The sequence below is a fragment of the Semicossyphus pulcher genome, unplaced genomic scaffold (genome assembly GCF_022749685.1).
Source record: "Semicossyphus pulcher isolate SPU_LCO1_2020_fin unplaced genomic scaffold, fSemPul1.0.p SCAF_18, whole genome shotgun sequence".
NCBI lineage: Eukaryota > Metazoa > Chordata > Actinopteri > Labriformes > Labridae > Semicossyphus > Semicossyphus pulcher.
Genome location: NW_027211691.1, coordinates 7,951,822 through 8,023,910, shown reverse-complemented (window position 1 = coordinate 8,023,910; position 72,089 = coordinate 7,951,822). Strand labels below are relative to the sequence as shown.

Here is a 72,089-nt window from a genome sequence, read left to right as displayed (position 1 = left end):
TTATTACTGTGTGAATGCGTGAGTGAGTGTGTTGAGCACTTTTCAGGAGTAGCAGTCCTAATTTTGTTGTATGTTTCTTAATGATGCAATGATAATAAAGGCATTCTGATTCTAATACCAGTTAGTCAGTATGAAACATGTCATAGTAAATTGTAGACAACAGCAATACTCATTATGAAATAGGCTGTTTACCTGTTTATTGAGTGAGTCCTGGCACTCCACACATGACTCTCAGCCGCAGGCCTCGTCCTGTTCTTAGCCAGTTCAATCTCACCACACATTTTAAATGAACTTTAATCTCGAGTTAATTGAATGTTAAGCAAATAAATGTTAAACTTATTTTTTTTCTTTATTTTGTTTTTAAAAAAGAAATCAACTTTGTCTACCAAAAGGCATGATAATGGTATGAAATCAAAAATTTGATCACCAAAGTAGTAGTTTCTACCATAGAAAAAATTCTGTGGGGCTTTTTCTTAACATACTAAATGTAGTGGCTAGTCATTAATGATTGAATTGCCTTTGGGGGTTTGGATTAAGGTGGCAATATATGAAGCTCCTCACAACATCTGTGTCCCAAGTGACCTCTCATCCCACACTAAGGCATTAGCCTCAAGTGCACCAGTAATTTGACCCATCAACACTATAATTCCACTGCGGCTGGCAAGCATTCAGAATCTCAAGACATTGATGTTTCTTTTTAAGTCTGCCAGCTGCCGCTACAAACCTTTTATCAGTCTAAGCTGCACTGATGCATGCCCCTCAGTTGTTTAACCCTTTAACTATGACAAACTAGAACACAATTTTCCTGTTCAGATGTTTGTTTTTGCTGTTCAACACATAGGAGTTGGTCAATCCCTTCATAGTTTACAGCCACAGGCAATTTGATGGTAAGGTGGTCAAATTTAGGCTCTGCAGCAAGGCCTGTGGTTGAAGGTGGGATGGGGGCTATCCCCCAGGTTTTGGGTGACCATAGTCTCTGTAGAGACAGGCATCTGCTGATCTTAAAAACTGTAGCATATTTAAATGTATTATATTTAAGACAAGCTTACCCTGGTAAACAAATGAAATGTTACACATAAAATAAAGGGTTTTCATGGAACACAGTCTAAAGCAGGGATACTCAATTAAAATTGAAAGAGGTCCAGTTAGAGATTTTTTTCTCAAGCAAAGGTCTGGGACATCATAATGTCTGATCTGCGTTATGATTCAGTACCATACATTTATACATTTTGAACGTCTGTCAAATCAAATAAGGAAAATACAATTAGGCTAAATAGTTTTTACAATAACACTTATAACTTTTACACAGAGCTCTCATAATTTAAAAATAATAATAATGAATACTTCAATATTGGTAAGGAAATGTAGTGTGTGTTTGTATCTTGGGGGGTCTGGGGAGTCTCCCCCAGGACATTTTGAGTGTCAAAACCTTTATTTCCTGTATTTTTCGTTCATTTTATGCCCCAGTATGTGATGGAAGTGTCTTTATTTGTAAATGAAAACAAATAATATGATGTCTGGTACTACTGGTAGTATAATGTTGTCCATGCAGAATGATGACAATCAAATGAAAGAGAGAGACAGCTTTACCTCTTCACTTAAGCTGCTATCTCTCTGCCTCCTGACAGAATTATCACGATTTGACCATAATATTTTCTTTTATGTTTGCCAAATTTTATTGTATGTTTTGCCGAAATGCAGTTGCATTAGATATTTTCTCATGGTGAGTCATGGTGAGTTTTAAAACAGGCAATGACTATGAAATAAATAATATTTAAACGCACTGTACACTGACGGACTGCTGGAGAGGGCAGGAGCGAGTGGGAGAGAGAGAGGGCACATACCGGTACATATAAGAACAGAACTGCGGAAATAAGAGGAAAACTAGTCATGATGATGAAGCCTGATGTAGATCTGTGTAACTCTCAGGTTTGTCAATGAAGTGTTTGAACTAAACTGCAGCCTGGAGTCTCTGTTAACAGAGACAAACGGAGTGACAGTGTCAGACAATGTCCGCGTTTAATAATCGCCACGGTCAAGGAACATATACGAGTCTGTCTAGTCTTAAAAGCTCGGTTTTCTCTACTGCTCTCATTTTAGAGCACGTCATGTCTACTTTACCCTAACTCACTTATTTTCTCCCACTGTGTCTCTTGTCGGCTGGCTCGTTAGTCTGTATCTGTATTTTCACACACCCACTGGGTCAGTCGCGATCTGAGTGAAAGATTTGATTGGCTGAGTAGCGTCACGTGTGATGATTTACAACGAATTAATTGGTCTGCGAGTTTCTTGGACCCCCAAATCACTACCGCAAAGACAAAAAAGCTGCGCAGGTTAAAATAGATGCGCTTGTCAAAACTGTAAATAGCTCCGGGTCCGGAGACGGCGGCAGTTGGGTCCGGATGCGGACCACGGTCCGCCGTTTGGGGACCGCTCGTCTAAAGTGTTATTCATAATGAAGAAAATATCCATTAATCCAATAATCCATTGTACTAACAACCATGTTCTTAGCGCAAAGGTGACAATTATACTTGGATAATTGCTCGCAGATGCACATTGAGGGCAAATTGGACTCAGCTGCGAAACATAATGGGTGTGTTTTATCATTAGTGCATTGTCCTTTGGATAATGTGTCTTCAACAACACAAAAGAAAGGATTAAGTTTAAAATTTATATAAATGTGTATATATAATTCTTTAAATTAAAAAAAAGTTCTGAAGTCCAGATTGGCCTGTGCTGGATCAAGCAGGTGCTCCAAATGGATCACAATTAGGCCAATGAAAAAAAAATCCCCACTTGGTGCATTACATTTGCTTATAATCATTTGCCTTCTTGTGCACAGGAGTGAAAATCAGACTTGGTAGGTGAAAGCAAGCACTCTTCTTTTCACATTTCAGGAAAGAAATTACTTCCATATATTTCATCTTTTCTTTTTTTGCTAGCCTCCTGTCCATTTCTGCCCTTCTCCTCTCTCTTGTTGGGGTCATTTGTTTCCGGCAGGTTACATCACATATACTTCACAGTTTAAACTAATGTTTTATGAAACAAACCCTTAGCTAAGTAGACCATAATCACTACCTTCTTATTGTTCATACATCCTTCACTATGCTATGAGAATCTACCATCCCAAATTATAAGCTGTTCTGCATCTCCTGCTATCAATCTATCATCAAATTGCACATCTCATCTTCAACATGTGACAATTTAGGATGAAATATACAGACTTGGTGTTACTTGTTTTGAGTGTGTAGGTCAGTAGAATACCCAGCTGGAAATGTTTTGTTCTAAGAATGTTCAGAGAATGTTATGCGCGATGTTCTGGTAATGTTTTGAGCGGGAAGTTTTTATTTGGTTCCCAGAATGTTCCTTTCAGGAGAACGTTCTCTGAAAACATTTTCAGAAGGTTGCAGTGAGAATGTTCAAATAACATTTCAGGAACATTTTATAAATCACGTTCTGATAGTTCAGGCCATACTAACATCCTGAAAAGATTTTCAGAATGTTGCAGTAAGCATGTTCTATACCTTTGTTTTTATGTAATATTGAGCAAATGTTTTATAAAAGGCGTCCTGACATCCCATGCACAATGTTGCAGTTAAAACGTTTTGTCTTAGTTTAAGTTTTAACGTTACAGGAACATTATTTGAAACGATAAACATCCTTAAAACATGCTTTGAATATTAGATTAAAACGTTTTCTTTCAAACATAATTAGAACTTGTAGGTAATGTTAGCCAATGTTATGGGAACGTTCCCTGCTAGCTGGGTATGTTCTACGGAGGGCCTGACAAGGCCTCTTATTCACATTATTATCCATCCATCCATTATCAATACCGCTTATCCTGTTCAGGGTCGCGGGGGGCTGGGGCCTATCCCAGCTGTCATTGGGCGAAGGGCGGGGTACACCCTGGACTGGTCGCCAGTCAATCACAGGGCTGACACATAGAAACCGACAACCTTTACTATGGCTGGCTCCCTTTGTCATGGTTCTAACTCTCGATTTTCCTTGCTTTCGTTTGTAGACTGTTTGACTTAATCTGAGCGTCAAATTTGTTTCTTTTTCTTTGGTTTGTCACTTCTTTTTGAAGTTGTATCTGTAGTCATCTTTTCTTTGTTTGTTCAGAAGTAGTAGATTACTGTTTCCTCGCAATGCTTACAGAAACCACAAGTGCAGCCACTTAGCTCCGCCTACAGACACCCAGTCCATAATAATGCTATACTGCAAATGCGAAGGCTTTCATCAGTTGGCCATAGGCTCATTCACTATTGCGTTAACTCATTCGGTGATAGACAGTGACTTAACCCTAGAGCATCACTAGAGGACGCTTTGGTCCTCTATTGTTGTTGGATTTTTTTTTAATATTTTGGACCGTGTTAATGCATATGGCATGGCAAATAGCAATGGAAGTATTTGTTTGCCAATTTTAAAGTTAAAAAAAAAATTATTTTGGTGGGCCTATATTATAGTGTGTGCATCAAGTACCTAGAGGTCCTTTCGGACCAAATTTAGGATTTAGGATAAAACAGCTATAACTTTTGAATGCTTCAAGCTGCAGACATGGTTTAGGGCTCTAATGAAAGCTGACACTTAGAGGTACCCCATCCTAGATTCACTGTTAGTACTTCTGACTATTGAAGCATAAACAACTTTTTAGTGCACTTTTATCCTTTTGAAACTAAACTTGTGCATATAAAAGAGTCAAAACAAGTTATATGGATTTACATATCAACATGCACACATATGTACACATCTATTTATAAAATCAACTTTTTACAGGTCCTTGGTAACGTCATTATAACAGCACCTCACTAGCCCCCCTCCTCTGTATGCAAATTCACAGCCTGTTGGCAACATGGCAGCCATTAGAAGTGTCAGAGCGAGTACAAAGCACAACGGCACGTCCCAGGACGAGCACTTTACTAGCATGACACTGCCTGCACGTTAGCCGATCGACGAAATGCGCATTCATAACTCTAACTCAGGCTTATATATATGGTAATATAAATATATATGTGTAAGTTATACAATATAATCATTACTTTGAGGGGTCTACAGTCCAAAACAACGGCTCTAAGACGGGTCTCAGTGTTTACGCAGCTCATGTGCACAGACGCAAACAGCTCAGCATGACCACATTTCCCTTTGCGCTCCCCCGCTCCTTGGCTTGCTTCTAGTCTAGAAGCAAGCCAAGGAGATACTCTAGAAGTTCTAGAGTTACCCAGACACATCATATATTGCCGTGTTCAGAATTTCATTGGCTTTCAGCTGATGTCAATCACACTTTGTTCGGTTGCTATTGGCCGGTTCTGCCTTCAGTCAAAGAGGGACAGGCACCTTCCTTCAACACGGACTCTCGTTGGCTATTGTAGGCTGAGAATCAGTAATGGAAGCTCCTATTGGTTCAAATGAGACCTCTATAGAAAGCTAAGAAGCTAGCCTCAACTTTCATACCAGAACGGAGTGGTAATTCAAAAGGAATAGGAAGTTATTACAGTAAATACACGGGGAAATGCGGCTAGTATCCGATTAGTAACGACGAACGGCGATCCATGGATACTTATTGATGGAATAATGCTTTTGGACTAAATACTTTACTGGATTATATCATCTGGACCTTTAGCAATGTACCAGGAGTGAATTTATGAAAATAATATGCATCAGTGGATTACAGTGAGCCATCATCGGTGAGTTACGTCAATTTTGTAAAAAAAAAAAGTATAATAATTTATGTAATGTTGCAGTTGATTGCACCCGTTGTGGTGATTGTATCTTGTAATGGTTTATATCAATAGAATCTTGAGAATCGTAGCTTTCCAACGATGTGACACGAGTGACATCGTAGCTGCTGGGCAAATGTTGCAGTGATTGCCATGACGGCCCGCCGGCGGGCCGTAGAGTGGTAACGGTAGCCTAGGGACAAATACATGCAATGCAATTTCATGGTTTGCTCCAAGGGCCCTGCTGCTGTATTTTGGAGAACTGCAGGCCAATGGATGAACTATGCAATTTAGATGTTGTTTTTCTGTTCATATGTAAGAGAGAGAGAGAGTGTGTGTGTGTGTGTGAGACCATATGAGTTAAGAGTCGTTCTAACGGCTTTTATTTTTCATTGGCTTTGTTTCATGTGATAAAACATGAGTTTGTGAAAATAAAAAATAAAAAACCCTCTAGCATTTAGTATATGGAAAATAATTCATTTTTTTGTGTTTTTATCATTTTAAAAAACTGTGTTTTTGTGTAAGCAAACTGGCATTTAAAGGGTTAAAATTCTGAAAATGAATGAATATTTGGTAGTTATGATCAGGAAAGATTTTGGTTAAAAAAAGTAACTCAGTTAAAGTGGAAAATAATAATATATAATATGTTTATGACAGTTTGTTACACATGGACCTTTTGGTCCTCTAAGGACTCCTAAGACCAGTTGTCGTTAATGATGCACGAGGGTTAACAGACATTTACTTAAATGAAAAAGTTTGAGATTACTATTTTAGGGTATGAAAAGGATTTGTATCATATCCATATTGACTTTTTAATTCTTTAGTAAATAGTAGATGAGATGCCAGACAAATGAATTTCCCTTTGGGTATCAATAAAGTTATTGTTATATTATCAAAACCACATTCATTGTCAGTAATGTGTGCTTGTCATTGCAACATGTATTCAAACAGTGTTGACTGATTTTGTCGTGTTAAGTGTGTAGTGTATCTGGGTACAGCCACCTTGCTTCAGGCCTGGATAAAGCCTCTGTAACTAGTAACCACATCTTTTCAAACCCACATCTGCTTTCAATCCAAAAACTTAAACTCATCAAAGCTCCTCAAGAGCCACAGAAGATCTTAAAAAACTGGACCATCTGATGTTAAAACTGAGACAATTTGAAGGCAGTCCTTTACAATTCAAGTTTATTTAACTGTCTTTATTCATGCATTATCTTTCGTTAAAACATTTTCGTCCTCTATCTGACATCTCTCCTCACGCACAAACACATCATCGTGCTAGTGAATAGTTCAGCTAGTACATCTTTCTCCTTATATTGAATTGTATTTCCTTTACTTAGAACTCAACTGTGAACTACAGTGAGTGTGCTGAAAGGAAAATACATTTTGGGACACTGTTGGGTTCCACTTTCACTTCTACAGTTTCAGTTTAATTTTGTCTTCAAGATCAGTCAACCTTTAAAGCTGTATTAAATGACGATTTGCCGACATAGAGCAGAAAAATGCCAAAAGAAACAAAGGGTTGATACCATCAACTTAGTTATTATGCCCTACCTTTAAGCAAAGAACTCTCTTATTTACGTTCAGCAGACAGAGTACTACAGGGATTCTACTGGACTTGTATTTAAGTCCAACTCAAAACGTGCAGTAAGTCCACATTCTTGCAGAGGCCCTTGTCAGAGCTTCCCAATTTTTTCTTGAGCTGCCAAAATGATCCACCATCTTTTTGGTTGCTTTAATTAAATTTTTTCCATTTGGTTGTGGGCAAGCTTTTCTTTTTATTATAAAAAAAAATAATAGTTGATTTTGGAGACCCCTGTGGACAAAGCCGTACCTCTTATCTCTTTGCTGACTTTGACCTGTACTTGCTTAAGTGGTGTTTTTAACAAAAAATCTCATCCTGCTTTCTTTAACAGTCTTGTATCACTCACTTTAAGTTGGAAAGCTGGAAAATGTAAACAAAGGCAGTGTGCAGTTAATCGCACATGACATCTACCCCCCCCCCCCCCCGCCAGCAGTTTCAGGCATTAAAAATAACTATATAGAAAGAATCAATCTTCACTGATGGTCTGGTTTGCTTTTGTAGGTATATAGAGTAATCTGAATTCATTTCACTCTGTTTCAAAACCAGATAAAAATTCCTCACAGGAACTTTAATTTAGTTAGAAGTTTTGCATTTATTTAATATTGACTATATAAGTCACGACACGAAACATTGGCTAAAGAAACTGTTATTCTTAGTTTTATTTATATAACCTACCTGTACTATTCACAATCTTTTTCATTTTAATACATTTGTATGTACAAAAAAAATGCAGTAGGGTTTTAATTAACCGTTTTGTTGGGTTTGAACAGTTGACCTTAAGCCAGCTAAATGAGACACTGAAAAAAAAGTCAGCATAACAAAGAAAATAAACAAATCTACTGATAAGAGAAAATATGAAAGTGGAAGCTGAAAAGTGCATTTGTCCTTTTCCCCAGCCACAGCAGACACAAACCTCTACAGACCTAATGCAGGACACAGCTCAGTGCACCTTTAAATAATTCGTCAGGTTCCTCATCTTTTGAATGAGACAACTTAGCATATCTGGCATGTCTTTTTTCAATTATTGATTAAAGCTTTTTGAATTATTCACTGTTAACTTGACATGATTGTATGGCTTAAGAGCAGTCTGTTAAGCAGAATTTGAACTCTTCTTTATTGATTGCAATACACAATAATGTTGACCATCTGTAAAATGTAATAAATGTGTTTGTTCATCCATTATTTATAGTACAAAAATATTGTACACTGTGATTGCAAAATGTGATTTCCTGTGGTATTGGTCTCAGATAAAGATTAACAATTCTTCCTAAAGCTGAATGGTGGTAAATAAACTAGTAAAAGTAGTTTATGCTGGCAACACTTAAACATTGAGGAGGGTAGAGAAAAAATTATTCGCAACATGAGCTCTTGTTTTGGTGTTTAGACTCATTATTAATTACACATAGGATTTTATGATAAGGTAGGAATTATAATTGTGGGGTGCAAAAGAGTAAGTGAGGAGTTCAATATACCCAGGGCAACACAAGAGATACTCTTTGTTTTCTGTTTCCTACCAATAGTCAATATTCAGGGTTTTGACCATAACAGTTCCCTAATTGTAACAACACAGTATTATTGTATAGAAGAAGTTCAAGTAACAAATAACTTAATTTAATTTCAAACACTAATACTATACTATACTTTTGTGTCTGAACGTAACCATAAATTACCATATATGTTGTCACATCATAAGGTAATAACATAATAGAGCAGCTAGAGAAACAAATAATCTTCCCAGGAGTTGTTTGAGATTAAAACAGAACTAAAAGGAGGGTAAATAATTGTCTTACATCCATCAGGGAAACACAACTTTAACTTTGTCTGTTACTTTCCTTTGAGTGTTTACAACTTTAAAAGGTGACCATGTCAACCTTGCTTCTTGCTTGTCTGGCTGCCCCAAAAAGTTTCCACAATCATGTCTAGTATCTACTGGTTGCTGACCTGGGCCCGTATTTATAAAGCTTCCTAGTACAAACAGTTGCTCCTAGTGACCAAATTCTAAGAGAATTCTTAGAATCGTGACATTTTAAAATTTTCCCCTGAAAGTTAAGACTAGATCCCAGTAAAGATCAAAGTTAATCCCAAAGCATCTCAGCCCTTAGGAGAGCTCTTAAGGTGAGAAACTGTTAGTAGTAGTAGTAGTGAGGAGGACTTTTAAGAGGCTTAAGAGTTTCTCAAGCAGAGGAGAAAATGGTGGAAAGACGCAGAGATAGGAGAAATATTCTCCAAACAATGAATGACAGTGAGCTAATTAAAAGCTACAGATTGGATTGTGCAGGGATGATGTTTGTGGTAAATCTGATTAGAGATGCGATCTCCCACCCAACGCAACAGCACAATATCGCCAAAAGTGAAAGTGACCACAACATTAAAATATTAGGCAACTGGAAAAATGCAAAATACAGCAGTGATGACTGTTGCAACTGTCAATCAGTAGGGTGATCACAATTACAGCGCACATCCGCATTATTGTGCCGGTATATTTTAAATCTATATTTAAGTTAACTTTGACAGCAGTTGAAGTAAGTGGTATCTCATCTGTGTGTGCAGACTCCCGTTTGGGTGCTGCAATCTCCCCTCTCGCTTCAGACTTCAACACATAGCCTACCACTGCTAATTGCACTCCTCACTAGTGTACACAACCAGAGGGAGACATGTATTTATCTGCTGTGCTATGTTTTCCCATACCTGTCTCCTGGTTTTGCGCTGTAAAACCAGGGCCGAATTTATTCAATCAATCAATCAATCAATCAAATTTTATTTGTATAGCGCCAAATCATAACCAGGGTTATCTCGAGACACTTTACAGAAAGAGCAGGTCTAGACCGACTCTTTGTTAAGTTATTCAAAGAGAGGCCCAACATCAATCCACCATGAGTAGCACTTAGCAATTCGGCACATTGGCAAGGAAAAACTTCCTTTTAACAGGCAGAAACCTCGAGCAGAACCAGACTCATGTTGAACAGCCATCTGCCTCGACTGGATGGGCCGAAAATGGGATAGAAGGAGATGCAGGATAGAGACAGGCAAAGAGAGCAACAACAACATATGTTCTTGTTACCACAACAACATATGTCCTTGTTACATGAACAACAACAGACACATACTTATGGTTACAATGCCAATAATAGTGGTAGACTAGGGTGAAGATTGGCTAAATAAATAAATAAATAAATAAATAAATTAGCGAGAGAAGCAGAGTAATGATAAAGGCTGAGGTAATCGTAATTGTAACAGTTGAAGTCAACAGGTCTACTATTAGCATTAGCAGCAACAATAATGATACTATGGGGAAGGCTGATGTTAGTAGTTGTTGCAGTCGAGCAGGTCCACAGCAGCAGGTGGTCTGCAGCAACGATCCTCAGGAACCTTCAAGACAAGGGAGCACAAGAACTCCCGGGAAGATATGTGGTTATTATGGTTTTACACTCACAACTATTCAAGCTAAAAGTAAACACTGTCCTTCCATCCAGTTGGATTTTCTGGTTCTTGTAAAAGACCAACCAACGCAGCTTATGAGCTCTATATAGGCTGGCCAGCATTCACAGAAATTGATTAAAGGTGAGCCATTTTCCCCCGTTAATATCAATTACATTAAGTTCTAAAATGACCAGCATGGTAAAGAAACGTGCTGAAATAAATATAACTTTCAGCATGTGAAGAGGCTACTGAACAAGTGAGCATGTGTTTTCATTGTGCTAACATTTTGTAGGTTGTATACTTTAAAGTGTGACTTACTATTTATTTAACAGAGATGTTCATTACATAAAATAGTGTTCATGATTACACAATGTCTGACTTCTATGATTAGGTCGATAGATTTCACTTTCCTTGTATGCCCATTATCACTAAAAGAGCTTTTTTTGATTAACCAATCACAGCTCCTGAAAGAATGTGTCATACTTAGCAATAGGGACAACCACACCTCTTCATTAAGATTGCTCAGAGTTGCTCTGAGTGTTCCTAAGTCACTCCTAGCTAGGACTCCTCGCTAAAAGTTTTTAAGCTAAGTTAGGAGTTCTACAAGTTCTGAGTATTCCAGCTGCTACGCATCCGTCTACCTCTGTATTGTACCATTCAATCTCTCCCAAACGCCCTTGTTCTGTGGATGGTAAGAAGCACAAAGTCTCTTTTTAATGCCCAGCCTCTCACACAATTTGAAGTTGACCTTAGTTGACCCTCTAAAATCTATTTTCATCCAAATTCAGCGTCCAAAAGTCAGCGTAGTAAAGGTAACATATTTGGGTTTTCATAATGTTCATGACTGCAACTTATTTCAGAATGCTGAGCCCTGGTCTGTTGCACCAAATTTGTAACGCTGGAGACACACCGGACGAGGAAGCGCTGTGAAGTGCCGCGCAACGAAAATCGCGTGCAAGCCGGAGCACTTCCGACAAGCGCCTCTGCTCCTCAGCTGTCGTTTACTCACATTTGGAGCTGTTTTTTCATCATGCTCTCTCTCTCTTGCTCTCTCTCTCTGTTTGCATGTGTGTTATCACACCCCACCCCCACCCCCTATAGCCAGCTCAGTGAGTGTCTCTCTCTTTCTTGTGTGTGTGTGTGTGTGTGCGTGCTTGTATCTTCATCTCTCTCGCGCTCTGTTTAGATACTGACAAATATATAAAAGCACACAAATATAACATCACATTTGTCAATTGCGGTGTTTTATTTAGAAAATTGTTTTAATTTTGAAAATTGACCGGATTCTCTTGTTGTTTCATGTTTGACTTCCTGCCAGGATTGACGCGATCGCTCGCGGCTCGCGCAAAAAATAGACCAGACACGGAAACGATCGGTGCAGGGCGCGATCCGGCCGCGGAGGTGTGTCAACACAGTCGGTTAACATGGGCGCTGAAAGGAAACTGGCTCTGCTTCTCGGCGCTTCTCGGCGCGGCGCTTCCGCGTCCGTTGTGTCCCCGGCGTAAAAGGTCAAGTATACAACTAGTATAGTATACTATATTTACTTGAACACACATTAGGCTCCACTGTGTGAAATTAGTTTAAACAATCATGCATGTAGTGAAGGTTCTTCTAGGATATAACTAATCATAGAGTACATAATGAAAACAGAAAATGCGTAAAATAAAAACGTATGGTATGAAAATAAAGGATAAAAAAATAGATAAGTCATCACAAATGAGTTTCAATGTTAAGTATTAGTTTCAGAAAAAAGACACTTTAGAATTAGTGTAAATATATATGTAAATATGCAGATCACACCCGTGTGACAAGAATATGTGGCATTGATTGAACATTAATTTTGTATAAAATATGTGTAAAGAACCTCTGCACATTTGTTAAATTAGTATATCACCTTAATGTTTTGAGGATACAAACTCACCACTTGTGAATACCCTCCTCCATGCCAGGCCAAGAATACCTGTTGATGACATGTCCACAGTGTCCACCAAAATGGCTGGAATGAAACACCTCAAATATGGAGTTAGCCTCTTCTACAGACAACACCTCTTTTGCAAGGGGCTCCGACCCATTTTTCTTGTGCCTGCAGTAGTGGAGGTCTCCTTCTGGTTTTACAATATCATATAATATTCTCTTTAGTCAATGTTGCATGTATACTTAACCTTTTACCTTGATGGTGTCTACTCTTCTCTTTGGTTTAGCCTTTAGGATATCAGTCATGCAGTTTCAACCTGCATATCTCTGTCTCGCCTATTTATTCCGACTCCTTTCTGCACTCACCTCTTCACACAATATTGCTTGCCGTGTGCTTGTTGCGTAGGTGTTTTATATCTTGTGCCCTTCAGGTGCTGAACTCTCCCTCAGTGGCTAAAGTGATTGAGCTCACCTGTGCCCACTTACCAATCAAGGCTGGATAAAGGAGCCAGCCAATTATTGCCAAGCTATTGGCTGGCTGACATCTCATTGCACTTGTGCTTAGTGTTTGCTTAGTGCTTGTGCTTTAGTGTTTCTTCATTCAAACAGAATACACTAGCACAATGACAAATACATGCCGCACAAAACCAGTGAGAGACTGACACAAAAATAATCCAGCCCCTCACGGAAACACACAGGCAAACGTCAATTACTCTCAAACTATTACTTACATAGACAATCAGTCGCTCAGTCACGCAGTATCAATTAGCTACTATCACACACTATCACTCACCAACACTCTGAATATTTTTAGCCATTTCTCATTATCTAATTGCTCTCATTATCCAATTTACTGAAAAACCCTCAAACTGTGCCATGTTCACTGAATTTATAGTCTACTCATATTTTTTACACCTGTGCCCAACAATCATTCAGTTTTGTAGTATGGGGGTGAGATAGAGATAGATCTACCTATAGACCTTTATATAAAGCATTATACATGCAAGTGATGAAATAATAATCTGGCCAACTGCTCTTTGATACAGCAGATAGCAATCTCCATGTCGAGCGTGGCCTAAACATATAAACTGTATATGTTTCACTTGTAGTCTGTATGTAGATTGATTTTAAGAAAAGATATAACACAAATATAACAACAACACACATTTGGACAATTTATTGAAGTTTGCAGTGTTTTAAACATGCTTTGACACAGTTACCTATATTATATTTCCTATAGTCCTGGCTTTGTTGATAGTGAATAAATGTGTAAGAAAATTGCATACAAATTAAATACACATATAAATAGCAGTTCGTTTAACTGGTTTTGTTTGTGTTAGTTTTGCTCCAAGGCATAAAATATTGCTGTTATTATGACATAAATTCTTCTTGCGTTGAGCAATACAATATATAAAAGCATGTCTATGAAGGTTCTTAGACATCCAGGTCATGATAATTCAAAAGGTTTATTCCAAAAGGCAATTGGATATTGTTTAAGTTCTTGAAGACGTTTTGCCTCTCATCCGAAACGCTTCTTCAGTTCTAAACTGACTGGGCAGCTGTGGCTCAGTGGTAGAGTTGGTCGTCTCTCAATTGGAAGGTTGGGGGTTTGATTCCTGACTGCTATAGTCACATGTTGAAGTGTCGTTGGGCAAGACACTGAACCCCACATTGCTCCTGGTGGCATAGCCATCGGGTATGAATGGGCATAGATCTGATTGGAGATTGGCACTTAGGCCTTTGCCATCAGTGAGTGAATGGGTGAATGTGACATGTAGTGTAAAAGCAGCTTTGAGTGGTTAAAAGTGCTCTATAAATACAGTCCATTTACTGGTGTTTGAGCGAGAAATATAAGCCTTTGTAGGTCATTATATGCTAATAGATGTTATAGTCAAATGAGTCGTTAACCTGGGCTCTTGACCTAATATCAGACAGAGTAAAGTAAAAATGTCGAGCATCAAATCAAACTTTCAGTATTAGACCAAGCATAATAAATATTTAATCAGAGGGGGAATCTTTTTTTTTTTTGTATTTGGAGAAAAAAGTTGAAATAATGCTGAAATGTTTTTGTGGATTAAATTGAAATGACGTCCGAAATTTGAGAAAAAGTCCAGAATTAGTTGAAATGTTGAGAATAAGTTAAAATTCCAAGTCAAAGTTGTTATGTCAACAAAAAGGTCGAAATGTTTACAATAAAATCAAACTTCAAATAAATGAGTTGGGTAAACTCATCTGACATTTTGACTTTATTCTAGTAATGAAAATGAACAAATCATCTTCCCTCTCATTTCCATATTACTGAAATGGAATTAAGTCCAAACACCCCAAAACATTCAGTATTGAAATTATTCTCTATTATGACTTTTTTATGTTGTAGAGTTGTCTTATTTTCTAGTCGTTGAGTAAAACATTGTTGGAAATTTTGGTCAGTACAAAGAAAACAATACCATGTAGTTTAAATAAAGAAGAAGAGGGAAATGGTAAAATTGTATTATCTTGAAATAATCTCCACATCTATGATCAGCCTCAAATATCCAGAGTCCCTGTAATGAGGATCTGATCTGTGGTGGCTTTTCGAAATATAGAAGCCCACAGCTTTCTCTGTCGATCCTGTTGCGTCTCACTTGGCTCATTGCAGAGTGGAAACAGAAGGCTGTGGTTTCAGGTTATGGTGAAACGTTAGCTGTGAAGGGAGGCCATTAACCCACAGGGCACAGATTGGCTTGCAACACAATTAAATTATGCCACTGTGTCTTGATTAGTTCAGGTTGATTTTCACTTCAATTTTTGTAACAATTACAACAGTCTGTAAATTAGAAACTTTTACATATAAACTATTGCAGAGGCTGTTATGCAAAGTGCCAATCTGTCCAACAGGATCTAACTAATCTCATGCACAAACATTCATGGCGATGCCTTCAGGAGCAATTTGGGGTTCAGTGTCTTTCCCAAGGACACATAGACATCAATACTGCAGGAGGCAGTTGGATCGAACCACCAATCACTCAATAGAGCAATGACCCATTCTAACACTGAACCAAAATAATTAGTGTTAATTGCATACAGCCAGTTTTTCAGCATTTTATTGATTAAATTGATGACATAAACTCTGTATTAAATATCATATTACTGGCATTAAGGTGTTAGGTGTCTTCATTGATGTACTTTAAACCAAATGCTAATGCTAATGCTAATGCTAATGCTAACACATTTTGTTTCTCTCAAAATGAAGTAAGATCCTTAAAAAATCCTTAATATGTGTTAAATTAATGCAGCCTCAATAAGCTCTCATCTGAAGGACACATCTGGGGCAAAAAAAGAGTAGACAGCTCTGGAGTTTTGCGCAGTTAAGTATTACAGTGTGCTGTATAAACAGATTAATGAACTTACTGCATCTGAAGTAATAGAAGCTTCCATTCTGTAGCATACTAAAAGCATTGATCAGCACAATGTATGGTAGATTTACACCATATAATCCTTTATAGCCGTTCATGAAATTGAACCTCTCTGGTGCCAGCTCCCAGAGCTCAGGAGCAGGAGAGGCCGCGCCCACAAACAGAGACAGACACACAGCAAGAACACAGGAAAACAAGAGGGCAGGGAAAACACAAGGAAAAGGAGAGGTAGGAACATGACAAATCTAGTAGCATTTGCATATCAGCATTAATTAAACCAGTGCTTAATGTAATATTCTCCTAAAGTTTCATTTAAATAAATGTCTGTTAAGTCACTTTCTATTACTGAATGAGGTAACACATTGTTAATTCAGCCTGTGACCCACTGATGAAAACCTTTGCATTTGCATTATTACGGACTTGCTGTCAGGGGCGACTTTCGCGGAAAGAATCGCAAGCGGCGACCAGTTAGTGGCATGTTTTCAATCACCCAGCAGTGGTTGGTCTGCCAGAGAGGGTAGGCAGAGCCAATGCAACACACACACACACACACACACACTTGTGTCTAAAGCGTCTGTTTTGCTAGTCTCTGCAAGTGTTGTAAGTAAAAAGTAATCTACTATAGCTGCACAAAGAGGATATCGATGACTACAGATACAACTAGATTCGTGGGTGATAAAAACATTGATCTTTCAATAAGCACACAGTCTGAGCAAGTGTAACAGTGTGCAGACTATAAATTTTTTTGGTGATTTTCTGTTTGTCCTGCACCTGTATACCAGAGTGGATGTGCATGCTCTACCTTCCTTACGTTATAGGCTAGGCTAAACATTGAGATAATGTGAAAAGCTCTTACCCTTACTCTTTGCGGATCGTGATCCAATTGCTATTGTTTACCATTTATAGATGAAGGAATGAAGAGTGGACTTCACTCCATTGGTGAACAACACCGTACCTGTGGCACTGGTTTAACTCACTTGGTAGAGCAGGTGCCCATGTATAGAGGCTACAGTCCTCTACGTACTGATCGCAGGTTCGACTCCTGGGCTGCTAATCATTAGGTGCATGTCATCCCCCACTTTCTACTCCCCACGTTTCCTGTCTGTCTTCAGCTATCCTATCGATTAAAGGCAAAAGCCAAAAAAAAAAAATCTTTTTAAAAAACACCTTGCCCTAGGGCCATGTATGGGCAAGGAATGTCACAATTCAATTATGGACGACACAGGCCAAGGAACTTTTTTTTTCAGAAAGTTGTTTGTAAATCAATGTTTTTTTGTGTAAATAGACACTATGTTTCTACAGACAGTAGTTTTTCAATAGTTTGTTTTCAATGCCATTTCTGTAGCTAATTTCAAATAAAAGTATTGTTTGTCAAATGATTGCTGTCAATAGTAATATTTATTAACCAGAACTTGTATACATACACAAATAGTAAACAAAGGCAGGAACACCACCACAGCTACCGGGGACAGCTGGAGCCTTTCTTTTTGCCTCTCTGAATGCCCACACATCATCCAACATCACCCCAGGAAGTCGAGTAAAAACCATTTCCAGGATTCTGTCCTTCTCCTCTGCAGTCATGGCATCTTTTGCAGCCTGTGTATGTGCAAGAACAAGGACTATGAAGAGTGTTTGGCAGGGGAGGAAAGTGATGCTATCTAAAGACCAGTGTCTGATAAATCCTCAAATCCAACATCCATTTTATTTTGTCTTCGTAAAGGAATATAATATATGAATGAATACTTAGTAATTAGTTAACAAACTAAGCAGCCAGCCACAGCCGAGATTTACTGCATTGGGCTCAAGGCTGGTGTCAGTTACACACCACCTTTGTTGTTAAAAAGATCAATTACAGGCAGTTAGTATATTCTAGAGTGAAAAAGTAAATATCACTTAGGGCCTACTCTTATTTCAGCCAATCGATTCTCTGTGAGTTGCCTCACTCAGTCTGGATCCTCTGGAGTAAGGCTTTCTCCCCCACTTCTTCCTCCACTTCTTCCTCTACCCTTGCCGCTATTCCACCTGGGGGAAGTTAGTTTAATAATTAACATCTGCTGTTTTTTGCTGCCGTTAACCTCAATAGCTCCGTGTCAAAGGCTCGATTTATCCCAGTTTGGGGCTATGTTAGAAAGCATATTTGGTAAGACGTTTCATAGTTTTGATTCACAAAAAGTATTAAAGATGACGATGCAGTTAAGAGCGCAATTAACTGAATGTCTGTCCAGAGCAAGATAAAATAACTGTAGCCCATCTTATGCCACCATGAGTTCTACCCAGCGCACACTTAAACACAGCAGGCGGATCACTTAAAGTTGATACCTTTTTATTGTCCTCAACACACTATAAACACAAAAATCTCTCTCTTGCCGTGTGTCCACTGCCCGGCTTCACTTGAACACCGGCCGATCTCCAACTCATGGAAACAATTCAAGAAAACATTATGAGCTTAATCCGTCGATGTGATGTCATTCCTCGTGAGTGCAGCGCACCTGAGATCCAGCACGCTACTGCATAAAAAGGGGAGACTAATCAACTCACCTGGCGCTGCTCTCCTGAGCCATTCCCACACCTTTCCCTCCTGCTGCTGCATGCCAGCCATGCCCACCTCCACAATAACACTATGGTTAGCAATAACCCAGTGTCTATATTGTGTACATAAAAAAGAAATTTGAAATTTGTTAATAAAAAAATTAAATTGAAGTTAAACAACCTCTTACAAGTCTTGGACATCCTTTCACACCTTAACAGTTAGTTTCTGGAAAAATATGTATGCTAATCCTTACCCCATTATCAGCAAGTTATTGCCTTCATTATGCATATTTCCAAGGGGTGATTTCAATAGCTTGCTAATTTAACTTGCTTTATTGTGTCTTTGACATCCTCTCATACGTTTCAAAGCTGTTAGTTTCTTGAAAAATCCCTTCGCTAATCCCTTGACTCCATTATCAGTGACCTTTTTCCTTTACTATGGATATTTTAATCCTGTGGGTTCAACAGCTTGCTCATGTATAAATATATTGAAGTCAAACTGCTTACTTTATATCTTTGATATCTTTTCACAGCCATACATTTCTGTAAAACTCCATTAAAAAACCCCTTAATTCTAGATTCTGGAACCTGTTGCCTAAAGTATGCATATTTTCCATTGGTGATTTCAATACTTGCGTATGTATGAATATAATGACTGCAAACTGCTTGTATTTTGTTTTTGACGTCCTCTCACAACTTTCAAAGCTTGTAGTTCTCAAATTCTAGCAAGTGTGTGATCTGATTTGAATAAAAAAAAAATCAAACAATCTATCAGAGGTCAGACGTTCGTTCATGTGTGAAATGTGTTCATGTTAGAGCAGACTTTAAGATGCTGCTGCTAACTTATCAAATTGTAAATGGCAATACACCTTGACACTTCCAACTTGACCAACCAATTAAATACATCAATCTATGTAAAGCACTTTGATTTGAAAGCGCTTTATAAATACATTTATAACTATTATTATTATTAGAAAACAGTACAAAACATTACAGAAATGTAGGCATTTAAAATACCCAACTTATAGGTTTTCTTCATAAAACAAAATGTCAAAGTCAAAAGTTTACCTATTCAGTTTTTACATTTTTATTTAATCGAGTTTAGTTTTGTAAGAAAGCAGCCAGTTTGTTGACTCATTGATTGTCCATTTTTAGATTTAGCAGAGTAATAATCAACAAGGCTAAAATACATGGGGTTTAGGACAGCATGGAACTAAGTATGAATATGAAATGACGACAGCCACATAAATTAGCAGATCTACATTGATTGGTTTCAATAGCAAACATTTATTCAAATCATTTAGACAATTCACAATTTGCCATCTACCCTGATTAACGTGCTGTGAATACATATAATCAGTGTGATTGTTAGGTTCAACTGTCTTTAGGCTATCAATACTTTGCTATCTTGACCATTGCACAAAAATGTAAGTATTGAACCTTTTTTCTTTTTGAACTCAACTGATGGTAAATCCATTTGTACTTTTTTTTCTTGCTGCATAGAATTCATACAGCTGATCACAGTATCATAAAACATTAATGATTCATCCAAAGACAACACAAGAGGCTACACATGCAGAGAGCATCCATTCACAGTTCTACCCATTGGATCTACATATCTACTCATGTGTCACATAACATTTTTTGATTTCACAGGCCTTTGGGACGGACTCTAAATCAGACAAAGCTTGTTAACAATGCCATATAAATATCCACGTCATATCTGTTTTTATTTATGTCCAATCTATATATAATATATATCTGACTCTTGGGGGATTTATGTTATTTCTATGTGTCATCCTAAAGGGTTAATGGACAATGTTAAGGCTTTGATCTAGTCAAATAAGTTTAGCTTTTGTCATACAGACTGGTTTCATATACATCATGTAAAAAAAAATGGCAGTCTTCTTTTGATATGTCTACTGTTAAAGAGGCTGGTATGAATGTTATTCTAAAGTAAATACATTAAAAAGTACTGAATTGTTTCCGTTGGCAGCTGTATTGTATCTTTCCTATATCAGATTGAGAATATGTGTATATATATTCCTTCAGTAAGTTTGTTAGTAGATTTTGTCAAAACAACAACACGAAAGTCTATCAATATAGAAGGCCAATTATTTATGTAATTTAGTCTGCAGGTTATGTTGCAAAAGAACACAGGATAAATCTAACAATTTTTCCTTTAAAGTAAGACTGGGTGTCTGTGCGACATTCGCTGAAAAAAATCACAAGTGGCGCCCAGTTAGTGACGCATTTTCCATCACCAAGCAGTGGTTGGTCTGCCAGAGAGGGTAGGCAGAGCTAAGTGGCTGCACTTCCGGTTTCTGTAAGCATTGCAAGGAAACTGTAATCTACTATGGCTGAACAAACAAAGAAAAGATCGATGACTACAGATACAACTTCAAAAATAAGTGAAAATCCAAAGAAAAAGAAACACATTCGACGCTCAGACGAAGTTTAAATTGGAAAGTGTGCACCCATAATTACCAATCATCGCCAGTGCGTAGCGCTCAAGAACACAAAACTGAAATATTCAACATTGTTACTTTAATTTCATCAAATCTCATTTAAAGACCCAAACCAACAAGTAATTTATCCCTATCACAAGTGTTGTGTGTATTCTTCTGTGCTTAATTGTTGACCATAACCAATTAATAAATGTCTCACACTGTTGCACTGGTGACATGTTCCTTAATTACTATGAACACACATATTGAGAATATCTTGAGTGAATCACATATACCCTGTCCGCTGCCTGAAATACCACTTAATGAATTAAAATGAGTTACTTTTGAGCTGTTTTAGAGATTTATGTCTTCATTAGAAAAAAATGGGTTAGGGCTGGGAGCCACAAAGAGAGTAGGGTATTTAGAAAGTATTGTGAGAGAAACTAACACGTTGGTTTTTGGTCTTTTTGAGGGATTTGTTGACTACAGGATAAACATAGTCAAAAGAAACAAATGTTTTCCTTTAAGATAGTACAGAACCACTGAATGTAACTCTTACTCAGCTAGGATACATTTATGATTGTAACTATATAGTCGTTTTTGAGAATACAATGAAACAGACAAAAAAATAATTAGAACATTTTACTGTCAAGGTTGAGCCGTTGAAGCCATTCTCAGTATGACACTGCAGAACATAACAATTGGCCAGGCTGGCAAGCATGTCTGAAGCTAAGACAATCCAAGTTAAGTCATGCTTAAATTAAATCTTTACTGGAGTTTGTTCAACATTTTTAAACAACACCAATCAGATATTTGATCTCAAAACTATACCTAATTATTGTGGTTACAGTGGGTACAATAAATTATTCTGAGGTGCAGTTAAAAACCAAATAAAGCAACTTGCTTGAAGCACTAAAGCATTCAAAGCTTCAGTTCAGATAAGGAAAACAAGATGTATTTAAAACGAAAACATTTCTTTTTAAAGGTGGATTAAAATTTGATTCTGCTTTAGTCAAAACTCAACTATTTTACATGGTTATGTACACATTTAAAATAACAGTAATGCAAAGTGATTATTACCTAACGGGGCAACAGTACTAAGATAAAAAAGATTGTCATATAACTCTCTATAAAACACTGAATTAAAGAACATACTGTTACACTTGTGTAAATTAAAAATAAAAGTACATTTATGATATAAATCTTGTGATATGCACTATATAAAAGTGACCATGCAAATGTTACTTGGGTATAGAATAAATCATGTACAATATATTGCAAGCATGATATACAAACACAGAAAATGACATGATGCTTAATATTCTTTTCAAATGAAAAATTCGAGCTTTGGCAAATTTCCTCACATAGTAACACTGGCAAAATATTTTCATAGGACAATTGCTGTCAATGCTGGAGAGTTTGTATCAAATATAATTTATATACAGTGGGTGCTTATTTAACCACTGAGAACCACTGAGACTAATAAATGATATGCACCATCGTATAAACCACTGTAAACAACAGATTTTGTAATTCTTCAACTGAGTAACAGTCATCTTTTAGCTTTTTCCAAACAGCAACTACCCTGTACATCTGTGTCTGCATTGAAAAAATGAAAATAAAGAAGGGCATATTCAATTGAGACATCTCTACTGGCCACTACATTGCATTTTATACACTTGGTTGGATTTGGTAGAAAATCTGCTGGTTGCTTAATGGCACATAAGGAAATTACAGCACAAATTTGGAAGAAGGTGCTGATCTTCCACTGCTTACGGCAGATTATGAAGGGAGTGCTAAAACCAGCAAAAAATATCTGTTGCATGCTTATTCTTTTTCTCAAAGCCAAAGATACCAAAAGTTTTTTTTCAATTATATGAACACTGCACTGAGGTATAATAATTTAACAGCAATATTGTATTCTCTTGTTGAAAAATGCTACATGTAGCACCTAAAAATGTAGGCGACAACAAATCAAATTCGATTTTTACTAAGATGACCACAGTGCTTTACAGAGCGCTTATAAAGATCTATGATCCGCAAATATTTAAAATGTCTTTATGAAAAAGATATGTTTGTCAGCTTTTTTAACCACATTTAGAGAAGAAAATCAATATCAGTATCATCTCTGTGCATCCAGTACAGAAGTAAATCTGGGATATGTTTGGTTAATTTTAAACTGGAAGAATAAAAAACTGGAAGCCTCAATCTAAAATTTGTGAAAAGAAAAGTCTTCCAACAGTGTGTGTATCATGACCAGACAACATCAATAGAACGAGAACAATAGATATGGTGTGCTTGTGTTGAAGTTTTTGAACTATTCTAAGGCCAACAACTGCAGGGTACAAACACTGCAAGCAGCTACCGTATAGCTTTGTGCTCGACTAGGCAAAATCACATCCCCAACAATCTATCTCTGTTGCAAGGGAGATTGGTGGACCTTACAAGCCTTGGAAGTCCTCCTACTGCCAGTCACAATGTGGCGTTTACCAGAAACCTGGTCACACCCAAAATACTTACCCTCTTTTTGACTCTGTCTATGTACGCCTTTGGCTGTGGATTTGACCACTGTGACTTTTGAATTGACATTTTATGAAATACAGCTTTTAAGCAGTTTAAAACCTGTCAAATTCATTAGGGAAGCTTGAGGTCAAGTATTGCAGTGAGATTTGGAAATGTACAAATTATCTTATGATAAAGACACATTATATTCCATTGTTTTGCTGTTTTTGTGCTGTAGACATGGAATTGAAATGGACATCCAAATGTAAGTACAGGATGTAAAGATAAGGTCAGGGTTTACAGTATACTATGTACAGTAAACGCATATTTCAGTGCAAGTCACAGCATATTTGACTTCATAGCTACAGAAGGAATGCTAAGCACACTTATGGTTCAAAACAGTATTCTGTTGAATATGTGTTATCTGTACACAAAAGAGACAAAATACAAAACATATCTCTGATATATCTGTCACATATTAATGTCATTTTTGTTCACTCTTTGTAAAATAAGTAATTCTTTATCTATTCAAATGATACAGTATTTTGTATAGTAAATAGTATTTTCTGGTGTAGCACCCTTTTCAAACAAACACAATATATACAGTGCAGGGAACTTAACACTGGTTCACAGCTATGACGATTATTTTGCTGTAGTTTGCTACAGTTTCAACGTTACTGTGCTACTCATGTTTTTCTTTTTTGTAATTATTTATATTCAAAACAAACGAAACTGCTTAAAAAAGGTTCTCCTGTTCCCAAAGCACTGGCACAGAATGGACATAACAATAGGTTTCCTTGGGAGTGACCACAAAAGTACACAGTGATTATTTGTCCAACACTTAAAAGGTTGTGATTTAGTGTGAATACGTAAAAAAAATCTCATGCTGAATAAAACCTTTTTCTCTGAAGTTATGACATATACAATGAGGGCTAATACTGACAGTTGTCACAGATATAGGGTTCTCTGATAATCCAACTACCTTGTATTATTAGCTACATCTTTAAGAAGTAATTTTGTAAGCTAGTCCTTAAAAACAGGAGTTATCGACGTTCCCTTGTAGAAAATGTTCCGAGCGTTATCAGGACTGTTGGCTCTCTCTGGAATCAAGATGATATTATTGCCTTTTCTCCGCAGGGTTGACTCACGACTGGAGGCGACTGAGTGGGTTTCTGAAGCCGATTCTCCACCCCCACCTCCTCCAACACCACCTCCAGATCCAGAACCACTACCATCCCCTGGAGTGACCCTTATGGTAGAGAAGCCCTGGGGGTGGAGCCTCTGCTCTGACTGGCTGGTGTTCTGGGTGTGAACAGTAACTATAGGTGGGTTGCTAACGGTGGCAGTAGTTGTCACAATGTGATTGGCACGCTTCCTGTCAATGGACCCTTCACGTATTGAGTCTGAGCTTTCTGAGTCTCTATTAAGATCATTGAGCTCAAAGGACTGCCTCAAACTACTACTTCCTCCTGATCCTCCTCCAATAGTTCCTGTACCTCCACTAGCCCCTGTGCCATGATCCAGGGACCGCCACCTCCATGATCCGGTTCCATCTGTGGATGGCGCTTGGATGACTGGCCTGTTGGTTTCAGGGTGGGCCTCTACTCTCACAATTGCTCCAGTACTCCCTGAAATACTGCCTGTGGTGCTACCAAGTGAGCTGGGCCCTGTGGTGCTGGTGGGGTCTTGATCAGTTAGCGTCCTGTAGCGAGATGATCCTTGGCAACTCCCAGTTGTGCTACAGCCAATGCTGCTCTCATCTAAGCTCTTGGAATGGGTCTGTAGTAGGCCCTGCTGCTTGGACATAGCAATCACTTGCATAATTCGTGGCTGGGTGTTCTGCCCATTATCGTTAGTCCTGCAGGCTGTAGTCTTCTCTGCTGCCCTTTGCCAGTTAGCCTGAATTGTGCTATTTAATGTTGACACCCCCTCACCTCCTCCTCCTTCCCCCATCCTTGGGGATGTAGTGTTGTAATTCTCATGAGCCTCCTCTGGTATGTGGACCAGCTGTGAAGACCCAGGTCTAGATTGCATGGCTATCCTGGCCCCTCCGGTGATGCCACTGCAGTTACTGGGCAAGGTGTTACAAGCACCTGTGGCCAATTTGGACATGTATGCATGTGCATCAAAGCCTCCATTCATACCCATAGCTGATGGCTCTGAGCTGGATCGGAGCTCCATACTGCCATGGTGGTGTGGATGCTGGGAAGAATGACCAGATGACGAGTCAATAGAGGAGGAGAAAGAGTCAGGGACTTGCAGAGAGCATTTGTGGTTGTGGTTCTTAGATTTCCATTGAGATAGAAGCTGCTTTGAGCGGCTAGAGTCCATGGAGGCATGGTGGAGGGTGGCAGCATGACGTCTTGCTGCCTCTTCATATGCTGCCATGGCCTGGGGGGTATGGACCCGAGGAAGGGTGTGGCTAAAGGTCACTAGGGCGTCTTTACTCTGAGGGCTGCGTGGGGAGATCACTTCAACATCTGCACTTGAGCGCTTCAGACTGTCTTCAGGCCTCTGCTGTTGAAGACCTCGGTGGAGGAGGCCCTCACTGTGGGTGGTAGGTATGCCGGGCTCCCCGGCCATGCTGGCTTTCATTTGCAGGTGATGGAGTACGGCCTCCTGGCTTATGTGGGGCAAGGAGCAGGGGGGGCGGTGTAGTGGTGGAGGGGGGCTAGTGCTGGCTTCCTCACTAGGCTGAAAATTTCCAACTGCATACAAACCCTGGCAACAGAGGAAACAGAACACAACATTATTTACAACACCTTACCTAAGGAATACTTTCATTTAGAAACATATTTTAAGCAGTGCCAGCACCATGGTTCTACAGGGGGAACTATCTGTCACTTGGTTGCTCCACCACTTATTTTTAGAATTCATGTTACATTTGATACAGTAACTTAAGATCTAGGGTGAATCCTTACGATTTAAGATCCCCTCATTTTAATGGAGTGCCAACAGCAATTCACAATTTAGTTTTAAAGTGAAATGTTTGGACATCTGTTGGATTGGATTAGCATGGATTACTATAACATTTGTTGCTGACAATTGATTCACTAACTCACTAAGTGTAAAACTGGGGTGGTCCATTGACCTTTCCCCTTGTGCTATGATATTGCTTCAATTAATACAATACTTTGGTTTCTGACTACATACTTGCTGCACTAATAACATCTTCTCAGATGGAATATGAATATGTATGTTAACATGCTAAGCTAATATGTTAACAACAACATGACTTCAGCATGCAAGCATTATCTTTATGAGAACTTTAGCATGGTGACGTTTGGCATTAATCTGAGAGGACTGTAGAAACTTCTGGCTTTAATCACTGCCTGTTTGACTACATATATGTGTTTTTGGTAAATCAACAAACTAGATACAGTTTTATGTTTATTTTTCTTTGTTTTTTTGTGTTAATATAGGCCAAAGGTTTCAAACTTTTTATCATCTGACTGCACCTCTTAAAGAATACATTGCTTAAATCCAGAGGAAACTGACAAAATAAGCTCTTATGTTTTAAATTAACTGCAAACAAGGGGTAAGTACACATTGGCCGGCTGTGACTTGTTATAGCTTTGAGTTAAATATGATTTGATGTTGTACCTTCAGTTGATCTGCAAGAGTAGGAAACCGTCTGCCTGATGGAATTTATTTACCAAACATAAAAACATGGTTTAATTTATCTATTTGGTTAGAGACTGCAAGTTTGTTTTGGTCCATTTTTAGGTAATTTTCTCAGCTCTGTTTAACTATAAATGAATGTAAAACATCATGTAAGTTTTTGGTTGAAAAATTCTTATGAGTCAAGTGGGACAGCAACACAGATTTAAGCTTTTATAAGGGAGGACCACTGCTCCAATCTCCATATAGGCCATCTGTACAGAGGAATCATTGAAAAGGCAGCTGTTGATGGGACTGGCCCTTACCAGGTAGACAGCAATAGCACCTCCAAGCAGGAAGCCCAGGTAGACATCAATGGCGTGGTTCTTATACTGGATAATTCGGGTCAGACCACAAATAATGGCACAGATAATAAAGGAGAAGACCAGCAGGGGCTTGAGCAGCTTTGATGAGTCTGTCAGTGTGCTGTTGAAATACATCTGTGGACACATGAAACATTTACAGATTTTTTCCCCATTTGTTTTTATTCCCTTGTTCGGCATCTGGCTGGATACAGAGCGAAAACAGTAATTATCTTCTCTGAAGTGACTGCTTTCTACATACTGTCATGACTATTGGCAGTGTCCCAATAAGTATGACTTGTAATCATCTATCATCTGCAACTTTCATTTGGGAAAGATGAATTTATCAGTCCTGGCAGTGGGCATCTCCAGATCTAAACAGGAAGTCAGTATTTATCAGCATTTGTAAGTGACAACCACATTGATTTTCTGTCTGTACTTTGAACAAAAAAACAACAACAACAAAAAAAGTTTTTAGTATTATTTAACATGTGATTGTAATTTTTTTACTGTATAAAAATAAAATAGATACTATAAACTAAAATGTATTAAGTACCAGGAGATGTTAGGGTTATTAATAATAATCAATATCACTATATAAAAGAACATTTGAATAATTAAGTAATGGGCAAGGATAGTACATTTTCCTTCAGGCACCTTCCCCATAAAAACTTCCATAGGCATAAGTACTGCTCCTTGCATGTGTAGTGCTCATCTTAATTTTACTGGGTCTTGTTCTGTTCACAATGCTTAAGCTTACTAGCTAATTAGTCAATACTAGATGTTAGAACCAATGTTAGAAATCACATGGGCCTCCCTGTCTTTTTCATTGTTCCTCAAAAGCTGAAATTATTTGGATGAGTGGGTCCTTCACAGTGAAGAAAAGTGTAGAGGAAAGGACCATGTGAAAACAGATAATCTCGGCTAATTCCATCATCCACCACTCAATGTTTCGAATTGTTAACTTCCACTGAATCATTAGGTGCTTCATGGGAGGGTGAGCAGAGTTCAGTGTTTGCGTGGGCTCAAACCATTACTCACGGAAACATAAACAGCGGCGAAGGATGCGAGGGTGGCGTGCTGCGACGGAAAGGATTTTCTGCAAGAGATGAAAGAACAAAAATAGACTCAGCCAGTGTTCACATCTGTATGTGTGAGTCAACAGAGGGTGGAGAGAGGGTTTAACCATTGCCAACATAACAAAAGCATAATGAGATACCTCAGAAACCACCACCGCACAGAGTCGCTTTTTATGGGTAGAATTACTGAAATACACTTGATGCATCTTTTCATGTTCTTCTACCTTCTTTTTACTTTAGAACCCAAAAGAAATTTGAACAAAGGCAGCGAGACTCCGATTAGGCAGAATTTTACATTGTAGTTATGTCTTATTCTGATGCCACAAGCCAAGTGCCAATGAAACATAAACAAACATACAAAGTGTAGATGTGTCATCCACGGTCATATACTGCAATGTAGCAGCAGAAGCTTGACTGTGTGCTACACGATGAAAGCGTACCTGTGGCCCACTTTTTCACTGGCTCAAATCCAATGACCTACTTCTGACAACTCTTGGTACTCACTCCTCCAACCAGCCCTCATCTTTACTCCTGACTCTGCATGTGTGGGAATGTGTGTGTGTTTTCATGCATGCAGTGTCTTTTTGTATGTGCCTGGTGTGTTTGCTACAGATGTGTATTTTCCTCCTTAAACCAGCATTTATAACATCTGTGGAGTTATAAAAATGTAATTTACAAATGTTAAATGATAGCACTACTTCCTAATGAACCAACTCACTTCTAGCTCTGAAATAATCAACACAAATATAATAGTTTACATTTTTATGCATTTGCTATTATTATGCATGTGTAGTTAGAAATGTATATTTGTTAAAAACATAGTTAGGGTTTGTAATTACAATTAAATTAATGCTGTAGCAGCATCAAGTTTGTGTTTGAATATTTAGTGGAACTGCAAACGTTACCTTAATAATCTCTGGCCTTTGAAAAGTAACAGTATTTTTGGGGTCAAAGAGCTGTTGCTCAAGAACTAAAGCATTCCAAAAAAGGAAGGTTATCTTCCTACGTTGAAAAGGTTCTCCGAAAAGTTCAGTCTATGAAAATGCACTGTTTTGTCTCACAAAAGGGAATGCTTAACCATGATGGTTTTTCTTAGTCCAGTGGTACCTCAGTTAAAATAGGTTAATAATACCCCTGGTAGACAACCACTGCAGCGAAACAGCTTTCCACGGTGCCTTGGAAACAAGACTGAAGCTAAAGCTGCCCAAGAGAGAGTGGAAGACAGTGTTTATGCCAGGAGCGGTGGGTTATATATAGACCCCCACTCTCTGCAATCAAATCTATGTGTGTCCCAAATGTTTGGGTCAAACCTAGCCTTATCCCCCTTGCCCACATCCCTATGCTGTCTACTGCCACACACACAAACACACACAGACATATAACTCACATGAAGGCATGATTCTCTTAAATCTCACAAAAACCAATCTCCATTAAGACGCCTGTAGATAATCAGACACTCTCAGGTTTAGAACAGAGAGGGCTGCAAACGGAGACTCAGTGGTGATGACCTAAGATGGGGTAAATTCAAAGGTCCATGTGTCTGTATTGAGTCTGTGTGAAAAGACCATATCAGAAATACCATATCAACATCAAAGTGACGAAGGAACATGTCACCTTTTGAAGAACTATGGCCTTTTTCTATTCTTGACATTCCCTTCCCGTTTCAAAAGCTGGCTGTGTCTTTTAAAACCTGATTCAGCCTTATAATCCCCTTCTTCTTTAAGGTTTATGATCCCTCACCGTACAAACGACAACAATTCTGAGGCTTTGTGAAAAATATTTATGACTTTGAGGTCATTGATTACATAATTTTAGGGAACTCATTCTACCTATTATCTACTTCAACACAAAGAAGAAAGCATGATAGGAATCTAGGTTTCTCTAAAATCCATGAATAATAACAGAAACCTGCCAGGGTTTGTCTTTGTAACGTCATTATTAGAATTATTAACACAGAACATCAAAGGCTATTCCTTGCTCTCTTCTCTTCTCACTTCTTCTCTCTCTGTGACCAAAATATCTAATATAAAAATAACAAACAAATACCCAATTAAACAAACACTCCTCAGAATCCTTCCAGAGACATCAGGCAAACTGTGGTTATTATATAAAATCTCCTAACTGTTACTCATATGGTATTAGGCATTAAAACCTGTAAGTGACTATTTCAGTCAATTTAGCTTCTTGTGGCCTGAGAGAAGAAGCCCTACTTTCACGAGAACATGATAGTGTAGATGCAACATGCCAATAATTACAACGGTCAACCAAATGCTGTTGAATTTTTCATAAATTGTGGATGATATACAGATTTATATTGCTGAATTATTAATCATTTTCTTTGCAAAGGGGCAAGCTCAGCAGAGATCACCTTCAATGCACAAGTAAAAAATGATGGATTTAAAGGAAATAGGCATGCGAATGGTGGGTAATGAATCATCAAAGACTAAATAATTCATTGTTTTTACATTAAAATAATTTAATTTAATACTATCATACACATATTCACACCTGTTCAAACAAGTCATGTTATTTTCATCACGTTCTCTTTGCTGTTTCTCTTCCCTACGCAAATACAGTTTTTATGTACCCAACAGCATCTTGTCACAAGTCTCGTTTAATATAAACTTAAACACCACCACTGCAGAGTGGTGTTTAAGTTTCTCAATAAAAATATTTCCAAAGTATCTCCTCACCTGCCCTGGTTGATGGCTGTGGGGTCGGCCCCTGAGCAGATATCCTCCATGACGTAGGGGTTCTGCTCACAGCTGACGTTGAGTATGGTGTAGTTGGGTTTACACACAGTGAGGAAGTAGGGTGTTGGGTAGCCTGTCATTAGTTGGAGGATGTCTGTGATGAGGGCTGTGGCACAAAGACCGAATGCATGAACACCTGAGGACAGGGGATATGATATATAGGTTAGAAAAGAGCTTAACTTACACTTACATAAATACTACTGATGTTGTTGTTGTATGTGCTGTACAGGGCCAATATACACAGGCTATGTACTTATTGGCTGTAACTGCTATAGTTTGCCTGCTAAACGAGACATGAGAAAAAGGTAATAGTTACTATGCGTTAAGGCCAGTTTACATAGAGTAGGAAAGAAAATCATGTACCAACAAAGCGGACAGCTCTGCGTATGAAGGAGTTGAAGTTGCAGCCAGCTGCGTTGATGTTAGCCTCGGCCCCAACACCACTCTTCCTCCGAGATAGACAGCAGAACAGGATGGCCTCGCCAATCATTATCTGTCAACACAATACACGACAACACACATCATCCTCATGTGTTTGCATGCAAAAATTGTTGACAAGGGCATGACTTTCAGTGGGGATCAAGGCAGATATTTCCCCTTACATTTCAACATCCATTCTTCAAACTTTACAGCTTCAGTTTCCTGGTTGCATCTTCTATGCAGGGTTAAGAGGCATGATTAGGGTGAGAGGCAGGCAACATCCTTGACTTTTGCCAGTCTAATCTTTTTTGTGATTATTTCTGCTATTATAAATGCGCTTTTATTGACCTGTGATTAACCAACCGTCTGAAGCAAGCCTATGTTTTACCCCATGCTTGAATACTGATGTAAACAGTAATGTCTGAGTCTCAGAATAGTGTAACCTGCTGGAAAAGGCTGTTTGATGTAGGCGATGTCCAAGAGCTCAACATGTCTGGCCCTTTAAGCTCTGATTTGAGCAAATAGTGCCAGACTAAAGATAGCCAAGACTGCATCTCCCTGTGTCTTACACTCATACACACAAATACACACTCCCACAGACATGACACATGGTATCACAGGAGGGATGACTGGCTACCTGTAGACTGCAACTATCTAGGACTACAGATATTTGCATAAAGAAAATAAAAATGGGGGAAATTGCCAATATAAATGTATACAGTGTTGAATAACGGAGAGGGAGGCGAACAATGGACAGAGAAAAGAAAAAGAAGGCAGAATCTGTGATGGACAGAAAGAGGGATTAGGAGTACTTAGAGGAAGGCCTCCAGGGGCCTGGATAATACTGAAATTGACACACTCTACTTATGCGTCTCACTAAACCAGGGTTTATCTATTAATGTATGCCATATTTTTCTCTTTCAAAGAAGAAAAAGCAGTTTTCCCCCCTTTTTTCTTTCTGGAATTAAGATTCTTCTTATTGTTTTATTTACAGACCCGGGATTACTTCTGAACATCTTTACATTGTGTAAAATATCTACACCACAATGGCACTCAATACCTCCACCAAAAGCAAAGGGATATCTCCTATAGCTTGCCTCATTGAAGAGAAAACAACCATGTACTGTGAATAAGTAAACACTAAACCCAATTCACAAAGATTTATTTGTGTTGGGCAAATTAAAGGGAGGCTCTGTCACTAATTCTCTTGGTGTCCACTGGGTGCGGATGATCAGTGTAGTCACTGGAAACAATATCTTCATTGTGGGTGATACCTAAGAACAAATTATCCGTTGTCCAACACTTGCCCTCAGCAACAACATTTTCCATGCACACTAATAAGTGATTCTACTCTGATTCATGCTAAACTTTGAGTCAAGCAGATGTCACATTAACCCTTAAGGCCTTCGCTGGTTATCTTGATTAGGGTTGTGCAATTTCAGATAAACATTTAGATAAACAGCAAAAACCAAACTGTCACCATAGTGTTATTAACAAGAACTGTAAACATCAAAATGTAATTGATTCCCAGATTAACTGATTCAATAGCGTGTTTCATGATTTAAGCATTTACATAGTTTATTTCTGTACTTTAACAAAATTGAATTGATTTCTAATGTTTTGCAGACTTATCGAGAGCCTCAAGGTTTTTTTAAGCCCATGTTCCCAGTTCCCTACTAGACATGGTGAGAATAAAAAACAAACAAATAGTTCTTTCTTCACATTTTTATGAAATGAATTTGATTCACAAATGCACACAAACTGTATACACATTGTAGGTTAAGTGTAACACACTGTGACCTTAGCAGGGCCAATTATGCTCAAGTGCCATGTTGGTTTTTCAAAGCTGAAGTGGTTTTCTTATATTCTCAGCTGCAAAAAAACCCCAAGCCTGTCCAAACTCATGCTGTGTTCGAAATGCCATACTATACTAGCAGTACGTACTGATTTGGCCAAAATATAGTATGTAGTATACAGTATGCAAACAAAAGCAAAGTACGCATAGGACCAGTCCACCTCATTCCAGCAGAAGGGGGCGCTGTAGCTAAAGAAACGGCGGTTTGATTTAGCTCAAAACCGGAAACTGCATTACACAGCATTAGATTTATAGCAGATAGTAGATGATATCCCCTGCAAAATTTCAGAGGCAAGGACTAATCTATTTTAAACCTGGTCTTGAGCAATGACCAAGTCTTATTCAGCTAAAAAAGTGACATTAATATTTGATATCAATCAGGCTAAATTATACATAAAGCTGGGTGTAATCTGTATAATAATGGTAGGCACAATCTTAAACAGATGAATAATATGGCAAAGGCATCCAAGGTAAAACTGATCAGCTTAAAACATGAAACTGATCAACCAGGTCAATATCATCATGAAAGAGAGTTAAGCTGGTATACTGGGTAAAAAAAGAAAGAAGAGAATGTATCAGCCAACCAGTCTCTAAGGCACAAACTGTAGGCTACGTTTTGGGGAAGGAGCTGACGGACACTATCAAACATGAGAGTTTTGTGATCAGAGACAGAATCTTTCAAGGTGAAATAGTTAACAACTAAACCCATTCTAAAAACTCATTTAAAGTTTTGCCTCATTTATGTGTGGGATGTGATACATGCTGTTTCAGTTTAAGAGATGCACAAATACTTAAAAATTCAGAAGCAAAGCAATAAGTGGGGTCTTTCTCATGAATATTAAAATCCCCAAGCATTAAAATGTTGTCATAGCTACAAACAACAGATAAAAAAAAAAAACCTGCAGATGAAAAGCTACTATTGGGTTTAGGGGTTGATAAATAGCAATACAGCAGACAGGGACTGACTGTCATAACTGACTTTGAACATCACCACTTCAAAGCTTAATGGATTCTCCTGAGATAAGGCTGTAGCTTAAGTGCTTTTTAGGGCCACAGCAAGGCTAGTTCCATGACCAGTGAGTTTGGTGGAGTCTACATGTTGCTCAGGGAACTAATGTTTTAGATTTTGAGACTGTGTAGAGACCTCGCTTACATGTCTGGTGGAGTAGGTATGATTGTGTCAGGGCTGCATGTGAGTTTACTTTTTTTAATTATGGATTTTCAATTTGAGAATCTTTGGCTACATCCAGGCCTTAAAATATAGAGCCAGATCAGCCTCAAAAAGAATAAATTCACAAGAAGGATTCACAAATATATTTTAAGATTTATATATATATGAGTCTCTTCAAAAACATATTTTTCAATGCACACAAAAATATTTGTCCTTCTATATAAATGTAAAAAAATCCACATATAAATAAATAATATTCACAAATGTATTTCTGATGCACACGCAAATATTTCTTGTTTTAAATATGTGTAATGAAAATGCACATACTGTATATATGTATTTAAAAGTATTTGCAATTTTTAACAAAAACATTTTTTAAAACAAGAAATGTGTGTCAGAAATACATTTGTGAATCTTATGTATATTTATGTGATTTTTTTTTACATTTAAATAGAATGTGTTTGTGTGCATTGAAAACTATGTTTTTGAAGAGAGTTAGTTATACATAAATCGTAAAATATATTTTTGAATCCCTCTGTGTGCATTTATACTTTTTGAGACTGATCTTGCTCCATACTAAAATTAATTGAAATCTTAAAATCGATTATTAAAGTTGTAATCTTGAATATTGCAATAAACGGTAATTGTGGGAGCACACTTATTTTTGAAGTTGTATCTGTAGTAATTGATCTTTTCTTCGTTTGTTCAGCCATAGTAGATTACTGTTTACTTGCAACACATAGAGAACAGAACAAAAGCCTCAAGTGTGTCTGTTTGTAACTCCGCCTACCCTCTCTGGCAGACCAACCACTGCTGGGTGACGGAAAACGCATCACTAACTGGGCCCCCCTTTTTCCGTGAAAGTTGCCATCGACACCTAGTCCATAATAATAGTATATACTGCAAATGCAAAGGCTTTCATCAGTGGGCCAAAGGCTCAATCACCATTCGGCGATAAATAGTGACTTAATTTACATTTATTTCAATGAAAATATTTGAGGTTATTACTTTAAAGATCATAACAAAAACAAGAAATGATTCCTCTCATTAGCCTGTATCAACTTTTGAGAGTAGATTTTCACATGCATGTTCTTTGTATCAGACCTTAGCGTGCAATGAGGGGCAAGACGTGCGGCATTATTCCGAACTAGATGCAGTTTTTCGAGATCTTTTTTTGCAGCTTCTTCTGCACCATACCATTGTACAACAGTCTTGATGTTATAAAACGAGACTCTTCAGGACTGCATGACTTGTCTGGTCGAGTGTGCTGTCAGAAAATTGGAACACCTCTTTATTACAGATATATTCAGCCCCAACTTTAAGGCAAAAGATTGTATACCTTGTCTGTTCCCATCCTTACCGTGATGGCTGGTCCGGCAAAGGCTAGGCTAAGAAGCATGAGCAGGGGGATGACTTCATGGTTGGGGTCGATGTAAGGTAGGCTCAGGCTGCGGTCATGGCAGTTGAAGCCAGACTTCACTGGCTTAAACAAATCTGTCCACTCCAGGAAGTAAAGGCTGACCACAGACGATACCAGGATTGGCAGCTATTGAAAGACATAACAGAAGACAGAAAGACAGAGATATAAGGGAGTTCAAAGTCATAAACAGCAGGAGGACCTTTAATAGATTGCCAATGAATATATAAATAGATAAACAGGCAGTGAATGTTTCAAATGTCCCCATAAACCTATGGTTCAATGACCATGTTAATTTGATTTGATAATGAGGACCAAAGCATGGAAACTGTTTGTATGACCAGAGTGGGGTGAGGATGTTGCTGAGGGTTATAGAAGAAGGCATGTTGAATGGAAAATGCGCACTGCTCAAAACTACTGTATGAATTCTCCAAAACATCTTGTTTCTGTTTATTATAGACAGCTTGAGATCTAATAATCGTAAAATCTATCAGAGCAGTCCAATCCCTAGAATAAAAATGTTGGGGTAATAAAGCTGGTGTTTATCTCTCAATTGACCAAATCAAACTGCTTCAGTGGTCTGTGGTTATGTAAATTTCTGCTTCAGACATGAATGGTACGCTGCAGTGATTTCACTGCTGACCTTTCACAGTGTCACTGTAATGTGTACTACAAGTTGGTGGCATTTTAGCAGTGGATGTCCAATCCTGTAAAGAGCACTGAGAGAGCAGAGCTGAAGAGCTGAGGAGTTTTCAGCAGAGACACTACCACAACTGTTGACCAGTTTCCACCAGCCATATATCTGCTTGTTTCAAAGCATTTTATAATTATTCTAACAGTAATAATAATCGTTATAATAGTTATCCATACATACATACATCCAAAGGGGCGCTGGAGATGATCCCACTAGTAATTAGTCTAGAGGTGGGGTACACCCTGGACAGGTCACCAGTCAATCAAAGGGCTGACATATACAGACACCATTCACCAACAATTCACGCTCACACTCAGACCTACAGACAACTTACAGTCACCAATAAACCGAACGACTATAACTTTGGACTGTGGGACTATGGGAGAAGCCATGCAGGCATGGGGAGGGCTTGCAAACTGTACACAGAAAGGCCCCTGCCACCAGAAGATTGGAAACAAGAATGTTCTAGCTGTGAGACGTCAATGCTAACCACTGCACTACAATAATCATAATCACACACATTTTAACTTTATTAGGACATGTCCATAGCAAACTAAATATACCGATAACACTTGCAATAAGAGAACAAAAACGAAACAGTTAAAACATTAGAATAAATTGTCTCTGTACATCTTTATCCTCAAATTGATCATACTAAGAACCATAAAATGGTCAAGATATTTAATCCCATCACACACTTTAAATGTAATACCAGATAAGAAGAATTCAAGGAATAGGCCTACTATTTTTTTCTTCCAATAATATTTTAATATGAATCTTGTACATACATAAGGTGATGCAGCAATGAATTCATGTAGTACAACAGTTTTAAAAACGAAAAGTTTTTAAAGTAATTGAAAAGAAGAGAATAATGAGGCCTGCCTGATCTCCAGTGACATGTTATTAAAGAGCAACAATGCCAGAGAGCAAAGGTCCAGGAGCATCTGGTAACCAATCTAGACCTACTATAACTATTGGATCTTTGGCTACATCCAGGCCTTAAAATTGTTAATTTAAATCTTAAAATCGATTACTAAACACACAGGAAACCAGTCTAATGAAAGTGAAATTAGGGTTAATGAAATCTTTAGTTACAAGATCACTAAGCACTTTGAAGATTGCAGACAATTTTCAGTCATAAATAAAATTCTTCACTATTTTGCTTATTTTTTTTCTAGAACATTGGCCAGGATTGGAAATTTGAAGATGGGATGGAAGCAGTTATGGGTAGAGGGGTCTATTGAGGTTATCTTTAAAGGATGTTGCACTACTGGAAACTAAAAATCAGCAGGCACTGTGCCAGTTGTGAGAGAAGAAGAAGAGAGAAGTCAAACTGCAATTCTTCAAGGATGCAGGTGGAAGGGATATGAACAGAACAGGATGTGGGCCTCATATTAGCTCTTTTTGCTAAATGATAGAGACCTGGTGCAATAAATTTTAAACACATTTGAACAGTCAATGGTGTACCCTGCCTCTCGCTCAGTGACAACTGGGATAGGCTACAGCCCCCCCTCAACCCTGAGCAGGATAAGCGGTATAGATAATGGATGGATGGATGGATGGCATATCCATGGGACTGTTGTGTGAGACAGGCAATGTGTCTGTTGTGTGAGACAGGCAACTTAAAAAGTGCAAAAACTACTACTTGTTCATAGGTTTGCATGGCTTCTGTTATTTTATGTGTTTATTAAGCATCAATTTATGTTTTCTTTTTGCAAGCAAGGAGTTCTTCAGCCCTCACATGCATCTGTACTGCAGAAACATAAAAGAAGTTTAATAACCTCCCATAAAAAAAACATCATATAATGAGGAGAGAGACGGACTGAAATGGCACCACTGAGTCAAGTAAACGAGTCCTACGACTCAATAAAAGGCTGGTAATAATACCGCATACCTCTTGGGGAAAACATGAGTGCCTGAAATTAGTCTAAGATATTTCTCATGGAGACTTAACAAGGAAGAGATCAAAACTCAAATGCCAATGACCCCAATTCAACCACCAACACTGCATTTCTGTTGTGTCAAAATTCCGTCACAAATGTGTTTTTTTATAGCCCCCAAGGCTCTGTGGTGTCCCATTAAAGGGTAACAGGAACAAGTGAGGTGCATGTGTAGGCAGAAAGCTGATTGTAATTGAAGGCAGTAAAGATTCCACACAGGACTGCATTCAGATGCGTCAGTGGGAGCTGAATGTGGCCCGCAGCATCACAGGCTTTATCGTGCAGCTTAATACCCTGATTCACTGGTACACAGTGGCAGGCTTGCTGCTCGCTCAGCTAATGCTAAGTAGAGCAGCGTGACGGAGGAGGGCCCCACTAGGAGCCCAATACATGGGGATCTCTTCAAGTCAGCACACTCCTGCTGGGAGCTGAGCCACTTATACACACATACAACCACACAGAGGGCCTCTGTTTGCAGACTTCCTTCCTTTTGTCTGTCTGATGTTTCTGCCAGGGGTTACTCACTAACACACTAGTTTTCTTGTTCTGCCACCGTGGCTCTCTATCCTTACCCCCTTCCTTCCTTACAAAGAGAATGGTTTAATGTAGTTTTTTACTAAGCACTTTATTCACCATCACTGGTAACCTCTAGGGCGTAATGACATTTGGAGAAATGAGGAGACATTAATAGGACAGGTTAAACAGGTTATTACGAAACAAAAGAAGGAGGTATGGGTCTTTTGATTTAAACCCCCTTTTCGCTCGCTAAACTATTCTTCCTCACTTTTTTCACTTAACTGAAACGTGTTTAATGTTTTACCTACAACTTGCACCTGAATGCCTTATGATAAAAGGGTAAATGGATTAAACTTACAGAGCATTTTTCTAGTCTTCGGACCGTTCAAAGCACATTTACAGTGCATGTCACATTCACACACATGTTCAGACACTGATGGCAGAAGCTGCTATGCAAAGTGCCAATCTGCCCATCAGGATCTAACTTATCTCATTCACACACCGATGGCTAAGCCTTCAGGAACAATTCAGGGTTCAGTGTCATGCCCAAGGACACTTCAACATGAAGACTTCAGGACCCGGGGATTAAACTGCCAACCTTCCAATTAGAAGATGACCTGCTCTGCCACTGAGCCACAGCCGCCCCACATTTGGTTATGTGTGATGTTATGACATCATATTTCCACAGAGTCAGAGAAAGTTTAAGTGTGAATTATGCTTATATTCAGTGATAAAATCCCAGCAGATCATGATGTGTTTATCCTACGGGGCTGCTGACAGTACAGAGTCAATCACACTGGAGCAGAGCAAGTTGTAACGTAACGTTATCACCATCTTTTTCAAAAGTGGTTCAGCCAACTTCACTGACAGTCATCATTGGAGCAGTGAGTATCAGCGCAGTAACAGACTGGAGTGTCACTGTCCTGCCCATTTCAGCATCCTTCAGTTTTTTATGTGGTGGGTCATTTTGAGACTTGGATTGTAGAGTTCACAGCCTGTCATGCTGTTGCTCCTACGCTGTTTGTGTACAACAAACAGCTTGTGTTGCTAGTAGGCAGTTATAATAAAAAAGAGATTGATATGTAGAAGCCTTCAGATCCAAATTTTCTTTACATTTGCAAAATCTCTCAGCCATGACGTCCCTTCTGTGCTGTCTAAGTAAACAGCTTTCTGACTAATTCAAGTTTCCTCCGTAGGCTCTAACGGTTGTCACGATACCAGAATTTAAAACTTCGTCAGGATACTAGTAAAAAGAAAAACAATACTGGATACCTCTTTTGATACCATGGCAACAAGAATAGAAGTCCTACCAATAAAAAATGAGGTAATTTTCATGTTTTTAATTTCCCACCCTCACACAGTGCTGGTAAGTCAAATACCAGCTCATTTGACATACTGTTAATAGTAATGAAAGGCTTAATGAGCAGGATTTTCCCCAAAAGTATTGTATAGAATCATATTAAAATATTTCCTCATCACTCATAATGCAGTAGAAGTGTGAGGTGGTGTCTGTATCCGCAGAGGATCATGCCCTTCCTCTGTATTTCTATGTTTCTTAATATTCTGCTATGTTTGGGACATTTCTGGGCATTAATTGCTGGGCAGTGGTCTGGAGCTCAGTCAACAGTCCGCAGGTCTGTAGCTTCAAAACAGCTGCTCTCTGTCTGTCTGCAACAGACATTATTGTAACTTTAGCATCTTTATGAGACGTGAAAGGGACATCACAAAATGTCTTAATTTTCTGTTCTGTGAATGGAAAAAGTCAGATGTGTCGTTGCTGTATAAGAGCTTCAGGTGTGACGCACACAGTGGGAGGGATGAAGCGCGACTTTGGCCTATAAAAACGAAATCCTGTACCTTCCTGCGGGGTTGTATGGAGGTGTAGGTGTGTTAGTTTGTTGTTTAGAGCATAACCCTTCATTTTACTTTTCTGTTTTCTGTTTCTGCTTTACTTACATTAACTGCGCTCACTCTCTTATTTTACTGTCTATGTTGCTTGACCACAGTGGCTCTCTCTCTTTTGCTCTTGGTAGTTCAGGTTGAAAATCTGACCGTAGATTTGTTGTTTTTTTAAAGTGTTTGTACCTTTCGGTACTACTGAACATAAAAATAATAAAATTAAACACGTAATATCGAAAAGTATCAAAAAGTATGGAAAATTTGGACAACCCTACTCGACAATACTACATGCCTCTCCATCCAGGATCTCCCTATAACTCGTGGCAGATTTCTGGCCATTTTTGCCATTTCTGCACAAATTGCACTGCAAATACATAGTGCAGGCTCCGGGTTGCTGTCTCGGTTTGTTTTAGATGGCAACAAGCAGAACATGTGACACTTGGCAGTCATGCAGGACTTTCTACACTGCTCCAGTAGTCACTGACCAGTAGGCCAGTGTGTTGTGTTGGCACTCTCTGACAAAAATATCTGTTAATGTGTGAATAATCTTTTACTGTATGTGGTCTGTCAAGCATTCAGCTTTGTCCCCAGCTTACATGAAAGTTCCCTGTAGAGTTTTTTGATTATAAATTACTGTTAACTGAAATATTTTGTGTATATCAAACATATGTTAACATAATTTATATTCATGTTTGCAAGCTTGCAATCTTCCTGTTTTTGTCTTTGTTTTTGTTTGTGCACAAAACTGTCAACTGGAATAATGTCAAACTTGTGGCAGCACAATGTGTCTTATCACCATTTCCACACGCTGCAATGGCCCAAACAATTTCCATTGGGAGTAACAGGCTGCAAATTAAGAAACCATGCAATTTCAAAAACTAATGCAAATGTCTAAAACATAATGCAACATTAGAAACTTGATGCAAATAGAAAAACCTTCTTCATAAAGGCGAAACAAATTCACAAAAATGTTGAAAACTCAAAAGCACAGAAACCCAGAAAACACATGCATAAGAAAAATGCTGCACATAATACAGATTCTGTTGGAGCGTGTCTGGAGTATCTCAGATAACAATGCCCCACTGTGCAAACACACACAACACAAAAACCTCACACAACTTTGGTTGAGAAACGTTTCTAACAGACAGATAGCTTTTCTAAGGTAAGAACTTCTAAGTGTAGCTACCATTAGCTACATCTCAGTTTGTTATGCAGCTAAGAATGTACTGAATGATTGTATTGCCCGATCTCAAGCTCTTGACACAGGGATGTTGGGCAAAAGATTGCAGAGGAGAAAACAAAGGCTCATGTGCTCACTTTTATTTTCACTTACAAATAAAGCGCTTTACAGATTCTGAATAATTTGTATGTTTGATTTTTAGTCTCATCAATAGATGTTTGTTGCCCTGTCTGACTGTTGCAGTGACACAACTGTATTTACAGATCTCAGCGACTGATGAGCACAACATTTACATTATTTTCAGTCATTGTTGGGTGAAAAAAATGTCAAAATATGGGTAAAATGTCTTTTACAAAGAGCCACAGGTCATGTTATCCAATTCCTTTTTTGTCTTCCAAATTAATTGACTAGCTCTATTTGCGTGTGTGTAATGAAAATAAAAAGGTGAGCCAATAACAAACACAACCTCATCTAATGCACCAAGGTTATGACAACTATTATTGTTTATATTAGACAACAACGTCATGAAAGGACCTGACAAAGCTGCCAAAGAAAGACTGAACAAGAATATTGGGAGCATGTCCAACTGGATGTCATTTTAAGACTGATGTCTCTGGGCCTCCCAACAAACAGCTGTGAGGAGGATTATTTTAATTTTGAGTAGTTAAGGGACGTTCTAAACCTGCAGAAAATATGTGCCACAGACTAGAAAGGAGGAGGGAAGTGAGATATAACAATCCACTGCAATTTTACCATTACTGTAGATATGATTATAAAATGAAGTGAGTAATGTATTGTATGTTAAATAGATGAAAAAAATGCATGACGCAACATGCATGCAGGAATTATCTTGGTGTGTGTTCTTTATTGAAACCAGCTCATGCAACCCCCCCCACTGAGCTCCACACTGCCTCCCTCCCCCTCTCTCAGGTCTGTTTCCTGGCTTACTGTCAGCCTCCCTCACCTCTCGTCCAGCATCTCAGCTTGTGGAAATGAGAAATATAGGTCAGTGGCATCAGCGCTCGCACTGCTCATGCTCTGCAGATGAAGCAGCTCTTGGAGGAATACTCTCCATACTTCAAAGTGGATTTCTGCAGGATATTTTATGTCACATCCTGTTATTTTGAAAGTGCAGCGTGGTTTGCTCAGGCCAATAGCAGCTAATCGTATTTGATATGCTTCAATCTCCCCACACATCCTTGTGAATTCTTTCATTTATTGGTGAGTAAATTAGGCTTTGGTGATAGTTACCGCTGTATCATCATCCACCCTCACATCAAGCTGAATGCATATGCAGTTCAGATCATAGTTACATTTAACTATCATCACAGCTTCCTACAGAAATTGGATAGGATAAAGAGGATACTATGGATAAATTCTGCATGTTGCACGACAGTTTCCTGTACTAATAGTTAATGTGCAAACAGTTTATTGTTAGTCATTTCATCAAACTGTATATGTAACAGTTGGGTGGAAAGTTATCGCTAACTGCTTTATTGTGGTGCATATGTTAAGACTATTTTTGGTAACTGAAGCAAGATTCATTAGAATTTTGACAACCTTTTGACCTTTACTTTAATACTCTTTTCCCCTTTTCATTCACCAAAAAGCATTTACACGACCCTGGAAAATGGAAAATTGTAGGTTGCTTTAAAGTGTGTAGGAGCAGAATCAGATTTGGAAAAGATGACGCAGACACCCACATTTGCTTGCTGATTGGGTCTGATCAGTCATGACGTAATCTTCTCTGATTTGTCACATCACTATTGTATTGCCCTTTTATAGAAGAAAACAAACATTATCAGCCTTGACAAGCAGCTGCTAATTCAACATGAATCATTGCAACATTTGCATTTCATGATGCCACTACTGCTTAAATATGCAGAAGGGAATTTAAATAATTCCTGTGTCCGTGGGCTCTATCAGCCCTACATGGAGTGCTCCTGTTTGAGGTGAGAGAACAAGTGCCTGTTTTGACTGATATGCGGTTAAGGCCATAGTTTAGTTTTGAATCAAAGCTTAACCACTTGTCTGGGTGGCGATCATTTTAACAATGCAGTATAAAAATGATCACAATGGAGTGTGTACCTGGCTTCAGTTGCAACAAGCCAGCAGCAAGGTGTTCTCAAAGTTTGCAAAGACATGGAGGTTGTCAGAGTTTAGAAATCAATGCAGTTCAGTACTTAATGTTTGTTCCCGAGTGAAGTAAAAAAAAATGCTACTTTGTTCAGAATGGGACGTTAGTTGAGCATTTCATTACAGGACTTTTCGTCATTCTTAGATCTTGTGAGGTATCTATGCAGCTTGACTGCTAACACTGCACATATGTACACCAAAACTGACGTTACTACATGTGCACAGGATTTATCATACTCTAATAAACACATTGCAATGCAAATTGCCAAGCACATTCATGCTCCCCAGTGGACACACCCATCAATTTAATATCCCCATGACCTTTACTGAACCTTCAGGGCAAACATTGCTTTTTTTAGCACTCTTAGAACTCTCTCTGCAGTTGTAACGTGGATTTGATTTTCTGCCTTCTGCACCTTCTTCTGTGAGTGTTTAAATTTGGATAGCTCCTCAGCTTTCTGCCATAAAACACACTTCTGAAACTTTTCCTTACAATAATCCTTCTACGGGCTCCCAAGAGTTCCTGGCGGGCCCTCAGTGATTACAGAGATGAGAGAACAGGAAAGAGACAGTGAGGTTTGAATAATAGATGTGTAAAATGGAAAGCAGGCTCCAGTGGGCTTTGGCTGGCAGTTATTTTTGGTGGGTGTTGGGCCAACTGAACAGACAAGGAGTTTTCTCAGTGACAGAGTGTCCGATTGGTAAAAATTCAAGTCTCTCATTTGTAAATCAATTGCTTTTTGAAGTCTACTTTGTCAACGTATGCTTTGGAAGGCGTTGGGAAAATTGACGAAATATGCCTACTCTTGCTTAAAAAATGACATAACAGAATAATTTTATTGTAATCGTGCATTATTTAAAACTGCTCCGGGCAACTTGGCAAGTTGAAAATCTGATTGTATTAACAAAAGCATCTATATCTGGAAATCCTGTCATTTTGCAGGAATGACAGAAAAAGCTCTGATGTTTGGGTCCAGCTTCCTTCCAAGAGGTCTCACTGCTGGTAAGGAGGTTTGGATTCATTCTTACTGTCAGATGAGTCTTTTGCTGTATGTGCGGAGGTGCTGAGGCCTGCAGCAGTAAAGAGCTTGCAGCAGTGTTGGGTTACAATGGGGCATCTTTTTTTGAAAACATCTATTCTAATCATGTTGATAGATACATAACAACACAATAACATAAACAGACATAGTTTTTCATGTAATAACTTATGTCTTGTGATTCTGTTTCTGCAGCTGTGATCAGAGCCCTGCGGCAGGCAGCTGCCCTCTGTAACATGACCTCTCTCAGGACAGGAACATGAAGGAGGTGATTGCTCATTCTAATTACAAGCTTGAGGTTTTGTATGAACTGTGAAACGAGTCTGCCCTTCATCTTACCACTTCACATGTGCATGGATGAGTGTTTTCCCTCTTTTTGCTCAGAGGCCTAAACTGATCAGCATTGCTCCTACATCTTTCATTTAGAAAAAAAACTGATGAACATAATTCTTCAGATTTATCAACACTAGTTTGATTAATATTGCCTGTTTCTATTAGAAGAAACCGGCAGCAATTTGAGAAACGATGCAAATTACAAAACACAACGACGGAAATGCACTGTGCAAAAAAAAGGCCGAAACAAACATTTTAGTTATACAATTTATTTATTATCAGACCTTGTAATACGCCGCTGGTGCGGAGTGTCTCTGTCGGCTCTGAAAAATGCTGCAAATCTAGTCAACACAACAGAAGTGCTCCAGGCCTGCATCGGCACTTGGTGAAACAAGTAAGAACAAGAGCTAAGAGTTGCTTTCGTTAGCCACGGATAAGTTGGCAATGTAGTTAGTGGTACTATCTGCTGACTTCGGGCCGCTGAGAGTTCGTAATTGTCAGGCCTGGGGCAAAAAGGTTGGGACTCAGTGGGGAATAATGTTTTGAGTTTGACGACGGAGTAAATGTAACAATACAGTAGCCAGGATATCTACAGTAACGCTAAACGTGACCCTGACACTGGGGGTGATTAAAATACGGTGGAGTGAGATGAGTGACGGGGATGTCGGGTATCAGTTTGTGCCCATCTGAGGCCTGAGTGGGGGTTCAGTGGGACAAGCGTCTGAAAATAAATAATTTCACTAACTCGTCATTCCATATCTCCCGTCAATCATAAACCTACTCCACTGAGCGCCCCCTATAGGTCGTGTGTTGACTGGATACAAGCATTTTCCTTTTACATGTGTTTTGTTGGTTTCTGAGTTTTTTACTTTGCATGGTTTCTGTATTTGCAGCGTGACTGATGTAAATGCATTCGTTTCAGCCTTTTGCAACACACATTTGTTTTGGACTTTTGCATGTGTTTTGAATTTGATTCCTTTCTGGATTTGCAGCCTGTTTCTTCTCCTGGAAACCTGCTTAAACAGTTAAGGCAATTGCCCTTGTAGGTCACTGTATGTATGTCATATGAATGTTAGACATTACAGAGGTGTTGCATATGTTGCATAGGTGTTGTTATTGTTTATAATATAAATATTGTTTATAATATATTTCTAAATAATAATCAGAATAACCAGAACTTTACAAGCTGGAGATAATTTCATCTGTTCATCATATTTTCTAAACTCATATTTTTTAAAAATAAATATTAATTTCAAAAGCAAATATTATCTATAGCTAGCAGAAAAAAGCAGAGGGAGCGAATATACACTTTTCTTTCTGAAAAGTAGTGCTGTAAAAGTAGAAAGTATGTTTAAGGAAAAAGTGAAGTGAAAGTACCTCAAAGCTTTACTCAAGTGTCGTCCTTGAGTAACTGTACTTAGTAACAGTCCAGCGACGTCCTTGTCAAATAGAAAGTGTTAAAGGGCATCTAATGAAATCCAGGCAAAGAACTTGCTGGATAGCCATCCCAGATGCAACATGTTTCAAGCTAAGCAAAGCTACCTTCACTTGTTACATATATGGTGCAACTCTGTTGTTACTTTTAGTTGAAATTTGCTAAGGATGTCATGTTTTCTCATTTAACATAGCATAGCTTACCTGCATGGTGGAGACACCATGGTCACTGTGGGAGATGACAGAGAAACAACAGAAACGAGTGAACTGATCCCCCTGCCTTTCTTTTCAGATTACATTTTCTAACAGTATTATAATGACTATTTCTACATGCACAACATATTTCAGGTTCTGTTGTACGCTGTAAATTTCAATTCTAGCTACATTTTTCATATTTACAGTAATGTTTTCAATGTGCACTATCCCTGAAATATGAACTGAATAACAATGACTCCTTTCAATTTTGGAAAATTGTCCAAAAAATAATAGCAGAAAATTATTGTTCAAGTAAACGTATTCAATGACACAACCGTCAGTGATTAAAAAATGACTGAATCCAAAATCTAATCAAATAGTGTCCTTAAAGATAGAAGTCAAATCTAATTGTGGATTTGGAGATTCACGACAATCCCAGGTTTTTATAGCTGAACAACTGTGACTGATTTGATGAGGAAATCTACTAATGGTCTACATACCAAGCAGCGCAGTCAGAATGAACGAATAGCAGAGATAAATCACAGAGCAGAATGACTTACTGTTCCTTACGCTCTCTTTCTCTGAGAAGCTTCTGCTCCTTCGGGAGAGTTGAGCTCAGCAGAGATGCTCTGTTGCCCTACATCTAGGCTAACTCTGACTGCCAGCCTCCTCCGTGTCTCATTCTCTTTGTCTCACATTCATTCCCTCAGTTTATGTCACATGCTTTATCTGTGCCACATATTGTACTGCTCTATATCATCATCAGCCTCTTTTCTTTAATCCTGACTGGATTTCTGGCAATATCCTTCCTCTTTACCCTCTGTTTGTGCCCTGGGATCTTCTGCATTTTCAAAGTCTGATGTGATGCTAGTAGTTTTGGTCGAGAGCTATCAATAATAAACATTGTAAAAGCTGAGAGTCAATGTATCTAGCACTGAGTTTGTTGTTGTAACAAGTCTGAACTACATCCTATGAGCTGTATGCGTCGCAAAGTCCTCCTCAATCTGCACTAGGTTCATCTTTTCTGCTCTGTTATTCTCAAAGCAGAATATAACTAGTTCACTCAGCCTCTCTGTCTCACTGAGATCCTTTAAGTTTCCATAAACTTCTGAGCTGAAAGAGGCTCTGCAGTCACAACTGTGAAAGGATTTATTGTCAAAAATCACACACTCACTGAAGTCAGTGAACGCAAAAGTCACTGTTTTAGAATCCACCTTAAGCATAACATGTAGCCAGACTCAGCACGCACCTTCTGGTCACGCAACACCATGAGTGTGTTTGATTTATGACAGATGGCATGCTCTCCTGTTGGTGCATTAAATCAGTGTTTAAGATAGATGACAGAAGACAATTATACTATTGTTGTCCTCTTAAGCCAGTTTGCGACTGCACCGCTTGCACCCGCTGACAGTCAGCTATGTATATCTCCAACATATAGCGTGTCTCCTCTCTGAATGTGGAGCTCTGCCCTTCTTCAGCCACTGACAGCAGCTTCTTCTCTGCTGCAGCTGCTGATTCAACACTTGAAATTTGTTCCATTCTGACACAGCTCGTTCTGACTTTTTCGTTTGACTTCTGCTTTTAATTTGAAATGGATGCAAATTGAAATGTAGCAAAGTATAATCTGTAACTATAATAAGACTTTATAGATTACATTTGTAAAAAAAAAAATCACCCAACTTACCAACACCCATAAGCACAAAACAGTGGGTAAAACTATACTACGGTAAATGTTCCTCACGTTGACAGTTGAGGGTGCAGTGGGCATAAGTATTGATAAGGAAACAGTGATTTAAGTTTTATGTCTTTACTGCCAACCTGCCCCCTGGAAGTTGAAGCTAAAAAAAGGTCAGGAGATCAAAGTAGATCAAATATTTTCTCACTAACACCTCGTGGTATCAAGTCACAAGATAGTTTTAACGTAAATGTGCTGAGGATTTAAGATACCTGCCTCTGAAACATAAGCCATCACAGCAGTACAATTAATGTATAAAGTATATATCCGATAATACCATAAGCTTCTCCCTCTCTCAGAAAGTGTCTGTTTGTCTGGATGAACCACAGAACTCACTGTGAGCACTCTTTACTGAGGTAGCCAAATTATTCAATGTTTGTTGGCTGAGAAAGTAAAAACACCTTAGCTCAGTTTTTAGCTCACAACCTTTAGCCTTCACCTGAAAACGAGATTATTAGCAGAATATCAAGAATGTTTACTAGATGCGTCTGGTACATTCAAGTTAACAGCTATAGCTTCTGTACTTAACCAGCTCCTGACTCCAAATACTGAAGCTCCTGATTCACAACTCTGATATTGATCAGCTCTGAATCATAGTCTAACTGAGAACCAAGCATTTATCTTTTCTGCAGGTGCACCATTCTCTTTATCCATTATGTCCATGTACTGTACATGCCTTCAATTATACATGTGATTTCATCTTTTGTTTTTCCCCAGTTTTAGATTCCAGGTTTTTCAGCCTGCCTCAATTTGTTCCACTTTGGAGGAAAAGCAGCCTGAGGCTTCACAGTGGAGCCTAACTGCACATCACCATGCAGTCCAAAGTAATAGTAGAGCGGTCAGCTCGCTACATGCAACAGATCGTATCTGCAGCTTCTCCCCGATGCCACATATTTAATTCAAATCTAACAAAACTGTGACATAATTGATTACAAGAAATGGCACTCCAATACTTGGAAGAATCCAGCAAATCCAGCAGCAAAATATCGTATTACTCGCCTCATATCACTCACAATATTCCAGCCAAATATGACTACTCCCACTTTGGAGCAGTAGAAAAAGTCTGTAAATACCTGCCTTATTACCTGATGAACTTGAATAAAGTGAACACAGAGCAACAACAATTTTCATTTGGAATATGAAAATTGGCCACGAAGGGGGGAATTCACAAAAGGATTGTGCTTTTGCGCCCGCTAAACCTGTGCAAATGACATAAAAAGGCTCCGCCTCATTCTCCAAGCACACGCAGAGGGTTGAATGCACCCTAAAATGCGCTGCAGAGCAAACAGTGTCTCTGTGCTCCGGTGCCGTTTGTGCTTATTTTAATTAGTCATTATGCAAACATTCGGGGGAAAATATAGCCCCTTTCTATGTAAATGAGTCTCGTGGCAAAAAGTACCTTATTCACAAACGCCAGCGCTAACAGCGCTGTGCAGTTAGAGTGAAATATTACCGCCAGCAGAAAACTGGTGGTAATTTCGGCGCACCTATTATAAGGGCTGTCACACTCTGAGTTTACAGTGATCATGGCAACAATTCCATCTTTTGTGTGATCAAAAAAATGCATTTGTCTTGAAAAATAATAATAATATATTGTCATTATAATTATAATCGGGAGACAAATCAGTCCGGCGCTGTGCGAGGCTCAACCCCAGCACACGGGCACAGACACAGGCAGACCGTCTGGAGCCTTTACGCATGACAGGGATTATTATATGGACGAGCTGCTGTTGCAAGCAAAAAAATGAAGCTCGGTTACAGATATTTAAACTAGTAAACACCTGTCGAGTCTGGACTTTACAATAAACTGTTAAAAGAGCTGTCCCCTCCTAAGGTATTTCTTTCAAGTTTGCTACTCTCTTACAGTTCAGCTTGTACCCTTACATTGAAATTTGTCACCTTTAGTGTGCTGGTTTCTTGCCAACAATTCTCCTAAAAAAACTAAAAGGCTGATAGAGAGATGAATGGAGCAAATGTTGACATATTCTGACCCATAGTCAATAGTTTGGGTCAAACTAAAAAAATCTGATCCTACAGTGTTTATAACACGTTGGGGTAATGTTACAAGTTCCTCCTCGTCACACAACGTTTTTTTCTGACAGACGCGTGTTCTTCAAGCTACCAGAGCCATGGGAGACGTTAACCTTCAAAGGCTAAGTAGTACACTTCACAACTAGTACACTGGTCTTTACACAAAACTTTTAAGGGGTTCAAACATCATTGGCATAGTAACTCTAACTTGCCTTTCTACTTTAGCCAGCGAAGTGTATTAATTATTGGGATCAGAGCTGCAGCACAAAGTATGATTTTTTTTAAAGGCAAAAGGGGGTTTTACATTCAGACATGGCTCAATGACCAAATATGTGCTGACATAAAATAGAATCAGTTTTTTTGTTTTGGAAATTGTATTAATTTGTATAATTACATACATTTGTTACATCATTTGTTACAGCCAATAACTTAAATAATTGAGTCAGATATCATGTTTTGTTTGTTTTGCCAAACCCATTTAGTAGTGACTGTTGTAAATGTCATCCATCCAAGAAAAATATGAATTTAGGAGGTCTTATTTCTGAGCCCACGAACAACATCAACAGCTGCTCCAGTCTCATTCACACCTTTTTTGGCTTGACAGCTACCTCCGGATATGTGAGTATAAGATGACATCCTCTTTCTTAGTGCTGCCTACAAAGCCATAATTGGTTGACTATTACTCGAAGAAACTTCCATCAAATGAGCTGTATTCATGTGATGTAAGAGTTAAAGTTATTACCAGTGTTTGTAGTGTTTCCATCAATATCCTTGTATTTATTCTGGCAGGAAACTAGGGCCCTATTTACAGAGAGATTCCACAATAGCATCATAACCAACTTTGCCGTTACACCATGTTTATACTTTAACACAAATCCAAAACGGCTGTGTCATATTGCTGTCCCAGTGTGTGATTTCACATGCTACTGCGGAAGAAAATGAGGCACAGTGTGTAAACAAACGGAGCAAGTTTCACATACAGGCTGTTCCGTCCTACCTGCTCCTGTGTTTAAACAGACGCTGTTGCGCCTCTGTTTTTACCTCCGCTGCCGGCTCAGCGGATGAAACGTCCCGACTTTCTACCACTGAGTTTTACAGACGGTGAGGCGCAACAGAGGCGGTAAAAGGGGCTTAGGGCTGCTCAATTATGAGGGGGAAAAAATCATAATTATGATTATTTTGACCAGTTATCTGCCTGACTGCTGCATTGACATGGATTCAGGTAGACGATAGACTATAGAAATAGTGTACTTGAGCAGTATTGTCAAATTAAGCAGCAATGGTGACAGAAGACAGCATTTCTGCCTCTGAGACAGAATTTACTATCAAATGCGACGTAGGGTCCTCACAAAGGAGCACTGCTGTTGTAGTATTGCAATTCTACCACGACTGTTCGGTCGTTTCTTAAATTTAAGGATGTATTGACCATCTGCAATATAGCACCTTCCTTAATCCATGTGAAAGTGTTACTCGGGGATTCCACAGAGCCATTCCTTAGCACAATTCTTAACTAACGTGCCTGCTGTCAGCTCTAACAAGTTTGTCGTAGCCAGAATGCAACATCCTGTTGATTTAAGGTTAGAGAGCTTTGAGAGAGTCGTAAAAGCACACTGCTCAAAGGAAAGGGGTGTTTTTACTGATCACAGAACCCTACAAAAAAGTTTGTTTCTCTAAAAAATGGATCACCAACTTGGTCCATAATAATGTAGAAGCACCTGCACAGTGAAGGAACCTCGACTCACATTAGCCATAGTCTTCTGCTTAAGCTATCCATCCATCTATTATCTATACCGCTTCCTGTGTTCGGAACCGTGGGGGGGCTGGAGCCTATCCCAGCTTTCATTGGGCGAGAGGCGGGGTGCTCTGCTTCTGTGGTTCCTAACCTTTAAATAAATAAATTACAAATTTATTTTGGCAAAAATTAACACCAATCAGCGTATAGTTCTTTGTCATTTTAGTTTTTCAAAGTTATCTTATTATATATTATTATTATTACTGTAAACACCCCTTTTAGTTAAATTTAAATATGTGGATGTAGGCATTTCTGTATGTATGTCAAAAAATATATCTGTGTGTGTATATATGGATGAATATATATTTTTTAATAGCTGAACAGACTTTTGATTAGCAAGTCAGTGCTATTTAAGTTATTTTAATTAACGTGAATATCTAATCTTGACAAAGATAGCAGACAAAGCCTTGCGTCCCTGGCGATCTTTGGTGGATTGGGGACGAATACTCGAGTACTCGTTGTTGACGCCATTATAAGACTAAAGTTACACTTCTCACGCACCTGCGTATGCGTTGTTTTCGGCTAAAGTAGTTTAACTCTGTTAGCTTACATGCACCATGTCAGCCGTGACCAGGAAAAGTGATGTCTGGAAGTACTGACAAAAAAGACGACAATAACGTGCTGTGTAAGATATGTGGTGTTAAACTTGTATATCAGAAATACTAGTTCGATGTGCTTAACCACATGCGCTTAAAGCACAAGGAGAAGCCAGCGGAGACAGACAACAGGCAGTACACGTTGTAGTGATGATACCAGAGCAGAGAAGATTAGCTTGCTAATAACGAAGATGGTGACTGGAGATATGCTCATAAAGTTTTGTCGAAAGAGAAGGCTTCGGTGAGCTGATGGCATTTGTTGAGCCGGAGTACAAGCCGGACATGCCAGACAACAGCTACGAGAGTGGAAAAAATTTATGAGGAAAGCGTTTTATTCAGGGCTCATCCCTGTGTGATGTTATTTATTTTATTTTTCAAGGGAAACTGCAAACTAAAACTGCTGTAAATTAAGTTAATTTACTATTTATTTTAACTTGGAATGTATAAATAGGCTGTTGATTCAGAGTTACATGTTAAGCAACACAGAACAGAAGTCCATAAGGTCCGCTACCGCTGTGACGTTTGACAACGGAATGTTACAACAACGTTAATTGAAGGGCCTGTTAAGGTTGTTCAATAAATGCATTTGAAATTACACTTCCTTTCCAATGTTGGCTATTTATTTACATTAATGTCAAAAGTGTTAGATAGTAATGTTCTGTTACAGGCATAAAGCCTACGATTTCAGGGCCAATTTGTGTACTCGATTACTCGTTCATAAGGTCATTAGGTTACTGGAATATTGAGATTACTGGAAATGCCCATACCCAGCCCGGGCCCCAGGTTGGGAACCACTGCTCTAATTTAACCCAAATTAAAAAGGCTTTCTTTTGAATGCATCTTATTTTTAACCTTCACATGACCAACTCTGCAATCAACTAAACTTCTTTGGTTGTCAGATGATGTGAATGTTAAAATTTGACATGTAGACTGTGATTATGAGTTCATGGGATGTTTAGCTAAACATCATCTAGTGTGCAACCAGTGTTACGCTGCAGACCCACTGCATGCGACCAATTTGCCTACTCACATCGGCTCAGCCTCACTGGTTACTTAGGGGCATGAATTGAGGAGTCTTTTCAATCTAACCAACACCCTACGAGATTTATTTACTAAATAGTATACCACCATTTTCTTTAAACGCATGATTATGACATAAAATGGGAGAAAAGCTTTTAAAAAGTGGCACCGCTTGCCTGGTACATGTCGCTAGGTATTCCAGCATGCTTTGAGCAGCGCATCATCCGCTTGTTATACACAATGAATAGGGGCTCATTTTTTTGGCCACGTGAGTTTGTGTTCAGTGGGGTCAGACCTTCAGGCTGTGAATATAGTTGTGTAAAGAGCAAATAGTGCTAACTCATTATACACTTATGGTGTAGGTGGAGTGTAAGATCAGCCTGTTTATGACTCTAAAGCTATCAGCATGAAGAATTCATATGGCAGGTGCAGAGCCATGAGTTCTGCAGAGGTAAATCTCTCTGAGGAACACAGATACTTAATGATTGGCAGACTCTGATCTCCTCCCCACATCTATTACATGGCAGTCACGGCTGACAGGAGAGCAGGATGAGATTGAGCTGAACTGGCCACCACCTTAGCTTTTTGCAAACCAGCCACTGACAAACACACTAAGGGAATGTGCCTGAGTCAGACTAATTATATGCACAAGTGTTGTAGTTCACTCAGTAGAATTAAATTTCATCATTGACCTAGTTTAAACGCTTCCTGCTGTTTGTAAAAATGGAGGGCGGAAAAATCCTTCAGTGAACTGCAGCTTTAGCGGTTTGAAAAGCTCAAGGCTGAATTTCTTTTTCAGGCACGTTAATTGTACTGAGAGTGCATTGAAATGTAAATGAAAGAATTAAAACAAACAAAAACAAAAGCGAGGGAATTCCCTGTCAAAGTCAGAACTGTAAGAGCCTCCATGGGAATGTTGCAGTAATCCCAACAGCATCCATCATACAGTATAACAGGCTACTCTATAATATATGATGCCAGTTTGATTGAAGAGCCACAGGCCAGTGGTGAATTAGAGCATGCATAAAGTGCACAGCAGGGGAACGAGTGACAGTCACCACAAGCTGCATGCAAGCTGTACTTAAATCACTGAAATCATCAGGCAATTTGAATAAGTTTCAGATGAACGTTTCAACCTGATTCTCTTTAGATGCAATACAAAACAAAAATTCAGACGAGTCTTGGTTTGAGTTTGTCACTATGTTACAATTCACTGTTGTCACCAAGGACTTCCCTCAAACACATCCATAGAGGCTCACCATCCTGTGCGCACAGACTCATGAAGCTACTAAACAGTACAGGTCTGCTATTCTGTTTGTGGGAATGTTCACATAACCTTTGCATTATGCCTTTTTTTTTAACGTTAATGTTAATACACTAAGATTGATTTTTTAAATATGTGTTTATGTTCAAGAGACACAGTTCTTAATGTGAATGTGTACCCATTTGGCCGTAGGAGCAGCTAATATTTTTGGGACATAAAAATATAGCCTAAGCACATGGACACAAAACACAAAATTTACATAAAGCAGTAATGCATTTTTCACTGTAAGAGAACAGGTGGCTTTATTATACAGGAAATAAAAGGTACAGTATAATGTAAGATATAGGCTTCTCGTGGAACACATTTCATTAGCTGAATACGGGGTATAACGTTTAACGTTGACAGTCTCTTTGACCTACATATCATAATAGTATCAGTCTTATTAAGATAATCGTCATCGTCATATTGGCTGTTGGATATCATTCAGGATTAGGTGATAGCTATTTATGCGCGACCACATCAGACCCTTTGTATGCGGTATTGTTTGATGGAGATACCGAGCGGCTCTGAATGAGAAGCATGCAGAAACAACCCACCTCTACAAAGTAGAAACAGGGCAGCAGGCTGACGCTGTCTTTAGTCAGGATCCCCTTGTCTCTCGCAGACATGGTCGGGCCTCCAAATATCCACACAGATCCAAGATGTGACGAGGGAAGAATGGCTGAGCTCTCCAGGCGTCCTGCCGGGATCAGGAGCGCTCCATGCCGCTTTTGTGTAGCAGGATGCTCAGGACAACAGCCGGACAGTATCCAGCCCAAACTCCAGACACCGGGGCCTTTTATCTCTGTAAGTGAGAAGCCCGGGGCTTGGTTCTGTGCATGTCTTCCGATGAGCTGTCAGGTGGAGAACCGAGACACACCGACGGAGGGAGGAGAGGGAGCGCAGGCGCACTGGGCAGGAGTTTAGTTGACAGCATACGGCTTTGCCTGCTGACACTGACAATGGATGGATGGATGAGACTGATTTTGCGGGCAAAGATGTCAGCTTAATTAATTAAAAAAATAAAAATAATTATCCCAGTAGCCTTCATCCCGTCAGCGCGCTTTGTACATTTCCACACATGCAGTTATCATCACATCCTTCTGAAGAGCTGCCCCACTAGATTGTTACCCCACAACCCAAACAGCCGTTATTTGTGTGATTGATACGTGGCAATGACGGGTTAATTTTTGGCACAAAGGTTTCCTTCTGCGTTCTCCGCATATTTAACAGTGAGACCCGCAGCGCCACCATGCAGAGACAAAGGCCGATTTGCATATTTAACCAAAAAATAACCTCAAACCTCAAACGAGACAATATTTTCAATAAATGTGTATTTTCATATACAGACATAGGCTACACATACCACACATAAAGACACTCTCACACACAAAGATCTAGATCACAAAAACAAAATAAAATACATGCTTGGACCTGTCAAACATACAGGCTTCAGTTAAAGTGACAAAGTGACAAATTAATAGGCTATAATTAGCCTAATTAAAAAGACACTTTAAAGTAGTTATTCTGAGGATGTCAGCAGCACATAATGCAATTATTAGCGGTAGTTAAGGCATTCAAAATATCTATAAAGAAATAATTAATCTTGTCACTATTGGCTGATTGCTTTTGTTAGGTCACGTAGATGAATCAGTATTAATATCAGTCTGTTTTATAACCACCAAAAAACTCCTCACAGGAGCTTTAAAGATGTGTTTTTGAACGTAATTTTAACAGAGAACCAAACAGCATCCAAGCTTTAGTTTTGACTGTTTGTCTTCATCTGAATGTCAGATCTGTTTATTTTTCCTTGCCAGAGAGGAATTTAGCGCTTTCGCCTGCTCTCGCTGGCTCACCGCCAACTGCTGGGTAGTGGACGTCACTTAAAATGACCTCATGAATTTTCTGCTGGGAATGTCGACTTGGTCAGGGAATATTAAAGAAAACTGAAAAGGTGTATTTGTGGGTTCCATAAATTACTTATTAATCACTTAAAGTTTTAATGCGCACAGTACATGAGCTTAGCTCCCCTGGTAGTTGCTACTGACACACAGCATTGACAAGATTTGTCTTCTCATGTGCCAATGTACAACCAAAACAAGTTCCCCCGCATCCGCAAGTCGTTGTTAGTAATTGTCAAGTATCTAACCAACATTTGGTTTGTTTGACAAAGTAACCAAACCCATGCATGCACACATGTAAATGTCAGCAGCCATCAGTCAACACACTGTTGATTTTCTCTCTTTGCAACGAGCCCTACATAATAACTTAGATAATTGTGTGTGTGCTTTGCATGTGGCAGGTCAAGAAAAACAAACGTAAGAAAATAAGACGCAGGGCAGTTAACAAATCATGCACAGGAAGAAACAAAACATTCATGGAACTATGCAAAAAGAACAGACACTATTCAGTACATGCATCCAAGCAAATCAGTGCAGAACAACCTAGAATAAATAAGCTATAATGTGATTTTCCTGAAGTTACATTCAATTGATATTTACAAGTTTTTGATTGAACCACTGTTTTGATGCCTATTTAAACTTAGCTCAGGGTTCACTAACGTTTTCATGGTGCATCCCACCAGAGATGAGCTTTTAGGCATGTGTCGTTTGCTAGCTGACAAAAGTGACAAGGCACCTTCCTGCGATACAAAGTCAGTGGAAAACCATATGTTTTTCCTGCCGGGTGGACGGGACTTAAATGTACTCTTTCTCCGTGCATATTAGGATAAATAATTAAAAGAGGTTAAAATGGTAATTTTAAATACATGTAAGCATGTTATATCATTAATCCCACTCAGTAAGTTGCAGACTATTCAGTAATATATAGACTGACATAGATGCATAGCATGGACTCACATTATACCTATATGGCAAATGTAGAGTTTCCAAGTATCATTGACTTCTGTTATGGTATGCAATTGGTTTTATCTATCATTTCTAAAGCTTAGAATTGAACAGAGGATTGAAGGGCCTTAAGCCGAATTGATTCGAATGCTCATCAGATTCCACACGTCATGTATAGATACACTATATATACAATATTGAATATATATATATATAACTTTCAGCAGACAACATTATTGGATGCTAATTAACATTTTCAACTATCAGCATTTGTGTGCGTGTTATATTGATGAGAAAAGCTGTCATTACTGAACCTGTGGTACAATGTGAGGTTTAACATCTCAGCATTGACACACTAGCTGCTTGCCAAGGTTTCTTCCCACTGCTTCATGACTGCTGGCCAGGTAAATGGACACCACATGCACATCAAGTCAGTGTGTGTATGTGAAAGGACTCTTGTTACTGCTGCTACCAACATACACAGATAGGGGAATAGTTGCCTTCATGGTCCAATCTTAGCTGCGACAACTGAGACGTTCAACTCAAAAGACATCCTATGGCATAATAAAGTTTTTTGGGGGGAGAGATTTGTGATGTCATGTATTTGATGAACAAACTGTAGGTCAAGATACATCTAGAGAGAATGAAAACAAAGGATTTCCTTCCACATAGAAAGACTTAGTGTAGCCTATGTCAAAAAGGAAAAGTTGTAAAAACACAGCAAAAAGTTGCCAGAAGTTAAGTGATAACCTATTAATCATGTTAAACAGTGTTTTATCTATCATCATTCCATTGTAAAGGCTGTAACATGATACATTTACTGGGCATTATTACGGGCAACACATTTTTCTCTAGGATAACCTGCAGGGACTGGCTTAAACAGCAACTTTGCTTGAAAGAACATCAGTAAAATCTGGTTCCACAACAGACCAAGTGATGTTTTGAAAATTATGATATTTTATTTATTTTACGCATTTTTTGCTGAGCCATTTCTCTGCTGCAGCTTATTTCCGACATTACATGAAGGCAACATTCACCTCAGCCCACTACAGACCGACCTGTTCCGCGCATGCGCCTTAGCAGCGGCGTCCTCGTGCATGCACCACCGGTAATTAAAACAACGAAGCTGCGGAGAAGTATGCAGCGTTTGAGTGAAGAACGCATGAAATGACAGCTGTAGTCAGTGAATATTTTTTACCATCAGAACCTCCAAGTGGTGCATTTTGTTGCTGTTGTTAAGCAGGTCGAGACTCCAGAGAGCTGCACAAACTCCTGGAGCTATCCAAGGTAGGAGACTCTCCCCCGATGTCCTTCAGCTGTGTTGTAGCCTGTGTCCACAGCGGACGGACGTTGTTACGAAGTCTGTTTCCCTGTCGATAGGTGTTTCCCCCTAACCTAAACTGCTAGGTCTAACATAACCTTATTCTAAACTGCGGAGGGCAACGCTGCAGGTAACACTATCTATCGGGGAACAGACGTCGACAACACCGGCACAAGCAGGAAGTGCAGTAGACTGAAGCAGTCAGAAAGCTTCAGGTAACTTTTGTCTGTGACAGGTAAACAATCGTCACCATAATAACAAGCAACAACAAATTCACCGTTCCCCTGCCTTTTATATCAGGCACTATTGTTGAAACTTAACAAGATGACCAGGTCTGTTTCTCCAACTACGGGACTGTCGAACAGTAACTGTCTTTACCTGTGAACTTTACATAGCCTACGCCACATGCATGCTTAGGCTACCTGGCAGTAGTAGCCATCTAACCAAACACCTTCAGGAAGTTGGTTATCCAATTGTAAAGTGTTTCATGTTGATGCCAGTTACAGGAAGGAAATGCATGCTGAATTTCATTCATTTGGTTACAGTTGAATTTGTATGAATATGTTTTTTGTATTTGCAAGTTAAATTGATTGATAAATCTTGGTCAACCTAGTGAACAGTGCTACTCAGATAGTGAAAATAGCTTGGTTCAAGTGTCTTTCAAGGAGCCCTTTCAAGTCTCGAAACAAATGATATCATAGTGATGTTATCTCTGGCCAGCTGCATCAAGTTCAAAAGATGTCCCGTCCTTGGACGGGTCTTAAATTGGTCTGTTGCATAAATATTGACACTAACTTAATTATGATAGTAAAATTTGCCACCTCTTTCCCTGGCTAAGCCTGTGGTGAGAGATTTGTTGCTGCAGCAATATCAGTCGTAGCGCTGGGTTATGGCTGAGGAAAGCTTGTTGTGTGGCAATGGTACTCCATGAACTCTGGAAGGCCTTAAAACATGGGTGACTGGATCCGTTTCCTGTTTGTTTCCACATAACTTTTTATGGACTCTCTTTAATTTGGACTATCTAGGTCTGTATTACTTTAGTCACTCATGGGCAAGCTTTGCAACAGATTAAGACTTAAAGTTAGTCAACGACTAGGTTTATTAGTATTAATATTTATCAGGCAGGGACAGTCTCATGTAGGCCAAAGATGCTATGGAATTGTAGGTTCTAGTACTTTTGAATTTGACTGATACAAAGGCCCAAGATTCAGGATGTTTTAGCCTTTGCTGATTTGGTTTTGACCCTTTGTTTTTGTCACAAGTTCCCCCAATGTCACAGAAGGGCAGTACTAAAAGTAAAGATTTTTTATATATATATATACATATATATATATATATATATATATATATATATATATATATATATATTTATATTTATATAGACAATGAAGGACTAGGCCTACCTACTCTCCATATCCAGGGCTACAATGACATTGTGTGAGAAACGGCTTGCCTGCTATTCTTGTCTGATTTAATACTTACAGCGCTTTGTCTTGTGATATCTTTTGGTTTTATTATTTTTCATGTCATTCCCGGCATGTGAATACAAATTCTTTTAGAGTGGGCTGTCTGTAACAAAGATCTGCCTGCCTGCCTGCCTGCCTGCCTGCCCCTTTAACAGAGACTCCAGTCTGCAGTGGAGCTCAAACAGTTCATTGACAAACCACTTGCAATTGTCAGAGGGAACTGCAGATTATGGCAGGTGATGTCATGAAAGTTAACATTATTATTAAACATGTATGGTTTGCAGTTGGTTGAAATAATTAATCATTAATCAGAAAAAATAATTGTCTCTAAAATATTAACATAAATGCGTAAAGTTTGACTCAACATTAATAGAAACGCTGTGCACATTTATGCTTGAGGCATAGAAGCATAATTTAATTGATGCCTACGGGATCAGCGAGGATTAATATTTTTTGGTCTTCAACAAAAGGTCACACATGCAGTCCAGATTCATATGGTGAAATTGTTTGACTTAAGGGTAATACAACCAGGTGGCAATTAAGTTAATTAATCATAAAATTAAGTATAAAAGCATTGTGATCTTGCAAATTAAAGGTTAATTATAAACAGTATAAACTAGCACAAGTATTGTGATAGTATTGAATCAGGAAATATGACAATGATAATATCATCCCAGCACTCAAATCCAGATTAGTTTTACAATATGTGGCCTCTTCCGTCAAAGATTGTTTTGGCACGTGTTCAACCAGTACAATTAAATCTTTTTCTTTAAAATGTAGTTCATTATTGCTTTTTAAAGTTGATAAATAAAAAAAAACAAGGAAAATAGACCAATAAAGTAACCGAAGAAAACTCGAGTTAAAGCAGCTATCAAACAAAATCCACTCAGTTGTATCTACTTTTCCCTTTAATAAAACAGGTAATGGCAAAATCTTACTTTTATCAGTAAACTTTAATAATACTGTGCACTCGGGAAAATTCACGGTAGAATGAGTAAGGCTCTTCCCCAAACTGTAGCCACTGAGTTACACAGCCAGAGATTTGCTTCTAAGGCAGGCAGTCTGAAGTTAGTTATGCATCAGACAAACAGTTTTTTACATGCTACGTACTTCAACCCTGTGTTTGTGTTTTCTACCACTTGATTGCTAAGCTGTTGTCTCTTCTAGGCACTATCACTTCACAAAAGTAGCACTTAGAGTTTACTGTGGCAGTTGTAGAAGGACAGAAATTTCTCCTCAACTTTTCCATGATGTTAACTTTTATGTTTATGTTTGAAAGCCTTCTGCATGTGGATGGAGGGAAGGGACAAAGTGGTGAGCTACTCATTAATATATCCTGATGAGTGAGTCAATAGTGACATGTTATCATTATCCTGCATGCCAGTCCGAGGTCAGCTTTGGTCCCAGGTGGGGATTTGGCTTGAATGGGCTGTTTTGGCGCTCTCGATTCCATATGGCAAGTGTTCACTAAGAGTGTTAGAGGACAGAGGAAAAGTTATGAGCAACAAGGGAAGAGGGAAAACAAGGGGCTAAATTCTTAATTTATTGACTAGGTGACATCATGGGTCATTTGGCACTTTGACCAATAGTAGCTGAAAGCTGGATCCATGGGTGAAGTGTAAGGAGGATTGTGAGAATCTGGGAGATTGAGTCCATTCATTGTCAAACTGAGTTCATACATTCCTTTAAGAGTTACAATTGTTCAACATTATCCTCACACTATCATCACTTTTATTTTGTGAAATGTTTGAAGTTGCAGTCACAATATTTGTTACACCACTTTGCAAATCACTTAGCACAGGGTGAGGTGATGACCCATATCCATGAAGCAGAATGTCAGCAACAACCCCAAGAGGGGACAGGGCGTAACACTATAGAGCAGTGGTTCTCATCTGATCTAACCTCAGGACCCACCACCACATCCTTAATGACAAATCACGACCCAAATTTATTTAATAAAAAATGGTGCAGTTTGGACCTAAGACCGAACAAAACCATCACAGTATGTCAACATCATAAAACACAACAGTATAATAGTCCAGCAAAATGACCAGCAGTGCATAAAGGGACATATTCCCTCTACATTTCATTCAACTAAAACCCGTTTTTCATTAAAATAAACTTAAAGTGCATAATAAACTTCTGTAGGGCTCATCAAGTTTCTAGAATGTAAATGTAACTGTAGCTGGGATAACCCAATCAGTGGATACATGGAGTGTGAATAAACTACACTACTGCTGCACGCGCGTCATGTCCTTCAAAATAAAAGTGCAGCGTAGACTTTTGGCCACAACTTTTTTTTTTCCAAGCACACATTCGCGAACCACTGGAAACAGCTCTGCGAGCCACTTTGGGGTCCCGACGCAACGGTCGAGAACCACAGCTATAGAGAGTATGTAGAGGACAAATGCTGCTTAGACAGAACATAATTTACTCTGACCATCTGAACTCTGCAAGTAAGGACTCCTGCAAACATTTTTTTCTTCCAAATCAAGATTGAGCTCCTTTGAGTACATTTTCTTTGCTAAAGGCACAATAGTTCTCTGGTACAACACTCTATCTATATTTCAGGGACTCTCTGCTACACCAAGGACATGTTAACCAATGACAAAAAAATATCACACAACAGAGCTGCACAGATGTTCAGATAAACAGTTTCTCAGTAATGTTGTCTTGCCCGGGGCTTTTTCCCATCTTGCACTGAAAGTGATTGTAACACTGCAGGAATCAAGCCTTAGTTCAGTGTGACTTGTTAGGCCCTTTGTCATCTGGCAGAGGTTTGGTTTTAAGTGTTTCTGGAGTATTTTTCACATCTGTCATCTCATGTAACAGATTTAAGCAGAATTTATGACAGATGCCAGATCTCGTATATGTTTTTCAGGCTTTGAGTCATTTTTCTGTTGTGCATTTAAGTGTAATCTTCACAGACCCACATTTTCTTGATGTACAAGAACACAATTCTGACAGGACAGCTGGTTGTGAGGACAGAGAAACAATGTCAGAGCTCAAGGTCGGTGTGGATTGAACAGATGGTAACTACCTTAGAACCCTTAGCACTTACATGCTTCTGACACCTTGCATCTGGTCAAGCCTTTTGGGTTAAGGGTTCAGCATCCTTGAAACAAACTATTTCCAATGACATGTCATGTAAAGTCAAAGTGTTTACCCTTGACCACAGGCCACACTTCAAGATGAGGTTTGCTTGTCTTTGCACACTCACTGCAATGATTTATCCAAATGGAGACAATGGCTCACATTTTAATTCTCCCTTTGAAATAAGTCTGCAAAAAATCTCAATATTGTGCAAACATCAAACGTAATATTTTTTGAGAAACGTCAGGAAAATTGACATTTCAAAGATCTGGTTTAGTTTTAATCAAAAGTTCTCCATTATGCCTTTTCTCTGTCATAGTTTTGTTCTGTAGTATGACTACTTCTGACACTAATACTAAAAGAAGACCATTGCTGCATTTAAAAGTTATGGCCACTCCCTCCTATCTCTCTCTTCCTCTTCGAAATTCAGCTTCACCAAATGGCTCTGAGGTTTCTTAGAGAGTATTCTCAACCAGCAGTTCCCTTCTGTGAGGAACAGGCTTCTGGGAAGAGGTTTAGGGAACTGTTAAATTAGAGTGGTTTAACTTAATATAATAATTTGATACAATTTTGCTCTGATATAGTTGTGTTTTTTTTTGGTAAATCGACTTCTGAATTGAAACCCATACACACTTTAAGAAGTCAATCCTGCTTATGTTTAAATTTGCTAAATCACAGCGCTAGAGGAGCCTAGATATTTTGCCAACTGCTTCTTGCTGTCCTGAGATATGCAATCATTTAAAATAGTGACAGGTAGCTTAACTGTCATTGACCTACAGCTGGTGTGGAATGTGTATGCTGCTGTATTCACTGCAAAGATGGCATCACAAAGTCTTGTTTTTTTTTTTTTTAAGGCTGGTAGCAGTCGGGTTTGCCTCCAGCAAAGGCTCACATTGGGTATGATAGAAGTGGAAAATGCCACATTGCTCAATGACAGCAGTTTCACACAATTTTCCTAGAATAGGCCAGCTCTCAGTGATTTGCAGTGGCGCTGTGTAATAAGGGCCGGCAGACTGCTGCTCAGCTTGATAAAGGTCACGATAGTTCAAGCGTGGTGTGCATGCTGTGCTGATCTGTAGATATAGGCTACTGTGTGAGTCTGTGTCGCTGCTTATGATGTGTCATCTTGAGCTTCTCCTGGTATTCAAAATGATGTAAGAATAAAGTTCTTATATCATATATAATCTTTGCTTTACTGTAAAACAGTGATACACATGGCTCCTGCAGGTTTATAAGACATGCAGATCAAAAAATGATAAAATGATGTCTGATCCTTCTTTAAATGACCTCTCATTGTGGTAGCTTTGTCAGGCTCCTTATTCATCAATGTGTCTAAATTTAGCTCACAAGCTTATTTTAAATAATGCTGCAACTTGCTGCATTTACACTGACAAGAACAAATGTGGCAACCTGACCTCAGTGGTCCAGCTACTGGTATACAATAATTATCTTCTAGTGACACCTTGTGGAAAGAAGGGAGACTGCTGTTTTTAAGGCAAGTACGTTTTATAGACCCCAACCGGTGCCTCATAAGTGGGTAAGTGGTGTATGCCCCTAACAGGCAAAGTTTTTTGTGTGAGCAACAGTTATAATTGAGGCCTCAGCTGATGAGTTTTTTGTGAACACAAATGAATGTTGTTCCCAATCACTCCTGTCTAGTCATCCACATGTTGTCCATTCAAACTTATAATGCCTGTTTTTCTTTGGGGTTTTTGCAGGTTGTGCTGATAATAGAGAAAGCAAGTCAACATGCCTCCGAAACAACTCAGTAGGAAAGAGAGAAGTAAATTATACACCTCGCTGGCAGGGGAGGTAAGATACATTACACAAAGACAGTAAAGATGTGAAATTCAGTTAAGGATATTAGTCTGTGAGCCAGTAGGGTTGGTCGGTACCATCTGAGGGAATAATGCTCATAGTGATTTTTGTTAAGTTATATATCTCTCGAGTTAGAAAATATGTGATGGCATTGCACCAGTGGTAGCTTTATGTGTGCTGTCATGCATTGTATAACACTACCCTCAAATAAACATTTCTGTTAAATGGCCAATATAAACCTGTATGTATATTCAACCTACTGGTATTTTGTCATCAGTGGTCCCTCAACATTGAAATTTGTCAAAATGAAAGCTGAGTTCAAGCACTTTTCATCAAATGTTGTAATACAGTTCTACATTAGAATACCATGTGACATGTATAAACCACACCCCTTGCACAAAACAGAGCCATATATATTTATACAGTATATATAGATATAGATGGTTCCATGACCTCAATAAATAGTTAAATCTATTAAAATTAGGTGGTGCTTTTGACTGGGGATCCCCAGGACCCCAATACATTGGTATTTTTGAAAAGCACTAAATAAAACAGAAAACAATGATATTAAGTCACAACGAACAAATTGAGTGACAAAGTCATGGACATTTTGAATGATAGCCTAAAAACACCTGTGAGATACAAATTAAAGTATATCTCTGGGGTCTGCGGGTACCCCATTCGGTAGGATTAAGGTTTAATTACAAAATAAATTCAAAATTGGATTTCTCATACCCAAAAAAGCCCTAAAATGTGGTATATATGATTGTCGAAGGGTTTGATGTATAATATGTGTATATAGTTGTGTGAACTGTCAGTTTGAAATGTCAGAATTTAGTAAAAAGTACAGTCTAGGATCCCATTATAAAGGTTGAAAAAACTTGAAAACTTCAACTGCGATTTTGCAAGGTAAAAAAGGTATCAAAAAGTTGAATAAGCACTAGGGGTACATACCTTGCCAATAATTATTTCCCCTCGGATGGTACCGATGGTCCAAATTTGGGGTCCTGGCTCACAGACTATATTATGGATTTTTATTTTATTTATATAAGTGGATGGTTCTTTAATGTACACTTAATGAATCTCTTAAGGGTGTACTTTTTTATAACTTTGGGGCAGCTGTGGCTCAGTGGTAGACCTGGTCGTCTCTCAGTCGGAAGTTTGGGGGTTTGATCCCTGACTGTCGAAGTGTCTTCGTGCAAGACACTGAACCCCAAATTGCTCCCGGTGACATAGCCAACGGGTATAAATGTGATATCTGATTGACAGTTGGGCACTTTACGTAGCAGCCTCTGATGTATGAATGGGCATAGATCAGATTGGAGATTGGCCTTTGCCATCAGTGTGTGAATGGGTGAATGTAGCATGTAGTGTATAAGCAGCCTTGAGTGGTCGCAAGACTAGAAAAGCGCCATAAGCACAATCCATTTGACATACAGCTGAGATATTGTGTAAGTGTATCCGCTCTGCACACTGTGTTTTTTGAGATTTACAATAGTACAGTTTTATAAACCATCATCTTTCAATTTGATCAACTGTTAACTTAAGTCGAGGTTAATAAGTTTACTTATTAACCTTTTCAATTTCCAAATTGCTGATTTGATGATGGCTGTTATGAGCAGCATGTGACAAACTGAGTAGGTCTTAGTGACTAAGGACTGCCATGTAACCTGGACTGCCTATAACCTCTATTAGAATCTGGACCTATTCTTTAAGAGCATGTAGCATGTAGTGTATAAGCAGCCTTGAGTGGTCGCAAGACTAGAAAAGCGCCATAAGCACAATCCATTTGACATACAGCTGAGATATTGTGTAAGTGTATCCGCTCTGCACACTGTGTTTTTTGAGATTTACAATAGTACAGTTTTATAAACCATCATCTTTCAATTTGATCAACTGTTAACTTAAGTCGAGGTTAATAAGTTTACTTATTAACCTTTTCAATTTCCAAATTGCTGATTTGATGATGGCTGTTATGAGCAGCATGTGACAAACTGAGTAGGTCTTAGTGACTAAGGACTGCCATGTAACCTGGACTGCCTATAACCTCTATTAGAATCTGGACCTATTCTTTAAGAGCTGAATGGCGTTGTGAATTACAGCAAGGGGTTTTTAAAGCTTTAACTGATGTGTTCCTTTTTTTTTTCTGCCAACACAGAGATCAGAAAAAATTGGGCCAAAATCTAGAGGGAGGATTTTTGCTACATCAAGGAATTCAGTTATATAGCTTGAATATGAGTTACTTAATACTGCAGGTCCCTTCACATATTTCCCACTTTGCAGGGATGAGTGACACCCCTAAGAATTGATCACATTAGGACTGAATCTGAGTATTGGGATTGTGGAGGAATAACTCCAGTACCATTGTGTGATGCAAAAGACCTATTTAGTCAAAGAAGATCTTATTTATAATAAAGTTAGTTGTATTTGGCAATATGGCTCTGTTCTGGGACCTCTCTACCCTTCCCCATGCCTGTGTAGTTAGCCTACGGCGGGAAGAGCACACCTTTCCCACTCTTCAATGTGTCTACCCAAAGCCTTAGGCAGGGTGAGAATCAAAGATCCCTACAAAATAGAGAAGCAGCACTGTCAACAGATATGATATAGAAAAGTCATCAGCTGATTGTGGATGCTGAGCTTGATTTTGTGTCATGTGAGTACTTACTGTTTACTTAATTTGTTTATTAATCTCATAAATATAGTTATATCTAAAACGGACCTTGAGTTTAAGCTGCATTAGGAGATACCATAGACTGTATAAATAATGGACGAAGCCACCGTGACGTGACCCATAGGTTTCTCTACTGTGTCAATGAAGCCAAAATATGGCTGCTGCCAAGTTGGTTTACTGAAGCCTGAAGAGACAAAAATTTGGATGAGAGGGGATGCTGCAGAAAAGCGGGTGGTTGAAAAACGCCGAGTTATCAAAGCCAAACAGCCTGTCTCTGTTGCCAATCTATTAGCTTGTGAATGAGCTAGTTTAACTTCGTGTTTCCCACAGAGGAGATTCTGTTTGTGGTGGTGACTGACTGCAGCTGATAATTTATCAGACTAAAGAAGTAGCAATCTCACCACTCGCTCACACGGTGAGGTAGCCGCAGGTGAATGACTTAAAATAACCGGTCTTCTCATCACTACGGTCCGCTGGAATCTTTCCGGGGAAAAGCTAACAACTTCTGACTCCTATTTACAAGCCGATGATTAAATACATTTTGTTAATCACTGTACAGACTCACAAGCCAGCTATAGCAAGCACAGAATACCTGCTACTTGGTGCTAAAATATATCAGTACAATAATACTAGCATTTAACTCACTGAAAAGCTAGAGCACATACTTGTTGCACGGCCAGGAAGTTCCATAAATTCCACAGAGAGACAGATTATTTGTCCAAACTTTGAATTAAAAAATCCCCAAAAGGCTCCATCTACACTAACAGTTGTAGTAAAGTTCAGTGACTGTGTGTCTGTGGTGACGTCTAGCAGACAGCCAGCAGATTCCACCTGTCACTCAAGTGACCCGACCCTATGATTTAAGGCTTGATATAATAAAAATGGGTGTGTAATAAAAAAAATTCACCCCCCGTACAGTTATCTTGAAAATTAGCTATTATAAATAGCTCAAAGCTTTTTTTGTACCAGGCTGTAAACATGTTTATTTCTGCTGTAAAAATAGGCATTTTCCCAACTGCCGTAATGTTATTTCTTGTTTTCTGGAGCCAGCCGCAAGTGGCCACTCAAGGAACTGCAGTTTTTTGCACTTCTGCATTGGCTTCATTTTGCAACACCAGAGGTTGCTGCTTGGAAGAAACCAGCAAGGATAAGATAATTAAAGTATCAAACCCAGAACATGTCACAACCAACAACCCAAACGTGGGCTGTGGTTTAGTGGTAGAGTTGGTCATCTTTCAATCGGAAGGCCGGAGCTTCGATCCCCAGCTCCCTCAGTCTACATGTCGAATCGTCCTTGGGCAAGACACTGAGCCCCGAATTGCTCCCGGTGGCATAGCTAACGGGCATGAATGTGATAACTGATTGACAGTTGGGCACTTTACGTAGCAGCCTCTGCCATCAGTGTATGAATGTGTGTGTGAATGGGTGAATGTGACATGTAGTGTAAAAGCAGCTTCCTTCATGTTCCACAATTATCTCTAAAAGAGTGACAATCAAAATGTCAGTGTTGAAGCCTTGAAGAATATTGACTGCATTTAGTCATTCATCATGTGGTAACATCGCTTACGGAATTGATTATGGCCTATTTAAGCAACTTTAAGTGCAATATTGACTGAATATTAGGAGGTGTACAGCTTAGTAAAAAGAAAACATTTGGCGTTTTGATATACGCTTCTTTCTATCATGTGCCAACAATGTGTTGGTCCCTCTCAACGTTCTTCCTGGTTTCTATACCTTATATGTGGCACTCTACTGAAGGCGTAGATCTTTAAAAACAATGCATAAATATACTGTTTCAATTATAGCCATGCTCGAGATTTGGCTTGATGGCATTGATGACCGTGTCATTTGGTCAACCACTTAAGTCAAGAATAAAGTAACTCTGACTGTTGGATGGATTGCTTTTGGATTTTAGACATTCTTATTTACTAGATGATGCACTCTTTAGTGAATAGGATGTCAGGCTATGGCAGGATATGCTTGGATAGACTGTTCTTGGGATTGGGCTTTAATAAAAGCTGTCTTCTATTTGAATAATCCTTAAGTCTAAAAACAATGACAAATCAAGTTTCCAAACCTGGTGGTCAGTTTAAAACAAATTGAAATTCTCGCATTAAAAAAAGAAAAAAAATCAAGCTTTTGCCTGAAAATTGATGGTTTTTCATCTATTAACTTCCTGTTGATTGGATTGCCTGGTTGATTGACCATCTCTTCAGCTCTACTGCAAAGATATTTAGGGGTAGTGTAAATCATCATGTAGATTTTTCTAAAGAAACTACAGTAATTTAGTTACAATATTATATATATTCAATTATATTCAAGCTAATGAATATGTGTTCTCCTCTTGCTTCCTTCCCTGCCTCCTGTCATTACTCACTTGAGCTGTGCTATGTCCCTTTGCCCCCTCCTTCCCTCCCTGCGTTTTGTCTTGTCTTCTCCTTTGCAATCTCTCTAAGCGTTTCTCTCTCCTGTTAATTCCCTCAAGAGAGAGATACAGAGACATATATAAATATATATGTATGTATGTAGTATATATATACTATATTTATATATACAGTACTGTGCAAAAGTTTTAGGCATGTGTGAAAAAATGCTGTAAACTAAGAACGCTTTCAAAAATGGAAGTGTTAATAGTTTATTTTCATCAATTAACAAAACGCAGTGAATGAACAGAAGATAAATTTAAATCAAATCAGTATTTGATGTGACCACCCTTTGCCTTCCAAACAGCATCAATTCTTGTAGGTACACTTGCACATAGTTTCAGAAGGCACTCGGCTGGTAGGTTGTTCCAAACATCTTGGAGAACTAAAATCCTTCTGTCTCTTCATATAATCCCAGACAGACTCGATGATGTTCAGATCAGG

The 72,089-nt window shown here is 38.8% G+C and overlaps 1 protein-coding gene across 1 annotated transcript; it reads right to left on the bottom strand.

The window, feature by feature from the left end:
• Window positions 1-24,211: 24,211 nt before the first annotated feature.
• LOC138595955 (phospholipid phosphatase-related protein type 4) lies at window positions 24,212-56,648 on the bottom strand. Its single transcript, XM_069667499.1, has 10 exons — window positions 56,565-56,648; window positions 36,110-36,295; window positions 31,667-31,796; window positions 31,244-31,439; window positions 28,513-28,570; window positions 27,436-27,609; window positions 25,186-26,230; window positions 24,866-25,125; window positions 24,736-24,799; window positions 24,212-24,693 (listed from the first exon to the last, which is right to left on the bottom strand). The coding sequence occupies exons 1-10, from the start codon at window positions 56,634-56,636 to the stop codon at window positions 24,533-24,535; spliced, it is 2,346 nt and encodes a 781-aa protein (XP_069523600.1). The 5' UTR covers window positions 56,637-56,648; the 3' UTR covers window positions 24,212-24,532.
• Window positions 56,649-72,089: the final 15,441 nt, after the last annotated feature.

What these genes read in the sequence shown, in the direction of transcription:
- LOC138595955 (XM_069667499.1), bottom strand. Translation starts at nt 56,636, where the DNA reads ATGTCTGCGAGAGACAAGGGGATCCTGACTAAAGACAGCGTCAGCCTG. An exon ending in ACAGCCATCAACCAGGGCAG is followed by an intron (nt 28,571 to 31,243) that starts GTGAGGAGATAC and finishes CATCTCTTGCAG; the next exon opens with AAAATCCTTTCCGTCGCAGC. An exon ending in TCGCCGCTGTTTATGTTTCC is followed by an intron (nt 27,610 to 28,512) that starts GTGAGTAATGGT and finishes ATGTGTCCACAG; the next exon opens with ATGTATTTCAACAGCACACT.